General features: G+C 46.6%; 1 protein-coding gene and 1 long non-coding RNA gene across 2 annotated transcripts; both read left to right on the forward strand.

The window, feature by feature from the left end:
* The first annotated feature begins 9,628 nt into the window (after positions 1–9,628).
* Positions 9,629–13,834, forward strand: LOC135376929 (uncharacterized). Its single transcript, XR_010417916.1, has 3 exons — positions 9,629–9,673; positions 13,331–13,372; positions 13,493–13,834. It is a non-coding gene; the product is annotated as an uncharacterized LOC135376929 (long non-coding RNA).
* A 6-nt stretch (positions 13,835–13,840) lies between these two features.
* Positions 13,841–34,282, forward strand: LOC135379174 (uncharacterized). Its single transcript, XM_064612419.1, has 7 exons — positions 13,841–13,985; positions 16,721–16,858; positions 20,386–20,584; positions 23,059–23,221; positions 28,311–28,438; positions 32,005–32,134; positions 34,040–34,282. Exons 1-7 carry the CDS (start codon positions 13,841–13,843, stop codon positions 34,280–34,282), a joined length of 1,146 nt encoding a protein of 381 aa, XP_064468489.1.
* The last annotated feature ends 37,807 nt before the right edge of the window (positions 34,283–72,089 follow it).

Genomic DNA, 72,089 nt, shown 5'->3' on the forward strand with positions numbered 1-72,089 from the left:
TATCGTTGGATGTTGATTACTTGAGTGCACATTGCTCTATCCCACACAAGTCATATTCCACTCACAATAGTTTCGCAAATAAACACGTAATGTTCCATCCCATACTGCTTTTGAGTGAGGCATGGTATATGTATCATGTTTGCTGGGCCCAACAGATGTTATCAAGGGCAGTGCCACATTTCCCACTTCTTGAACCATGTTAACTTTGCCAGAATAAGGAACACTACACACTGCTGTGTACCCAGTTGTCTCGCGACGTAAACTCTCATTTATTATACTGCGTAATCGACATGTTGAACCAGGCAGCACTTCCCATACTCTAATTTCTTGAGAACATGCACTTAAAGTTGCACAACTGCCGCTCAAGCAACTTTGCTGCCAAGTGAGTCAGTGATAAAAGGTACTTATAGTTTCTCACAAATCTAATAAACTTGCCGGGAATGGTTGGCGCTTTCCTCTGGCTTCTACGGTGCACTACGTAGCAGAATACACAGAGTCCCAAGCCGTCCTCGGCCGGGTTTGAACCCGCAATCTTGGGGTCAGAAGGCGGACAACGATTTTGGCCACAGAAATGGTTGTAGTGTTCTTGAACCTATGTATTGTAGTAATGACATCAGAAAAGTTATTCGATGCATAAAAAAACGAATTAGCCACAGACTGCATAATGAACATAATAATTATTAGTTTAACATTGATGTTTTAGTTTATATTTACTAAATTTACAAAAATATGTTCAATCATCCTCTGTTAAGCTCGATGCAAGTCCCATAGAAGGATCGAAAAATGCCACACATGCTTCGAAAGGCGATGGTGTGGATAAGTGTCTGGTTTTGGTGATCCAGTTAAATTAATTCGCAGTAAAAATCTGTACTGCTTAAAAAACGGAGCTGTGTTTGAGACTTCGTGTTGTGTCTGTCCTTTCGTGTTACCTAGTCTCGGGGTTTTACATTATGCATCATCTTCACCAGCTCGCTTGCTTCCTAGCCATTTTTTTCGGAGTTCAGTGACACGCACGTGCAGTCAATAGCCAGAAAAGGAATTGCTTCTGTTAAACAAATATGCAGACCAGTTTATTGGAATGTCCCAAGCACGGAGTCTCAAAATATGGCTGCAGCGATAGTCTTTTTCACAAAGCACACCAGGACACAGGGGCGCGGCGAACGTCATTTCCAATTTGGTTAGTGCGGGCAGAGTGCATATGGTTCAGCTTCCATCGTAGAGTGAAAGTGTGTTAGACATTTCAAGCATTCAACATACACCAAGAGCGAGATGTTCGGTTGCACGTTTTCTAGGTATTGTGGATGTTACACAACGCCACGTAACTTTCGTAATAATCGGAGCACGCTAGCAGGAACACATCGGGTAAAAAGCGCCATCTCAGTCAAGGTGAGAATGAAATGTTGTTAGCATATTATACATATCATATATATATTGGGTGTCAACGACGCATACGATATTCCTCTATACAAACAATACGCGTGTCCCCAGAATCAATGTTTTCGCCGTTTCGCAAAATTACATTATCGTATACTTCCTGCATTTTTGCCTTCTTCTTAAGTATATTCATCAGCTGATTACTTCACTGTGCATGTTGACGTAAATGCACCGACTGAATCGAATATCCAGCTGTACTTTGATAGTGGGCACGAACTTCAGACTGAAGTCAAGACGCCTCGCTCTCTTTGGCAGATTAAAATCGACCGGCTGCCCTGTTTTAAGTAACGCAGACATGCATACCCCTCCAGGAGAAACAAGTACGTACATTCAGATACAGAACAGGAGTGAGAGGAGCTGAGCGGAGTTGGTAGAATCAGTTTCACAGGTCATCTTCAGGATGCGTATTACAGCACTTGTAATCGTATGCCTATTCCACATAACAGCATGTTCCAAGAAATTTCGTTCTATGGAAGACATGCTGGCATCAGACGTTCTTCATCAGCTTATTAGTGTTTTCGCAGCAAACAGGCCAGTGGACATCACAGTATCGGTTGGGTGTATCGACACTTATTCTCATCATGTGGTCAAGTTGCTTAATAGCATTTATGTTCCTATTGCTATGTGGACAGATATGAGGTTCTTCATTGCTTCTTCGTGGAGGAACTGGGAACTCGCCACGTTGGAAGGACGAATTTTTCATATAATTTGCACTTTCACCGATTTCTTGATACTCAAAGTTTTCAATGGTTTCCGACACTACGCATTGGATCTATACATGCTACCAGAAGCCGCTGATCCAACGAGAATGGATGGTCAACTTAAACGAAGACTACAGTTCACAAACTTTCTAGATGAGTTTTCGTACACTGGTGTCTTCAATGTCAGTATCGCAAACGGCAACGCTTACTTGCGGGACTACGATACAGAAGAATGCCTTTCATGCAACGCGCAATTACCGCTTCGGAACCACCTCGTGAGAAGCCAAACCTTTGAAGGGAAGAATATAACGATCATCTGCGTACAAGGAAACACATGCAAACATCCCAATGTGAAGACGCTTATGCGCACACTGCAACATAAAAATGCGACCATCACTGTGTTTGAGGTTGACTTCACAAAAAGTGATATTCACAAAATCAAGTGGGAAGCCACGGAGATTGCGTACAAGGGTAACGGTATTTCAGGACAAGACGCCCATCTGCCCCTTCGCAGGAGATTGAATGCTGTCTTCCCAGGATATTATGATTCAGTGGGTTTTTGGTTTTACGCTAAGCAACCGGAACAATTGCCCAAGGAAATGGTTCTATTCATTCCGTTCAGCTGGCAAGTGTGGATATCTCTGTTCTATACATTTATGGCGTGCGTGCTTATCAGTTCCTGTTATCTTCACATAAAGCGTGGAAGCAAATCACGCTTGATGGATGTCACTGGGCCACTTATCAGAACCCTTGTGGGGCAAGGCATAGTGGATACAACGGTCTTTCTCAAATATCAACCTTTGCGAATAATTTTCGGGTTTTGGGTCATTGTCGGGGTGGTTGTATCCACTGGTTTTCAAGGATTGCTAACGTCGTACTTAAGGGACATGCCGATGGAAAAAGGAATCGAGAAATACGATCAGGACCTATTTTTGAAGCAAGGCTACAGAGGATGCACGTTGCACAGAAATACCACATGCCAGGAGTCCTCATCTCCAATCCAGACTGGATGCGTTTGCTTCAACGCAGATGGGTCGATTAAGCGAGGGAATGACGGGAAGGATACGTACATAATACCAGGTTATAACTTTGAAAACGGTATGGACCTGCACAATGAGCTCCTGCAAATTGGCTACATAAAGGTTGATGAACTCGTGAGAACCATGAAACTTGGTCCAGTGACGACTATTACTTCCCCCTACCTTCACAGCGCCCGCAAGATTGTTGCTCAGGGTGTAGAGTCAGGATTATATGTGAGGGAACGCAACTTGGAAATGTTCAGAGTGGCGCAGCAACATGACAACAGCAAGTTGCAACGGGGATTAGAACAGGAAGCACTGAGCATGACCGATTTAAGACCACTTTTTTTACTGTGGGCAGCTGGCATTCTGCTGTCTACTGTCGTATTTTCGGCTGAAGTGATATTACACCGTTGCAATGGCGTTATGGTTCGTGGAATAGGGGTTTCCATATGACGCATGGTGTGAAAGATACGCTTCGTACTAAGCAGGTTTCCTCGTCTTACGTAGTCAGCCTTATTAGTGGGGCACATCGTGCTCATTCTATATCGTACTATTCTATTCTCATTTCTGTAGCTTTGAGAACTCATTGTGCACGCGCTCGCTGCGTGCGCAGGAAACTGCCGACGCTCTTAGAGCAGGGCTCCGGCTGTAGCGAGAATACGGCTGTAGATAGACTTTCCCTAGCACTGTACTCTATGCCCAACATTCTGCGTGAACATGCACATCGACGTGTAACCTTCAACGTGTCACCTTCAAGTGCATTTGTACCGTTTATGCATATCGTTACTCTGCGAGTGAAGTTAATGTGTTGGTGTTTAATGTGTTGGTGTGCGACAGCAACATCACTGGGTGTCATGTGTGTTGTTGAACACTGCATAATTGAATTGCGGATTAAAATATCGCCATGATTCCCGCAATCTGTTGTGAATCCTTTGAACCTGCTGCTCGTTTGCCGATACTTTATTCTTTTACGTCGAAAAAGTCCACGAAATGTATTTCGAGTCATGTCAACAGTATAGGCGTCTTTGGATTAACGTGACGTGTAACGTCAAGCACACCCCACAGAGCCATTAACCGCCCACCAACATCCAGCGAACGTCGGGTTGTGGATGCTGGGTACGTCTCACAAACGTACACATTTGCTACGGGATACGTTTTAACGACGCCCGTACTAGTCTGCTAATCACGAGAAAATTATGCGAAATGGACATTGTAGGACCGTCGATGCGAATCTTCGAGGGACCTGTGGGGAATCTATTCTGGGCCCACAGGTATCGCGCACCTATGGAAGTATCCTAATTTTAATCATGAAATGAATGCAAGGACGCAAGTGTTCACCCAAAACACTTTATTTCTATGTGGATTTTATTTACATGGGCATTCGCACATGCCTGCTGGCACATAATGAAAACATATATAGAAAAAAATCAAAAAGGTGTCATATCCAGATCATTCGCGTTCATACAGATCGTGATCACAGTATTGCTATGTTATGTAAATAAGAAAAAAAAACATCCATGTTACTCGGCGTATAATTAGTTGGTCTCCTGCATGGAATCGACGCCACTGTATCCTCACGCTCCTTCACGCCTTATAAACGACTACTGGTTTCTCTATATTGTTCCGTCGTGTGTCTTCCAGCCTCTGGAACTCACTCGCCAAGTCGAAGTTCCGCCGCCGAGACACACTGATAAAAACGGCAGACATAATACAGGCATAATCGGTCTCTGCCTATGGCACGTACGCATACCAGCGTTTGGCAGTACTTCCCGTTTATCTAGCATTCTTACCTGCAACACATAAAACAATACAATTTTAAAGTAAACATCCCACACTTTCTGGTAGACGCTGAGGCGCACATAACGAGGAATGGCCGCAGCTGAGCGGCATAGCCGTTTATACCTGAATGAACATCAAGAACACAGTGAGTGGACCACAAAATAAAAGTAGCACACACACGCTAATATGCATATACTACAAGCTCAGCTAGGATTGATTCCATTTTTTCACTAACCAGCGGCCTAAAGCGACTAGAAAAACAATGGAGTCTAAAGCGCGAGCGCTAATAAACAAAGGCACCACGGCGTTTACCTGTGTTTCAGTCATAGGTAGTGACCCCCGGTGGAGTATGCGTTACCTACAAGGCATACTCACCTAAAGCTTCACGACATTCAAACTGTACCGATGATGTTCGTGTTGAAAATTACCGTATTACTCCAAGCCATTGCAGACGCTGTCATGATTCTCCAGCCTCTCCAGGGGCGTTTGAAATCGTCCGCACAACTGGCTATGGTATCACGTGACTCTCTCTTCTGTGCGTGGTGATAAAATAAGCCTTATGCGCAGATTTCTCCTTTGGCGGCGACGCAGTCAGACGGCAGAGCGGGAGAGAAGAAGCACGCGGAGGGTCAAGAGCGAAAAGGGATGCTCAAACGCCTCTTTGTGGACACAGTGCGGATGGGATGCGCACGGTGTCCATAGAGTGATATACTGTGGGACGTCTGCTGCTGTATACTCATTGGATCATCCCAGCTAACGCGTCCAGGGGGCGTTCAATGAATGTTCACATTAGGCTACAGATGCTCGGACCCTTGTCCGCTGTCCACTGGGGGTTGCTGGTTCTGTGGGACGTAAAGCGATTATGTACACGTATCATCAAACAGAGAAAAACCAGGAAAAAAACAGTGATTGTTGCTGGGTCGTCAGCACGTCCGGTCCGCACGCGAACAAGCGGCACAACAACGGAATTAATGCAACATGGGTTTATTGACCTTTTACGCCACAGTATGTAATCCGCCAAGGCGAGCATCTCCGACAAAGCAACACCTCCTTTGCCCTGTCACATCATGTCTTTTAGCTCTTCCACTGGTCACGCCCCCCTTATCGGACGCATTGGAGGAGACACACATGCTGAAGCGCCTTCCAGGTGTTTGAGTTGAAAGCTTTGGGGTGCCCGACCACAGTCCTCCCCCCTTAAAGGCCCGTCAGATCGTCGGTGATGTAGAGAATGGCGTCGTCGGGTACCGGAGGAACCGGTTGTGGTGCGGGCGGCCTGGCAGGTGCGGATTCCAGCAGCAGTTAGGGACGAAGGCGGCGTAACGTAGCGATGGCGGTGGGAACAACGGATACTGTGCGGGCTGCTTCGAGGCTGGCTTGGTGCAAGGCGCATCTGCGTTAGGTCCTCCTGTACACCTCGGGCACTTGACGCTGAGCACAGAGAATACATCTCTCTACATCTCTCCTCGGCGATCAGGGGTTGGAGGGGGTCCGAGGGGTGCCTGTCTGTTAGTGTGAGACCCCTGAACGGGGCAGGAGTCGGTGACGGGTCTTCTCCCCATAGCGGTCGAGGCTGGCAGCTCCATCGGGAACGTGAAGTCCATGCCACAGGCAGGCCATTGGCCACCACCGTGCAGGAGACCACGGGGCGGTGTTGAGAAAGTGAGGAGTGGAGTGTGCGGTCCGGGGGTCCAGAGCTCCATGCTGGGTCTCCGCGTGACGCGGACCGGGAAACCGGGCGGTGAGAGGCTAGGGAGGAACGTCGCATTGAAAGACGCCTCGGGGGACGCAAGGACGCAGGTCCGGGAACGGGTTCGGGGCCAGGGCTTACAGGGAGGCAGGTTGCAAATTGGGCTCCTCCCCGTCAGGGTCTCGGAGGTGGTAAGACTTCAGCTCCGAGATGTGTACTGGCCCAAAGTCTTTGCCCGCGTCGCACCAACGTAGCCTGTAAGTTAGGCCGGACGAGCACGCACTTAGCGGATGCGTCCGTCGAAGGACGAGGTCACCAACGCTGTAGGTGAAGTTTCGACGTCCACGGTTGTTCTGGCGAGCCTGCTCCAACCTAGCGACGTTCATGTGCTCCCGAGCCGTCCGAGCTGCAACGTCCAGTCCAGTCTACACGGACTTCCTCAGCAAACCTTAAATGAGGAGGCTGGGTAGCACCATCCCGGAGGCACAGAGCATTCTTCACTGGAAAAGGGGCCTCTCGTCCCAAGTTTAGGAACGCCGTCGTCCGTGAAGCGAACGCCAGCTCAGCCAGGCGAAAATCCCTGTCACGGTGGTGCCGACAAGTAAACGCAACCAACGTCATTTTCACGCTCCGGTTAACACGTTCGGTGATGTTAGCCTGAGGGTGATACAAGGAAGTCTTCTCGTGCTGAATGCCTCAGACAGCGACGAAAAAATAATGATTGATTCTGACACGTTGTCCAGGCGCGCTTTAATTTCTTTAGGCGAAAGTCCCTCTTTTGTCAAGAATTTTATCACAGCGCAGTACTCGATTTTTTTTTCCATTTTAACTGAAGAGCGCACCCTCGCTGTTTGAAATGCCGCTCTCCAACCGACAAAAGCATAGAGAGGGTTGAGGGTGGTGCTCCGGCCCTCCAACAGATGGCGCCACGCGTCCTTAATCGCATTTTCAAATTCGCGCGCATTTTCTACCTCGGGCCGGAAACTTAAGGAACCACCCTCGTATGATGTGATGCAAGATCACTGATCTTCACTTTGATCACTCCGTCTGTTTCTTCTTCGGGAAACCGTAGAGGACATAAAAACAATGAACGTGTTCCTTATGGAGTAAACGAAACGGCAATGAAAACTAATCTGGAAGATTTAATGTCCCCGGAGGCTGAGCTGTCGCCTGCGAGAATATTTCTGAGGGTGTTCCTCTCACACTTGAGGACGTATGCAAAGTGCTACGAAGGATTTGAGGGCAGAATTGCAGAGTATTTTATTTCGTAGGAGCTTAGTGACATTATTGCACCGATGTTTACCGAGCCATCCCTTTGTCCAGTGGCTGCACGCTACTCATGCATACTGAGAAACGCAAAGTGCGTTCGATAAGATGGGTTTCTGCAACGGTATTATGCTATGGTGCAGTTGCCACAGTCGTGTTCCTGTCGGGTGTCGTCCTGTCGTCGTTGATACAATCGTGGACGTTGGCGAATTCCGCAAATCGATTTCGTGCAGCGCGTCGCAGTGTCGTTCGCCGTTGCGGGTTGAATGCGCGAAGAGCGAAGGGAGGAGTCAATGAACGCGACCAGACAACACCAGTCGTTCGAGTCACTATAACTTTTTTTTCAGCACTACAACGACCAGCGGAATGCGCCATAATGTTTTCGACCTATTTAAGTGTGCAGAGCTGGCTATACCATACAGGTGTTTATGGGCACCTGATAAAAAAATGTGGAATTGAACTCATATGTTATTTTTATGAATGAATCAACTCGATTATTTAGCAAAATTAACTTCATTAAAAGCTACAAAAGAAAATTCTACGCCCCCATAATTTACGGGCCTCTATAACGAAAAGTGGCGCATTGTTTCGCCCTCGTTCGTTTCCGCATATTATATTCCAAGGAACACAGATCGAAACCACAATTCGAAGAGAAAGAAGCTGAAGAACGATATCCTTCACAAGCCACGAGATCATTCCTATCTCTGAAGGCGAGAAGAACGCAAGCATTCAATTTGTCTTACAAGAAGGAGCCAGAATGAGTGAGTAGCTGCATTCGTACTCCGTCATCCTTGTTTTTACTTCGTCAGTTGAGTCAAAATATCAAAATTCAGAGCTTCGGTGGAGGTTGATTGAAGCAGGCGTCGTCCGCGATTTCCAAGAGATACTCTTCTACTGCCGTTCTTGAGTTTGCCTTCATTTCAATTGTGTTTGGCTTCAACAGTACCTTGTAGATCGCTTGAGTGCATTGTATGCATTGTATGGAAACGACAGGATACTGCTAAACCGACAAATTTGGTGATTGGTTTACACGCGCGCATACCATTTTCGGAACTGCTTCCGTTAAGTGACGAATCCATCACGTGACGAATTTCGTGACATACGCATCAACCGGTTGCTTCTCGCTTCTGAATGGAGATGTTTAGAGAGTCGTAAGCATGCCTAACTCCGACTCCCTACACGTCTTATAAAATTAATAAGGAGTGCATGCCTTTGGCATGTTTTTGTAAAATGGAAGCCTCCTAATGATACGATTCCTACAGTGGGGTGACCGATGGGTGGAACTGAATACGTCACTGAGATTTCAACCGATTACAGTAGCATGTAATTCGTGATATCCTGTAAACAGTGGTCGAGCCTCGTGGGGTCGCGATTTGATTTCGAGAGAGTAATTCATGCACGGGTTCATTTCCTGCTTAGGAAGTCGTTGGCCCGTAAAACGTATCAGCCTCTGACTCAGCGGGTGGCGCTGTGATTGATGACAGCCACACGGAGTTGGAATCTGAGGGCGCTTACTGTCCTTAAGTATTCCTACCCTATTTCTCCGAAACGGTTTCGCTTGTTTCACTTCACGGGTTCACGGCCCAACGGAAGAATTCCTGAGAATTTCAAGTTCGATTTTTTCAAGTCGAGTGTGCTGTCGCTTTACTTCTTGCCACTATGTGTCAAGCACTCAACTGAACATTGCCTTTGCACAACTTTATGCTGTGTGGTAAAACCACCATGTCCGTTACTTTCAGGTACTGACGGACGCGCAGCCGGAACGGGAGACGTCCAGCAACCGGGTGAGTCCCACAACATATCTAACTAGAAACAGGAGAAGAAAGTTCAAATTCTTAGATTTTTCATAATGGCGTTCAAATGGAAAGCAGCTGCGGAGATGCATATCAAACACAATGGAGTCCCACCAGATACATTTGCAGAGCACCTTGTTCTTCAGAGTATCTGGACAAACTGTAATGAAAGAAACCCGATGCGAGATGCTAAAATTATCTCCGAAAAATGAATGCAAATGAATGAAGTCGAATGCAGGAATCTAACGCGCACTCCCGAACACGTGGTCCCGTCCAGAGTGAGTCCTTCTTTTTTGTTTTTCTTTTTTGTGAAACGTCGAGCACATTGTCCGTTGTGGGAAATGTTTGTGCTTTAAAGCGCAGTGATCATTGTCTGTTGTATGAAATACGCCCAACAGATTGATGAACCATTAACTTACGCTAGACAAGTGAGTACGAATATGAGCGACACCACAGAACTGCTTCGGTCTGTAACTTGGCAAGCTGGCCGACGCTTGGCAAGTCATTGTCCAGTGTACAGATCCGCACAACAAGCATGTTGGCTGATAATGTACCAACCAAGGCCAGATAGGCAAGCCTAACTATTGCCAAGCTTGGTCCAACATCTGTTTGCTGCTTGGGATTTCTGGTGTCTGTGAACCACAACAGATCGCTCAAACGGTCACATTAAAACACTACGACAGTCCGGTGCTCTGGTGCTGAAAGCTTACTACAAGTCACCATAAGCATTCCCGTGTTATAGTAGGTAACTCTGACGTGGACATAAAAAAAGCGTGCCAGTCTAGTGTGCACATTAGGATAACCAAACAGCACCAGACAATATTCGTGTGCATATTACAAACACCGCCAGAGTCTATTGATAACACCAGGAGCATAACAAAGCACCATATTATATATATATATATATATATATTAGAAGCTTAGGAGGGCGGTTGACCACGAGAATGAAATAAGCAGGAAAAATCAGAAGACGGCAAAGAGCTTGCACGAAAACACGAAGGGGACACATATAGGGATAGCCCTAGTGAAAATGTATCTGAGAGGCCTCTCAGGCGTAATATGTTATGGGACTGAGAGGACCTCTCAAGCTGGGAGGACCTCTCAAACTGGGAGGACCTCTGAGATTGACAGGACCTCTCAAGACCTCTCAGAAGCTAATGCCCAGATCTGACATCGGAACATCAATGTTCAATTTCGCCGTCTACGCTCCACCTGTCGTCGGAGAGGTACAATCATACAGTGCTATGATACACCAGAGATAGATACAGACAAGTGCATGTCACAAAACTCCACATATATTGAGTTCCTTCGATTGTACAGATACACTCTTAAGGCATGCATACTGCTATCAGATTATCTAACAGTTATTTCAAACGTCTTGCAGAATTGTGAATATCTAATATTTGTTGAAGGATCGCTCGCAAGAAACTACACGAAACGGTAAATAGCAGTAGTAAAGTAAAGTAAAGCAGTAGTAAAAGTAAATAGCAAGCATTTCAAGATTTCTTGAAAGGTCCTCTCAGACCTCTCAGGAAATTTTGAGAGGTCTCTTAGACACATTTTCACTAGGGAGGGGTCGACGTTTCGGCAGTCAGTGCTGCCTTCCCGTCCCGTCGAAGGCAGCTAGCGCTGACTGCCCCTATCCCTATATGTGTTAATAAACTCCCCTTTGTGTTTTCCTATAAGCTCTTTGTCGTCTTCTGATTTTTCCTGCTTATTGTTAATATATATATATATATATATAAAGAGAGGAAAAAGTCATTAAAAAATAAGAAAAATGACGCTAGATGTGTTTGAAATTCAAACTTACAGATTAAGATGGCTTCTATGGCTGCACGTAGAAAAACAGATACTCATGGAACGATGCGACAGCACCAGAGGACACGTGTTTCGCAGTGTTTGCGGCTCGTCAGCCCTGGGTAGCTGCGCATCGTTCGGGATTGGCAAACCAGGGGTCACTCAGCGAGCGATATACACCTGGGAGGGTGACTGAGCACTCCTCAATGCCATAGTGCAAGCCAGTGAATTATAAAGAGAGGAAAAAGCCATTAAAAAATAAGAAAAATGACACTAGACGTGTTTGAAATTCAAAATTACAGATTAAGATGGCTTCTATGTCTGCACGCAGACAAACAGATACTCATGGAACCATGCGACAGCACCAGAGGACACGTGTTTCGCCGTGTTTGCGACTCGTCAGCTCTGGGTAGCTGCATATCGTTCGGAACTGGCAAACCAGGGGTCGCTCAGCGGGTGATTACACCTGGGAGGGTGACTGAGCACTCCTCAATGCCACAATGCAAGCCAGTAAATTATAATGAGGGAGAAAAGCCATTACAGAAAAAAGTAAATGACACTCGACGTGTTTGAAATTCAAATTTACAGATTAAGATGGCTTCTATGGCTGCGCGCAGAGAAACAGATACTCATGGAACGATGCGACAGCACCAGAGGACACGTGTTTCGCCGTGTTTGCGGCTCGTCAGCTCTGGGTAGCTGCGCATCGTTCGGAATTGGCAAACCAGTGGCAAAATGGTGGCACATATCTGAAGACGTAACGACGACGGAGGATAAAGACTGAACAGGGTGAACGCCATACTTTCAAGCTTACTTAGAATGTCATCAAAAAGGAAAAAAAAAGACATAAGATGAACAGTGCCGATGAGATAACAATGCCTTATCAGCCATACCGTTCGTCAGGCACAAGCAGCATATTATATACCCGGGATCTCGTCGTCCAGGTCAGGTGAACACACTTTACAATAACACGGTGAGTCAGCGGATAATGACAATGCGATCCCAGGATCCGTTGTGATCCAGGATGTTGAATAGTTGGCAGCCCCTGACCACACGTACACACAAACAAAAAGAAATTCAGGGTCTTTTTCGAAGAATGCTTTCACGTTCAATGAAGAATGACTGTCGAAAAGTAGTCCCCAAGAACTAAACAGCCAGGTCAGGTCAACTCGTGTTAGAAGCGTACGGAATTTGGGAAATGTTCACATAGGAACTGGCCATGTGGTCCATGTGGAAGCCAAGCGTAGACGAAGGAAAGGAACGAGTAATATGAGTAACGAGTTACCGATTTTTCTAACTGAATGCCTTATTAGTTAAGACAAGGAACTAGGTCGTATCTTCGTGACCAGAAAATAACTGGTTACTGGGTAACGAGTTACGTACAACTCTGATACGAACCAGATCTCCCATATAAAGACCTCTACCTTGCCCGAAACAGTCACAGAAGGAGTGCTTACACAATTAGCTGTAGGTGGTTGCTTTTTTGCTTTTACCGATGGTAGATGACAGGCTATGTAGACAGATTGTAGGTATGATAGTTGCAGTAACACGTATCTGCTTTGACTTGTGTCCATGGAGCAGGATTTTGGGGTTCCTTCACTGCAGAGGGCATCGAAGCATGAGGTTTTATAAGAATGACATCCTATAAGAAACTGTCTCTTCAGCGCTTAGCGTCCGTCCGCATCCGCACTGATTCAGTTGATAGTTCGTTGATACAATTCACCAATATATTCCACCGCGATATGTGGTTGCTATGTTCTGATAGGGCATGCTGATATGCTAATAAGGCAGCTAGGATACCATATGTGACATGTCCGGCACCTATCACTTGTGCTTTTGCATTTACATTAGGTGGTCAACTGCAGCTGGAACAGGACACACGCGTAGAAGAAGGTAAGCGCATAAAAACATCCGTATGTCACTGATTATCACCTTGATGAAACATTATCATCGCTCAAGACTGACGTTGAGACATTTGCGCTAATCGCCTTGCATTCTTATGTTCTATTTCAGACGCAGGGTAAGTAATATAAGCCACAATATCAATGCTGCCCCAGTATATGGTTTAAGCACTGCGAAGCTGACATATATGAACTAAACAACAAGCCAAGAGCACAGAATAAACGTCTGGCTTCAGGCGTGTGGTGTAAGAAACGAGGTGGGACAAGGCCCCTTGAAGGCATTATTGATTACGACATAATCAGGGTGCTTTTTACCGACTTGGAATTACAACTGTGTGGATGATGGGTTTTCCATCTGGGTTTTCGCGAGAGAGCGAGAAATTTCTGCAGCACGAACCGAAAGCTGGACTTCAGGAGTTCTAGGAGTGCGCCTGTCATTGGTGGAGGACGACGGCAGTCAATGCCAACAGCAGACACGGTGGTCGTGGCACCTGATCCTGTGGTGTGCAATATCCACCAGCAGTCCGGCCGTCAAGTCCCCTCAGAGGATGGACCTGTAGACAGTGGTTATGAGGAAAGTTCCTGGAACAGGGCGCCAGAGACAAGTATCTTCAGTAACAGTAATCTCTGAATTGAATGGTACCATGCGGGTACCGAACGCTCCTGTTTCGTGACCCGGAAGACTCTTGCCTCGGCACTGGTGACCACCAGAAACCTTTCGTGGACGCTTTGTCTAGATCCAAGAAGAGCGGCTTGTCGTAGCATCGAAGAAGTAAATTGCCTCTTCCAGCCATCTGCCGCAGTGCTTCCAGTAGAAGACCTCCACGGGAAGCAAGATGGGCCGCCGCCACCTCTATTGTATAGAGGATGACGTAGGCGCTGTGTCACGATGAGAAATGACTTCGGGAGAGTTGCGGAGCAGGATTAGTCAGTGTACGGCCGCTATACTTCTAGAAAGGACTATACATCGGCTTACAGTCGTTTCACAGAGTCGCTTGATTGCAAGGATACGGGACAGTTAACCGCTACAGTAATGTCAGGTGCAGTGGAGATCGTAGAAACTGACGAGCTTGCCACACCCATGATATTGTCAGCATACGCTACTATCTCCTGTAGTGATGGCACGGCCACGTTCCCAGTCTCATCCTGACGTCAGGCGGGAGAAACCGAAGGAAAAGTTGCAACGTGGACATCGAAAATGTGAGCGCACGACCTAACAGATTCTGCATGAGCCGCTGTTGTTGGATCGGGCGGAGCGTCCCGGGTTCCTCAAGAGGCGAGAGGCGGTAGCTGCTTCAGCCGTTGGAGCAAGTTTGGAGAACCGCAGCCTTGAGGGAGTCATTAATTGACGGTGGAGGGTCAGAACGCCGGTCACTTGAGCTTCTAGTTCTTGGGACAGGACACTGAGCCGTGGCGGAGATTGCTTAATTGCGAGGTCATGCTAAGAAGCCACACTTCGTAGTTGGCTTACCAAAACGTACGCTGTCGCAGGGCGTTACGACCTACGGTAGGAGCTGTTGTGGTCGTACCAAGAATCACAACGAGCAGAATTTCACGTGAAACGAAAATGCAACAGCACATGCATTATCTTCTGCTGCGCACGCATTGTCCTCAAGCGTATATTACCCATATGTCTCAAGACACATTAGCACGCGTGTTCAAACCCAGAGATAGTCCGCCCGGACAAAGGCCACATGGAGTTCACCAATTGGGTGTTTCAGGTGTTTTCTAGCTCAGCATGTTCTTCCGAGAATCCTTGGAAGCACCTAATGTTCAATGCCGCATTTACTATTTTACGCACTGAGTAATTTGAAATATGATTTAGCGGCACTTCTCACGACAGTAAACCCGATGCAGTAATCGGTAGCAAGTACAACGCTAATGGAACAAAGGGACGTAGATGATTTATAACAACTTTACAATTTTTAACATTTGGCGGCATTTTTAACAACATGGCCGCATTGTGCTTTAAAGTGAGTGCGGAAATTTTTTTTTCGTGAGGAAAGCCGCAGCAGTTCAGTTATTGTGAAAGAGAGAAATATCGCAGGGCAATACATTCTCAGTACGTAATTCTACGTCCCAAATATAGTGTTTTTTTGTTGTTTTTCCTCTCTAGGTCTGCGCCTTTTATCGTGATTTCAGCGGTGCTGCCCCTTTTATTCATAGGAATGATTATCGCTGCATCGGCACGTGAGTGATTTTTTGGTCAGTGTATTTGGGTAGTATTGGAGTATTTGGGGCTGGTAGAACACTGCTAAATGCGTGTTCATTGCCATGTCCAAGCATATTTCTCTCAATTCCACACCGAAAACTTCCGAAGAACGGCCAAAAGCTGTAGTATTAAAATATCGGTACGCTAAAACATCGTATTGCAATTTAATGAACTGCCTCATGCACGTGGTAAGATTGGCCGTTGGGAGCCCTATTAATTATTTCTAACCGTATCATTTTATGTGTAATTGACAAAGAAAGAGTTCAGCGGTATGCAGGAGTTCAATAACAGGATAATATGTATAATAATTGGGAGTACATTTGCTCTTAAGGTAAGTCATAGTGTAATACGTAATTGAATACACACGCGAATTAAATATTTCCAACTCTCTGATAATCGATAGTTAAGACTCAGTTTCTCTTTAAGTTCAGTTGAGCGAATTTAGCCTAGGGTTGCCACCTGTCCGGACTTCTCCTGAACAGTCCCCGTGAAGGTGTAATCCGGACATAAAATGTCCGGTAATCCCTTACAAAAAATATGTTCAGCCAGGGCATCGACGCCCGTATTGCGTCTATTTCCTCAACGGAAGTCATTTCGACTATTGAATGTATAGCCTGCCTGCCTGTTGTATGTATAGTCTATTGACATGTTTTGACATCATATCCTTCCTTTGGCCTGTCTACGGGCCAGTTATAGCATGTAAGCGTACATCTGCCATTGCCTGTCTATGGCATCTCCTGTAGGCTGACAATAGAATGGGCACTGGTCCACCATGCCCTTTCTGTCATAGTCATATGCACGCTATTCGGATTTATTTCTTGAATCTGAATCTGAAATTTTGTTGAGTTCCCCTTGTGTGACAGTGTATTGATATTTTTTAACGTGTTTTAACGTGTGCAATACGTGGCCATCATTGGCTCATTGACTCGTTGTGTTGTTATGCTCGGTTTGTAGTCTTCGCTGTGTACGTTTGACCGAATAAAGCATTATTGGAAATACATTGAACTTGACTTCAGAAAGCATGGGTTGTTTGGGATCTTTCTTTGCTCTATTTCATCTATGTTGTAACTGTTTCTTAATTCTTAATTATTTCAGTCTTGTGGCACTTCATTAATTTTCTCATTTCAGTCATCTTCAAACCGTCTGACAAAGCATCCACCGCCTACACATTCTCCAGATCCTCCTCCTCCTCTCTCCAGTCGAGCAGCTCTTTGACGCCAAGCCTTACGACAACCAAAGCACAGACACATCCCCTGCCTCAGGCAGGTATGTTGATGTGATTCTACAACACGATTTACAAGTCACTCGTCATATTAGCGGGGAGCGTTCGCTCACACGCACACACACACGCGCATGCCCACTCACACATTCTCTCTCTACCATACGTCAAACATCGTGTATGAGGACTCACGACGTCACGTACAAGAAGAGGCCAGATTTTGTTACGATTCCAGATAACCACATCGACACTCACGACGCAGCTGGCTATGAATACAAGGACAATTTTGAGTAAACATGTCGATGTTGTTGAAGTCTTCATCGTCGATTGCTAGTACCGAGACTAACTGTGTCGAGATCGAACTGTCTGTGCAAAGTGAAGTATGAGACGTATGAAGTGTGTACGTCGACTCCCCTAGTAAAGATGTTGCCGATGACACTGCCATGTCATGTTGTTGGCACAACGTCACGTGTGTTTAGGGTCACACACTGAGTACCTGCTTCGTGTATTGTGTGAACCACTGATATGCAGGTGTTGAAATGTCCACGTAATGCCCCGCGATGATCATTGGCATCTCTGCGTTCTTTGTGTTATCCACAAATGGTATCGCACGACCAGTGAATCTGCTTCTGGGTAGAACCGGGGCTTAGGTACACTACCACGAGAATGACATCGATGCCACTACATTTTATGTGAAGCAGACGTTTACTGTGAATATTTTCTCAATCTCAATGGGAATTGTGATTTCACTCACTGCGAACTTGACTGCGTTGCTGTTCCTGTGAATTGCAACTCCCGCACACCGTAGATCTGGCCTCTTGCTGTACGTGGCACATTCGAAATCATTAATCGGTGTGGATTGATGTTTCCACGTTTCAGACATAGCGAGTAAGGAACTGTTGTGTAAGACTAGGTCAGCCTCTATATGGTGTGTGCGCGTTCAGTGACTGGACGATGAAGGATGTGATGTCAGTCTTCTTGTTTTCTATGCCATCTTCAGCCACATCGTATGTCTCATCGATAACCGTTCTCAGTTTGCACGTGTTGCGTCGCTCCATCTCGGCCGTCGGAACACTGTCTGTTGACCCTTTGGTGCGTGCAAAGGTGAAGTCATCGTTTGCATTGGTGAGGTGGAAGCCACCGACACTTGTAGCTCTGGGAAAGCTACGTACTCAAGTTTTAATGGGCACTTCTGCCATAATCGTAAACGACGTTACTGTACTTGCGGCTTGTGGACTGGAATGGCACTAGCATGCAGAAACGGAAAATGGCAGGCAATCGGATGCGATTGTGAAGGAGTGCGTACTGCCGCTCCGTTTACATGCGGCGTGGGTAGCACTTAACATTTTTTGAGTGTTAATGGCTAAATAATACTTTGCCATAACAAGAGTAGAAAACAAGCGACACTTACAGCCCGCATAATCCGTGCCCGAAAACATCTGCTGTACCATTGCAGGTTTTTACTGAGAAATCCATAGCTAAAAAAAAGTGCTTGTATACTTGTGTGTACACAATCTGAAGGTACACAATGTGCACCTTCATCTCGGTGGACATGACAAGATGTGGTAGCTGTCTGCAGTATACTTCCTATAAGTATTTGTTATATATGTATGCAGAAGGTGCAGTGGTGGGGCTGGAGTCAGTCATTATTCAGACCCAATCTTGTCTTTTTAAAACCATGAAACTGCGAAATGCCGTACCTGTACGCTGCTCATGGACACAGTTGCTTCGCGGCACTAAGTCGGGAAAAAATGTTGCTGAAGTCGTGTAATTAAAAAAAAACTGTGTAACGTAGATCATTACATTTTTTTTTCAGTAACCGTAGCGGTACCTCGTTATCGGTAGCAGTATTTCCCTTTTTGCTCGCATAACGAACAGATATCTCTATACAATGCAAAGCTGACGCTAGACCGTTTGGGCCCAAAACGGCTTATATTTGTTTGAGAGGCCAAAGCCAGATACAAGTAAAGCGGACAAGAAAGGTACAGAGGATGATTCTGGTGTCAACCTTGTACCCTGCTGTTAGTTTTTATGCTCTGTCTTTTGTAATGACATGCAATGTGAATCAAGGATTTACTCATAGTAAGCTAGGTTGAGTATGTTCTATGTACCAGTCTTTTAAATGCAAAACCAATCGCAAATATTTTGAGAGTTGCATTTCAATCTGCCTGACCAGGAGCACAAAGCTTCTTCAATCCTTGTAGAAGGAACAAAGGCAGAAGAATGCAGTCATTTCTCGTGTTCTGAAAATGCTCCTACGCATGGTGTACCATAGTGCGGGTGATAAACTAGGTCTCCTACACCCGGATGATGCATGGGAACCAGACGAGCAGCGCATATCTAGAGGCCCCGTAGGCGTCATCAGTGTATGCTAATCTGTAGTGAGTGGCGCCAATTTGGACCCAGTCGCCCCAGTCGCATGGTGTTATCTTGCCGAGGGCATGTAAGGCGAAGTGTAGAAGCCTTGAAAGTTCGGGGTCCTGGTCAGGCGTTGTTGAAAAGTAGTTTCAAATGGCTGAGGCTTGTAAACGCCCCCGGCCTGAAGTTCAAAGTTAAGGTAGTTAAACATTCACAGCAAAGTACATTGTCCCTGCAGCAGCACAAAATGGAGAGAAAAGGCAGTATACCCTTGGGTAAGACGTCATCGTTCTTCATTGAGAAGGTGGTTGCGTGCAATCTTGTGACTTGTTAGTGGTGTGCACCTTGGGAACGTACCGTTTCCGTCAAACACTAAACACCAGCGGAGGCGAAACCACTGCGTGTAAACCTATTGACGTGATTGCGGAAGATTTTTAGGATGAGATAGACGTGCGTAAAATAAAGATCGAGAAGAACCAGTGCATTACGATACAAAGTATCATCATCACTTTCAATCTCCCTACTGTCGAAATACTACTACTGTACTGTACTGAAGTACTACTGTTGGAAGTTGTGCATCCCTCAGCTGCAGTGCGCCCATACATTCCAAGCACCTTACAGTGCCTGTGTTGTAACAGGCTCGTGCATGCCGCGGGCTCGTGTTTCGGGTTTCCCAGAGACTAAAGGGCGAGACCGCAAAGTAAATGGGTTCCTCTGGCCACCCATCTTACTCCAGATCTTGTGCGAAGTGGAAAGGTTCGGCGTACATGCGAATTTTTCGAAGAACAGTTTGAATTTTGGAAACTCTCAGGAGAATTTGAATGTCGAAGGTTTGATACACCTGTGATTAAGTTACACATGAGGGTTCACTTCCTTCTCAAGACCAAAGGTTCCGCGCTGTCTGCCGCGATGCTGTAGGTTCGATGTGACATGACGATTACATATGGCTATCAAACGACTGAGTTTCGTAGGAGTAGATCAATGAAATACAACGCAGCGGATGACACGCCCTTGCAAATTACCGGCATATATAATAAATAGCATTCTATAGTAAAATGTAATTTTTTCCGCGCGGATCGACATTTTGTCCGTGTTAAAATCAGTGGGGCGGTAGGCTTCTTACGACGTCGGCACTAAATACGGAATAACTCGATGCTGCCCTATGTTCATATGCAGTTGTATATAGATGAAACAATTAACTGCCATTCCATTTCAGCTGAACGGCTGTTTGTGTGCGTTTTGAAGAACTACGGCGTCGTGGTGCCAGACGGATTATGTGGCGTCTTGTTGCTCACCTACCGGCACAGATTTCCACATGGAACTCTTACAAGATTGTTGATAGTGGAGAACTTCACTAACACTAATCCAGGAGGTTCTTGTATCATCACGAAATGCGGTATTAACATGATTCTTCTGTAAGTAACATACAGTAACCTACATTTAAAGTGTACAATTAACGAACAATGATGGGGATAAGCTGCTGCCATTCTGGACCGCAATTTGATCATGTGCGACCGTCATTGTAACAGGAGCGCGATGAGAGACTTACTGAAACGCGACTGAGAGTCATCGGTATACCGAATAGTAGCATCACAGCATACTTAACATGTCAATGTGGGATAGTGATCGAAGTGTTATCGTTTAGGCGAGAATTATTTACAGCAATTTCTGCAGTATTTTCAACCGCTTATGTCAGGTGAGTGATTCGTGTTGTACTCGTTATTTAGATACGCAGTATGGAGAATTCCACAAATATTTGCGCCGTCGGCTTCAAACAAATGCATTCGAAAATACAGGAAGCCCGCATGACTCCTTAACATTTGGTAACTAACTCTTAGTGACTGGGTTTTTTTACAATAAAAGCAGCGGAACGGGACAAACCTCATTGAGAACTATTACAAAACGCTGAGGTGCGCACGTGAGTCGATTTTTATTGAATTTTAAGCATTCATCATTCAAATTTCCATGCAAAGTGAACCGAAGCCAAAACATCGCGCCTGAGGGATGCATCACCTTCACCGACGGAGCCTTATCTGTGTACCAAAAAAGTTTTTCTAGAACGCCTTTGTTGAACTGTGGCAGTTTTTCTCAGTTATTATAAGCCGCTCATGATGGCCTACTCCAATTTTCACCAGCCATAGAAGATTCGTGCCTAGATAAAAAGTCTAGATCAGCGGGGTGCACCGCATTAAAAACGAGCACAGCATGTCGATATCTGTGGAACAAATATAACCACAATATGCCAATATGCAAGTCATCTCCCGAGTCTCCGTAATTTTTGCGCGGACTATTTTGAACACATCTAGGAAGCGAGAAGTGGCAATGCAGGACGTTCTCGGAAAGCAAATTTGGAGTCTGGCTCAGATTGGTTGGTACGTGCAATATTGGTGTACTACGTAACACATTTGAGACAGGCAACTATTTGTCATCAGCCCTGTTTTGAAGAAGAGGAAGATCGGTTTAAACTGTTTAAACGGTTTAAACGTAGCTTTCTTCACTTTTCAGTTCCTTCAAACAGGGCATGTTTTATAGTCTCAGCTGTTGAGGGGCGCTCTTGCCACGTCGGTACGCTGCCGTCTGGCGATGGATGGCGGCACACAGGCACTGGGACAATTCCTAAATTTCTAATCCACTGGTTTAGAAATGCCGTATCGCGAAATACATGAGCTTGGCCGGAGCTGTTAGCAGGAACCCCATTGCGATTTTACCACCTTTGGAAGTGTAATGTGGGCGCAGAAGTCATCAATCGTGGACTGAAGAATATCGGTTAGATGCCAATCTGCAGTGAAAATCCCGTCAAAGGAGATGGGACTAATGAGAATATCATGACTGTCCAGTTTGTCTGTTCCTGTATTGCCGGCTCTAGCTTAACAGGGCTCTACCAATGACCCAGAGGCCTCGTTTGGTACACGTAGTCCACTCACGTTTCTGCGTCAGCGTGACAAAACACTGATAATGCATATCTAAGGCGAGCTGGACGTGTTTCACATCGCCTTGAGTGAAGTCTCCTACCTTGATGATCCGCACCTAAGCATAACAAAATCAATCATGTGGTTTACACTGGTTTACAGCTAAAGAAAGAAAGTCGAGTTTAAGAGTAATTAATGAAGGGTATATGCAATTAAGAAAAATATTAAATTTAAAGATTATGGAATCCAAGGGTACTGAAAGTAGTTGACGCCAATCAAGTCATATAGCAATTGCGTCTCCTGAACGTGAAGAGGAATTCATGTATAAACCGTAAGCAGACAGCTGGAAGTCTGAGCTGGACGGAGTTGGAAGGCGGAAGCTGGACTGGAAGTCGGCTCTAGAGCTGAACTGTGTACACACAAGCCAAGTATAGTCCGGAAAAAGCGCTTAATGGAAACAGATTTCTTCCCATTTGCCGCACTACGCCACTGAATTTTTTTCTTGTCATAAAATCGGCACCTGTCATGGCAGGGCATGGTCCGGTCACGGGGCAATGCTTCCCTAAACCAACCTCAAGTTTCTGTCCGATTCCCATGAACCACCAACTGAAAACGAACCTAAAAGTTGGTCCACGTAGGTAAATGTACAAATGCCTCGTAGACAAAGGCATTTGACCTGAGCGCTTCTCGGTATGCGTCATTCCCCGGACAGTCATTTTTCTTTCACATTTACCTTAAAGTTCCAGCAATTCATCATTCTGTCCGATTGGAAACAATACATTATGACAAGCGGCCGTTCAAGTATTGTATGGAAGTAACAGTTTATCTCTCCTGACTAAAGAAATGTCGCATGCACTCTGATGTCACTTGTGCCGGCGAACAAGACAATGTTCACCTCACTGTTCCCTCAACAGCTGTACCGTGATAAGTATGGCCACGTGTAAGGTTTTCTATACGATTTTTTTTTTGTTATTTTGCAGGCAAACAACTGACAACCAGGCGCTTGACAAATTGGCCAGCGCTGATGGAACAAAGGATCTTCAGTGGTTCGAGGGACTCAATTTTCGACATTATGGGATGCTTAACCTGCGGATTGGTCTTCACACTGAAGCAGCTATAACACGTGTAATTAATTACTTCAAGGCGAGTGACTGAGATTCTCTTTATCGCGTGCAGTTTTACGGAAGAGGTACACGAATGGGAATCGTGCACACGCTTTTTGTTTGCTTGCTGTCTTCATTTCATTACATGTGACCGACTGTATCTTCTAGTGTTAGTTTTACCTGATGTGCATACCGAATCAAAAATAACGAAGACTGTTAAGAGCATCAACCGTTTACTATATACATAAAAACGACTTTCGTGCACTAGGCTGCACTTCTTCAGGTTTGAGGACCTGTTACAAGTGGTGAAGCATATATGAAAAACCAAGTCACATGGTACAAGTGAAAAGGGTAAGGGTGAAGAGAACTACAAACCCAATACAAATATCAACAAAAATGAAAAACAAAACGCAATCAATAGGAGGTGGCTGGACAAGGTCAGACAGACATACAGACGAGTCGGAGTTGTACGTGGAGGAAACCAATAAACATCACATGAATAGGCACAGCAGCCAGTTGGCACAAAGAGCTTTAGAATGCGTACGGGGAATTAGGGCTCAAGAGCGAAGGATTGATGACACACAGCACCTTGATGGCTTCCAGACTCTGGGAAAGTAACCCGGAGTTGATGTCTTACTGATTGTGTATCATCGTGTATGATGTGAAAAATGGCAGACAAGTGATAATACAGTAAATAGACTCATAGTATAAAGGACTGTAATGGGCCGCCGTACACGTTGATGCCGTGCGGCTGTAACGTTGCAAATTTCGAAATGAAAAAGGATTCTCGATTTTTGCGTTTGATGTCATTAGCGTACCCGGATTCTAAAATGGTGATAAGTATATGCGTATGCAGATCATGTCCCGGAAGATTAAAATGTAGCGATACAGACGATTGACGTTTATTAACAATATCTGATTTACGGCCATAAAATCTTTCACGGATGGTGTTACGTGTTTCGCCTATATATTGTTCATTGCACAATTTGCATGTAATGAGATAGCAGACATTGAATGAGTTACAGTGAAGAGACTGCCGAATAGAGAAAACGAAACCATTAACAGTGCTACAGGTGGAGGTACATGTTGCAATAGTTTGGCAGCGGTTGCTGTTGCAAGGAGCGCAACCGGGACTCTGTTGATTATTGCGGGAGGAAGTGAGTAAGTCGCGTATGTTACGTGATCTCCGAAATGTAATAGCCGGAGCATTAGGGAAAATGTCTTTCAGATATTCATCGGCGTGGAGTATGTTTAAATGGCGTTTGAACACAGATCCTACATTACGGAGTGCGCGGTTGTAAGGTGTAATGAAAGTGCATTTATTATGACTTTGTGCCTTTTGTGCCTGTCTAGGGAGGTGGCTCTGGCTAGGGCATTGTCGATGAGTTCGTCGGGATATCTGCGCTCCTTGAAGTAATTGCACATGTCATTTGCATGCTTCAAAAAATCTTGTGTATTGGAACATATGCGTTTTAAACGTGTGAGTTGTCCAAATGGAATGTTTCGCTTTTTGATATTAGAGTGATGGCTGTTGAAATGAAGGTACTGCCGTTTGTCAGTCGGCTTCTGTGACGAGTTTACCCGACTCGAGAGAAACAGTGACGTCTAGAAAGCTGATTGAAGTTCGAGAATAGTTGCACGTGAATTTGATGGAAGTGTGCCGTGAGTTAAAATGATCAAAAAATGAGAGTAGAGAGGTTTCGTCAGCTGTCCAGATGGCAAAAATATCATCAATGTATCGCAGGAATACTAAAGGTGTCACTGGAAAAGACTAAGGCTCTTTGTTCAAAAAGGCCCATGAAGAGGTTTGCGTAATTGGGTGAGACACGGGAACCCATCGCTGCGCCCTGAACTTGGACATAATGTTTGTCATTAAAAACAAAGTTGTTGTACTGCACGACTAACTCAAGAAGACAGATAATGGTTTTAGTTTGAAGAAGATCAGACAGAAAGGAGGAAAGAAAAAGCTCTACAGCGTTAACACCATCATGGGGAATATTTGTATATATTGACGTCACATCCACAGTTACCAGTATAGCGTTGTTTAGGTTAGGAGAAATGGAATTTATTTGGGCAAGGAAGTCGGTTAGTGTCCGTCGGTTAGAAGTTGTGGAGGAATATGCTTGATGCAGTGATCTAAGACGAGGGATATTTTTCAGTCGGTGTATTAACACCCGAAATTATAGGCCTGCCAGTGTGGTTACTTTTGTGCATCTAAGGAGATAAAAAGAACCAGGCGTGGTGTTCTTCGGTGTTTGTTTGCCTCATCTACGTAGGCCGATGCATTCATAACGACGATTCCGCCACCTTTGTCAGCAGGTCTAATGATGATACCTTTACGTGTCATTAAGGATCAGATTCATTAAGGCCGTCCTTTCTGCTTTAGATCAGTTAAATTTTTTAGCATTGTTATCAATGACAGTTAGGCATTTAATATCGTTATAAACCGCTCTAATGTAATTGTCAATCATGGGGCTTGTTTTCGACGGGTCTGATGTCCAGTTTGAGGGTTTCTTAAATGGTGTTATCTCTATGTTCACTGCCGTGGAAAAACGTCTGCAGGTGCATTCTACGACCTAAGCTTAGAAGGTCATTTAGGATTTCGAAATTGTCAGTGCTGGGAGGGGTGGGCACAAAGGTGAGACCTTTGGACAACACATTTACTTCTGCTTTGTTTAATGGTACGTTAGCGAGATTGAATACCACGTTGTTTGTGGCTGAACTGGGATATGTATGAGGTGTCAAAGCATCGCAAATATCAATATCCTCAATCGGAGTGAGTTGAATGCCGTCGCGTTTCGCCTTCTTGGACTTAGTGCGTTGCAGGACGGAAAGTTTACGGACACAAAAAGAGCGCAGCATCCAGCTCTTCCGGCGATAGTACACGGCTAAGTTGTCAAAGTTGATTGTCTGTGTCCTTAATGACATGTGAGGCTTCATTCTGTGAAATTCTGATGTGGCTTATGGAAGCATGGGTCAAGATATTGGACCAACTTTTGGAATTACGGGGAGATTGAAATTTAAATGATGAACATGCACTGAGCAACAAACCTTTAGGAACAACGTTTTGTCTAATGCAATCGGTATAAAAATACAAGTGGGAAACAAACCTTGCTTTCGTATCTAACAATTTACGAGCCTTCAGGAAAGAAGGGGATTTTGAGTTGTCCGAGATGAGTCAACGTGAACTTGAGCTTCGTGTGTTGTACCGTGAAGTGCGGAATCCTGGTTTCTTGAAAGTGGCCCCTCCCGAAGACGAAGGGGACGTAGGCTTCGGAAGGTTGGCGTTGGACGCCGGGCTAACTGGCGAACTGGAGGCAGGGATGACACTTACAGTGGATTGCACAGTATCCAAACGAGGACATTCACGCACAGTGGGCACTGGAGACGAAGAAGTTGAGGGCTGCACAAGAACGTAATTACCATCTGAAGACGCGTTGCAGGTAGAGTCACACTTAAGGTCCCATGGAGCGCACTGGGTGGCATGTGGAGACGTAGGCACTACCACAGACAGAAGATGATGGCTAGAATCCGACTTGCTCGGGCCTGCAAGTGGCACAACAGGGCTCAACGGGGCTGTGTATGTGACGGGGTTTTTGGCATGTTGGGCTTGAGGTGGGGTGCCCGGCGAAAGAAGGTCAATTGGAGGAAAATGTTGGAGGTTCAGATGAAACGTATCGTGGGGCTCCAGGGGTGAGCAAACGGCGGAAGAGAAGAAACGCTTGATGCTGTTGCGATAGTGTGATGAAAGAACTCTGGCCCCGTGGAGATTGAGGTGGTGACCGTGTAACGCCAGAAAATCCCATGGAGACTGATATACCGCATACCGAAGCAGAGAAACCGATTGAGGTAAAGGACAGGGAGAGAACGAGTTCAAAGTAGAATGATCATTATCTCGACAACCGGTCCGACGGAAGGGCGAGGTTGAACAACAGAGTATACAAGAGCTTGATTTGCCAGTTCAGTCCCTGTGTGCTATTATTCTACGAGGCTTGTACAGGGTGTTCCACGAGAGGGCGTTGTTAAATTCGTAAAAATCGTTTTCACTTCTACAAATTATGGCACTAGTTGGAATAGTCCTAGAGACTCTCTGCATTCGTGTGTCATATTAAGTTCGAATAATCGAATTCGCAAATTAGCTGACGCAAGGTAGAGCCTCTCTTGGTCACCAAAAAAACGCACGATAGCAGAGCACAGAGAGCAAACACAGGGAACTAATGAATTTGAAAGCTGGGCTAAGGGTGTTTGTTCGAGCCCATTGCTCCGCAACGATCGTGTCGGGAGAAAGCCAGAGAGTTTTACACCGATTGAGGAACACGTCGCGCAGCCCATCCTTATATGTGGGCTGGCAGCTGACACGTTGCGAGACGTAAATGATCCAATTGCGCCGAGGTTTGTTTTGTGCCTTTATAGGAGGTAATGTATTTGGATGGAGCAAGTTCCGGAAACGTACGCTGTCGTGATTGCGTACGTTTGAAATACCGTGGTGGTTCTGCGCAATACACAAAGCTGTGCTCATGCCATGCAGATGCACGAACAGATCAAAACTACCTATACTAAAATTCACTAATATTCGGGAGTGCATGTCTCTGCTTTTGACATGTTGACCCGTGTGATTTTAATTCGAATAGTGAGTTCCTAATTCATCAATCCGTGGCCACCCTCTATATATGTCATTTTTTTTTCTATGTTGAGTAAGGAAGTTAATATGTACGAACAAATAGCAAATACATCCTTATAGGACGCCCTTCGCATCACGCCTGCACACTTGACGTGATTACTTCTGAACTTGGAATGAAAATGCGAAGAAAACTAGATATCTCACGGGTATGGAAGTTAACGGGCGAACAGCACGCACAAAGGGGGATAGTTTACGTGTCGTGCTCCAACTTTAGGACAAAGTGTGCGGGTGTCTCTCTAGAAAGGCAATCATAAGACCCGCATTATATAGTCTGTGGGATCATTCGATTGAATTCTCATGCCCAGGGACGCAGCCGTCAAAGAGAGGATGTTTGTTTTCGTCTCGAGGTGGTCAAAATTCCGGAAGCGTTTGCCCGGTGTCGCGTTTGCATTTGAAAAAAAAAAAAAAAACTATCTATCTAACATCTGACCTATCTGACATTTCACAGGCACTCCGTGAAAAACAAAACCAGATGAACACAAGGGGTCTCCACATTATCGGTGTGACACCTTATTTTTATACCAACGCTCCCACAATTGGTGACGACATCAAAGAAGACCTGCGACGCATTGTTACGTAAGTGAAATAGGTACCGAAAATCGTACCGGAATAAGCACTGGATTCATTTATTGTCAGCTAATGGGAATGGGGGACAGTTATTACACACAATCAATCCATCTATTGTGTTGCTAGTACAATGATGCGAGACGTATACTTTTTTCCACGAACATTCTGCCAAAGTGCTCGACGGAACAGAGTGGCTCATCATGCTCCTGACTATGCCTATTACTATTTTTGTTACAATATATATTGAAGCTGAGCGCACTGGAAGTACGCTGGCGAAGGAGATAGCTGAAAATGCCTTATATTTGTTTTGTTTTTCTTAAATATTCTTCCAGAATGACCATTTCGAGCACCCTGCTTCTTCGTGTTGTTCAGGTATCTTATCTTCGTAACCATTAAAGCTAAGCTGTTTTGTCTTTAGTCTTACTGCCTATATGCTGCTGTACTCTTTGTTGTAGGTTCTTGGTTCTAGGGTTTGCAGGTGCCTAGAGAAAAATCTCAAAGTAGCCTCATTTGACAGAGGAGAAAAAATTGGCGGTTTTGTTGCCGCGTAAGTGCAGAATGGAATTCCATGACCTGTCGTGATAGTAAGCACGAGGCAAGTAGCTGCAAGTAGAGCTTGCATAATGTCAGTCTTCAGATAAGCCTCATCATCGAAATGTGAGGATCACATGTGCGGAACACTTTAGGCATAGTAGGGTACCTGCTGTGATTGCGGCCTCCCATTTTCGTTTTGTGTCATTGTCCCTTCGCCGGTGAGCTCCAGGAACATAACATCGCGTTCCTGTTATCCTTGGCATGATACAATCTCCCTTGGGAAAATGTGCCACAGCAAAGCGCTTGAAATATGGACGGACTCTGATTTGTCCGCTCCGTCATGGTCCGAATCACGTCGCACCAATCTTGTTGTCGCCGAGACGCTCGCGGCCATACAGGCTGCACTTACGTTAAAATAAGTAAAGAATTATCCAGAGAGAAAATTGGCCAAATAGGTCGTCGGAGGATCCTGCACTTCACGGTAAGGGTTTCATACCCACGTTCCCGGATGTTTTACGCGAATGGAAATATTTTTAAACACTGGCAAACCGATATCACTCATGTTTACCTTCTGGTTTTACAGAAAACGGAAGAGTCGAAAAAGTGTTATTTTTGTAAATGAGGCGATCTAGTCGATAGGCGATATTTTATCTAGTCACCTGCAAACCCGCAGAACAAACAGCACGGCAGCACGTAGGCAATAAATGTGGCGAAAAACTTCATAGCATAGCCTTAATGGTTACGAAGGTACCAGTCCTGAAAATTCAGGAATTGCTGTGCTCGAAACGGTCATTCTAGGAGATTATTAAAAAAAATTGTAACAATTGTAAGATATTGTGGCGGCCCATGTGTGATGACGAAGACGTGCCTCTGCTACCATGCGCTACGGCGCTGGCACAGCAGTTAGCGGCACCGTCCTAGCGTGAGGCCACGATCGTCTGCCCGCTGGGACATTCCATCATCGCCGGTCAGGACTGAGGTAGAGGAACACCACCTCCTATACATTTGGTGACTCGAACTATGAACACCATGTTCGGCGTAGTTCGGCCCAGTACCATCCCAAATTTCTGCAAGCCCACCTCCGAAGCCATCTCCGAAGGTACGGTGCATCGTTCTACCGAGGAACTGCTAGGTGACGACGTCAATCCACCGCGGCTCGACTCATCGCAACGCCCGGCCGCGCAACACCACGGTTCCACCCAGCTCGCTCATCAGCTCACATCGCCATGGTCTCTCACTCTGCGTCACGTCGCCACATGCTTCGCGATGGCACTCCTCGGGCTTTCAGCAGCGGCACCTTCATGAGCAACACGCTCCCATACCGGTCGCGGTACGCCGCTGGCGGCTGCATGGCCCCATCCTCATCGTCATGCCAGTCCCAAGAACCCTGCCCGCCTTGCCTTCCCACCAGGCTTCGATACAGGATGCTGGCAGTCCATCCAATGGCGCTCAAGAGGCACCGAGACCAACGTTCCACCGGGGACCCGCACAGAGGCCACCGAGTTCTACTCCCGGTCTCCCCGTGCTTCGCGATGGTCCTCCCTGGCAATCACCTTGGCGACAGTACGAGCTCACCGCTCACGAACAGGTCGCGGTTCTGTCGCTCCATTCTCTTATCACTTCGGCCTACCTACTCTGCTCTCTGCTTCGGCCTGCCCCTGGAACCCTCCGGCCAGCTCTTGTCCGACCGTTCATCCCGCAGCTCTGCCCACTCAGCACAAGACGCAAGAACAGCCGTCCCTTTAGCACGTGTCGCCTGTCTTCCTCCTCTTCATGTATCGACGCGGACCTCAACCGCTAGCTCTACACCGCGGCCCGTGTGTGGTGGCGAAGATGTGCCTCTGGTGCCACGCGCTACGGCGCTAGCACGGCACTTGTACCGGCGCCGTCCTAGCGTGAGAACACGACCATCTGCCCGCTGGGACATTCCATCATCGCCGGTGAGGACTCATGTAGAGTAACACCACCTCCTCTACAATATTTTCAGCCATTTTATTCGGCAATATATTTCCTTAGCAGTAGGCTTCAATGTATACTGGAATGGGGAAAAATTGAGAGGTCGACGGGACCATCCGGCGTTAAGTCACCCCTTAATGAAAATAACTGTACAACGTACAGATGTGTAAGGGTGCACCCTATATATTGCTCTTGTGTTCTTGGTTTCTATTCTTCAAGCTAAGTGAAATAAATTAATAAATTATTTGTTTCGTTTTGAAGTAAAGTAACAGCATAGGAATACTATGCAGCATAACGCTAAGTTCTTATTGAGGACAAACCTATCGGCAATGGCGTGCGGGGCCTCCTCATCCATTTATGTGACTGCAGGTGACATAGACCCGGTTTGAGGAACGATTCAATGCTTCAGTGACAGTAACTCCCTTTAGTGAGGCACAGTTAATCGTCATATTCAAGTTAAGGGTCGACGATCTCTGTTCAAACTCAGCGATGATGACGTACAAGCATGTTGTGAGGTAGGAGCTGTCTGCGCCCAGTAGCCACGCGATCGTCGCTAAACCCCTCCCCTCCCCCCCTTCCTAGTCAAGCCCGTAACATCATGATCCCAACTTAAATCATCCACTTCTTGGAAGTCGAGGGCGTTTGCGACGGGTGTGCTGCTTAAAGCCCCTGCTCGTGGTCTCGTCTGATCGTGTTTCGTGCTTGAGCACACTTCTTTCTCGGGCAAAAAAGCAAGGGAGGGACGTGTGCTTCACTACCCCTTGAACCCGCTCCACTGTTGTGTATGTGACGGAGGGTCGCCCTGCAGTGAGTTTCCCAAAGAAAGGGTGTTCTACGTTATGTGCTATGTTCTTGTTGTTAGTCCCTGGGTGACCTGTAAGTTTTTGACCGTTTTGGCATTAAACCAACCGTGATCGCACAGCCTGTTCTGTCATTGTAAAGTTGAACAACGCCGCTTGACGCCCGCAAAGAAGACACTAACAGCCACCGTGGCTTTACCAATTTCATTCCCAGCCCATTCCCATTCCAACTTCCACCAGCACATTATTGGGTACTTATGCGCATTAATTACAGTTATCTTGCAGGGAAGTCGACTTAGACGCCCTTCTCATCAGAACAACTCAGACAGAGTCTGCTCTATTCGAGCCAGAGTGTCGTCTTACCGGACCATCACTATGGACGCACCTAGACAATCTGGAAAAACAAGTAACTTTCGTAAGTAACTGCGGCACGAATACTGCAGATGTTTTGAAATCGTGTTACGACATAATAGATTGCCTCCGACTGGGGCTCCGTCTCAACTCGACCTGATATCGTCTTTTCAGTACGTTCGAATATTATATTGGAAGAATGCATCTAGGGCGAGTTCAGGAAGCGATGCACCTGCTGCGACGCCCGTGCAGCATTTTCTGCACCGTTGAGGAGGTGACGTGAAAAGTGCAGCTGTGAAACATTGTGCATTTAGCCGCTTTTTTTTTTTCATCCACGTGGTGCCTGCTGATCATTAATGTGCTATAGATAAGCCCATTCTTCCGCCGCGAGCCAGTTTGGAATATATCGGTGCGCTACACGACACGATAATTATAATGTCATATCGTGATATGTGATTCTGAAGAAAGCGGTTATGATTACTCAGAGCCGTATATTCAAAGGGAGTCTGGCCATTAATGGGTCATGCCTATACCTGAATCTCCACCCACTTTTTCAGCTTTCTGACCAATACAGTCTCGAAATATGGGGCGCTATCAATCAACCTATCCCCACTATTTGTTCGCCCCTATTCAACATGGGCAGCGCCATTTTGGGTGGCAAGTGGATACCTCTCGTTATCTGCAAAACTAGTGGATTTTTGGTGCAGATCTGATTGTCTCCACCAAGAGTGCGTGGGGAACGGGAATTGTCGTGCTTCCGTCGCTGTACGGCTGCCAGCAGAACCACCTGCTGGGGGCACATTCTGTCGTCGGTACGATTTTGAAACAAATCTACATGAATAATTGGAACGTAAAAGGCAAGAATGATTATATCCATGAAATCCAGCAATTGAATATAAGATTGTACAGCACAGTGCCGTTTTTTTTGTTATGATTTCGTTGAGATCACCGCGATCGCCGTGTTTACTCTGCCTAACACCAGCGACAAAACGTATTAGTTTCGGTTAAATATCGATGGGTGAGCATCAGTTGAAACTGATTTCCAAGAAACGTACATGAGCAAGTACATTTCCAGCGGAAAATCAGTTGTCCGCAAATAAAATTTTGTCACGAAATCCCCGCTTCACTGTATTTTCGTCGCCGTTTTTGGTGGCAGTGAGGTGTCATGGCGGTCCCCTTGATAACAAGCAAACCAATCAGTGGAGCGAAACTGTGATCGACAGGTCGAGCCTCTTTTTGTGACTCCTCCCAATGGCCAGACTCTTTTAATATACGGCTCGGTGATTATTAACTTCGTAGCGGTCCCGTGCGGCGAGTCCCGGGAAAAAGATAGGATTTTGTTGGAGGTATGTTAAAAGTTGGAAATAAAACAGGAGGGACAGACCGGCATCGTGACCGACAGTATAGGAACTGGTATTCCGTGGCATAACACTTCACAAGCTTCAGCTACAAAGTATGCACAATAACTGAGACTGTAACTGAACAGAATCTGATAAAGTGACAACACAGAGTGGTGTACACATCCGCTGACAGTGTCTCTGAGGCAGCACTGTGCTCCTTCACCCTCTCACATCGTGAGTGAAGGGAAGACGCGTCTCTCGAACAAAAATAGAAAAGAATGTTCCTTCACGTATTCCTTGTGGATGATCTATCCAACGTATCTTTGTCCTGAAAACGACTACGGTAGGAGTTGACCGAAGGGACCGGATATCCTCATTGGGACAACTTCGTAGCCTTTATAATTAGATAGTTAATCATTTAAAGTCAATTAGGACATTCGATGGCGCCCTCCAGCATATGCTATATTTCAAGTGACTTTTTATTAAAAAGTTATACATAAATGTGATCAAAACCGGTTCGAATTTTCTGGGACACCCTGAGATATACGCCTTGAGCTTCACTAGGATGCATGCCCTTATGAGAAAGAGTGACTGACGTAGATTGCATTGGACTTGTGTTTTGCATGCAGGTTCAGTCGTTGGAGTTTGCCAGGACCGTCCAGCTTCCCTCCGATCTACGGATATTGCTCTCTTTCAGCTGTACCGGCTTCAGGACATTTTACAAAAGCCTCTCCGCTCACTTGAGTCATCAAGACATCGATATCATTCGTCATGAGAAGTGTAGAGTAAGCCAGTTGGCGAACTACGGAGAGGAAAATGTAAGCGTGCGTATGGTTCACCTTCCGCGGACTCATGGAATCGGTTTGCCATAACGCAGGCCCAGTGCCCACAAAAATTCCTACACGAAGCTTATGCTGCTTTCTGTGCAACAATCCGCTGTCAGTAGTGATAATGTTAACGAGGAAACGAGAAATAGTTGTCGAGGTAACTTCACGTGGAGTCAGACAAGGTCTTTCGAAAAATTTCAATCATGCCCTAATACATATGCAGTTCACTGGCCATCAAATTACCTAAAAATTTTGAGCAGTTACCTAAAAATTTTGAGCAGTCAGTCTACAGTTTTCCATATTTGACATTTTCTTACCTTTGGAGCCTCATGTCTCTGAAACTGCTAAATATAGCAGAATGAAACTTGGAAATAAACGTGGCAGATAGACTTAATCTGTGCGTTCCGTCCTTTATATATTATTATTCCGTTATGTATTAAGGAAAGCGACCGCCAATTCAAAGCGAATACCCCTTATCGCACGGATAGTCCTTAAAAAAGTTGTTGAAATTAATCTTCGCTGAAGCTGCAACGCCACCAAGCGTATAAACTGAAACTTCAAACCGAGAATGTGGTGAAAAGTTACCTAAGTTACACGTGACATGCCTTGTGACCCTGCTAGGATGAACAGTTTCGACCAATACCAAGTAACCCAAGTGGTGAACGTTGGTTGCTATTGGTTGTTTGTTATCGAGCATCTATAAGCGCATGTTTTCTTCCGGTTATTCCTGACGCTTGGTTTTTATATACCATTTCCCATCGCTTTTCTTCATTGATCGTTCCTGCGGATATGTATTCTCGTTCTTCTTCTGCATCATTTCATACGACTTTCTATGTACCTGTAAAGTGCTTCGGTGGTTCGGAGTCATTCGATACGCTCATTGCTGGCTACGTTTAAAATATATGGCAGGTACCTTCAATATCTATTGACCACCTTTCTCTCTCCAGATCATCTGTACATCTAAGAAGCCATGCGTAGAGTTTTCCGGATAATTTTAGATATCTGATAAGAAGACGAGAGGGATATGATGAGTTTCGAGGGGGATCCGAAAGGGATCCCATATCCCACCTCCCTGTCGTTCTTTTTTTTTTGTCGGATATCTCAAAAATCTGGACAACTCTGTCCATGGCTTGTAAATGTGCACAATGATCCACAGCTTGAGATTCCAGCTGCCCCTTTGCACTCTTTTAACGCATAGTTATTGTGCACATTACCGTAACTGCGCACATTTGGTAAAATATTAGAATGATACAAGCTATTTGCTTATCGGTCTTGATTGTTCCTCACATCAATGTGTTGGTGGGAGAAACAGGACAGGATTTTAGACACATCCTTTAAGCATGGCTAAGATTCGTCAGTATTTCATTGTCGCGCCTAGGGCCGTGGGTTGCAGGACATTATAGTATATAGTCGCTCTTTCACTGGATGGCAGCATAAGTGATACGTATGGGTGCATGTACTTGAGAAATTACCGCGGAGATTGCCTTCAGAGATCCCTGGAAAATATCGCACCACTTCAAATGTGCAACGTGGTTACATTTGACGTGGCTAGAAAACCTGCCTGACTGGAGAAGCTGGCCATAATGGGCCATCATACAAAATATGTTCAGTGTGCTATATGCTTGTCGCGAATTCAGGTGGTTATTAGGTGGCAACTTTTTTTGCCAGGTCCTGAGCAGTCATGTTCGCTTGGTCAAAGCCAGGCATGTCGGCGTGGCGCTTTCCGAGCGCAGCAATTTTCAAGGTAGCACTTAATACGGCTGGTTTCGATACGTCCGTGCACGGAGTTGCTCAACGATATCCGGTGCAGTCACATCCGCAGTGCGAGGGTGGCGAGGGCGACGAAACCCAAAGACTAGCGGACGCGGTGCCCATATCGTGATCCAAGCTCCTAAAACCGCTAGAGCTGGGGCGTGTTGCCTTAAAATCACCGCCCGAATTCGCCATTTGTCGCTTTGTAATCAATCGAAGAACGGACACTATGAAGCGAGTGATGTCTGCACGTCTCCGTATATTTCTCGTCTCCGTTTTCAGCTCAGGCATCGCTCAAAACTGAGTGCTACGCTAAGTCGCATCCCAGGGAGACTATGTACGACACCGTGTGCCTCCCTCCATTAATCATTCTCCGAAGTGCTCTTCAGTGGAACATATTTATTTATTGAGTGGTACTCATTATATGAGCGTCGATTTGCGTAGCAGAGCTGTCGCTAGCTTTCACGTAACCTGCGCCCGTCGTGGTTTTGCAGGATCTAATTTCCATATGCTCGAATATTGGATGCCAGCGTTCGCGATCCTTGTCGCTTTTGACACTTCGATTATCTCATCTCCTCAGCAGAGTTGTAGGAATTACCAACACACATGTCAACATTACTCTTCAAGGGTTCGTACATCGTCTCATGTTTCAGAAATGCCACCATAGCGGACTGATGGGCATGGAAAGCAACAGCGTGACCAATTATGTCGTCCATGTAACCCTTAGTTCGCGTCGCGAGGATACCGTAGACATGTTTGACACCAACGTGACATACAAGATGAAGGTACGTCGCACTATTTAATCAATCAATTATCTACCGCTCAGATTAAATTACAATAAGTTCGCTCCTTCTGCCTCTCCATTGATTCCTGCAGAGTGATGTTTCTCGAAGATACATTGCGTTGAGAATCAAACCTGATCAACTGAGATGTCTTTGTTTGTAGCTTAGTCATGACCGACAAAATGTGAGCACTAAACAATCCTTGACCGCTCTGTGAGAGTACAATTATAAGGAGAAAGAACCTGGTTCTTTTCAATGCGAACGCCATAATTTAATGCAATTACATTTTGCTTAGTCTTAGTCACCTGACAGAATAAGTGGGTTCGGTCTCGTTCTGGTTCAGTTACGGAGCGCAGATAGCATGGTTCGAGCGGGTCTATTCTGGTGCATAACGTTTCAGCGCACTGCAGCAAAAGTTGTGCCAAACAGTGATGAACAGTGCTTGAAATAATCAGTAGTAGAGGTAGATGATCACATTTTTCTAAGCCACCGGATCGAAACCGAGGCTCAGAACTCGTGGAACACGTGTTAAAGACTGGTCATTCTTTCGACTTCCACAACGCGAAGACCTTGACCCATGAACCAACATGGGGGAGGAAGTCAGGAGATTCCACACCCACAAGTGACCTTTGCCCGATTGCTACAAAGGCTTAAAAGGATTTCCATAGTAGTGTGCATTTCTCGTGTGTATCCAAGCTCATGAGGACGCCCGTATAGGCGTCTAAACATCTTTGGATTTTTGTTTATTTTGTTACGTAAGCCAACGTACCATATTTGCTGTGAACACGTCTCCTGGCTTTTTGCCTGTTTTCAACATATCTGAGTATTTCTTTTTTTGTTTACCTTTACCATATCCCAAAATGGCGTACCTGGAATTGTACTTGACTTGCCATCCTATTAAGTACCCAAGTACCCTACTGGAACTCGGTCCACACAAATATCTCCAAAGAAACACTGAAAATGATTTTTGCGCCATTGAGAACCATTTTTTGGAAGATAAAGACTTGCTGGTTATCTACACTGCAACCGGCAGCAGGAGTAGTCAAGCACAGTTGTCTGTCTTTTACTCACCTTTGTCAATGTTTTCCTGCTGCTTGTCTTGCATTATAGATTGGCAACAACTTTCACGCATTGTTCGTGTAGTGTACTGGGAGATTGCTCGCTGAGTCAGGCAGGGTGGTCCGGTCGACCTCTTAGATTTTTTCGTTGCAATATATACTGAGGCCCGGTCCAACCTGGTTTGCCAGTCTACCCTGAATTACTCTGCGTGAAATCACCTAACTTTACAACATTCGCGGGTAATACGCTGGAGTGAACGGAGCACGATGCAATCTTTCTCAAGACCACATTATGCAAACAGCGTTTTGAGATCAAGCATCGACTCATTGAAGATTCGCCTGATGAGTTGATAACACCGCAAGCAAGCACGCGCGTTGTTCAACGCAAGCAGTAAGAAAATCCTACCAGTATGTAAAATGTATGTCCTATGTATCCTATGTATGTACGAGTATGTATGTCCTATGTATGCATGTTTGTGTCGTCCCTAAGCGTGGTCTGCCTCGGCCAAATTCTCGTTGTCTACCAGTATGTCTTCCCTTAATACAGTACCTACTTTCCGTGGTACCCAGATCACCACAAGATCAAATCGAGATAGCAACAAACTAAGACAAACACAGACACGAAGCGCATAATCGTACGCGATTACCGGCGTCGTGTATGATGCCCGCACGTAAATCCACGCATGAATAACATTTTCCAAGCGGCGCAACACATTGGGACAACGTTTGGCCAAGATGATGTGCTGCTTTGGTTACAGCATATACGGTGCAGTAGCAGCGCTACAGTTGGATGTTGTATTGTTTTAGTTCCGGTTCAGTTTCAAGACGACACTGTTCGACGCCCTGCTATTAATAATGAGCTATAGATATTGATGACTTGCGCTGTGGAAGACATACAACTGCAAATTCAAACAAGTCAGCCAAAAGAGATGCGGACGCTAGGAATCGAACCTGGTTCTTTTGATCTATAGTCGTCGTGTGTTGTCGATGCCCCACTAAAACTCTAATCATCATCATGGTCTCTAGTCTCCACTGTACATAGCTGAAGGGAAACGCGTGCAGTGTAGCGGTTAGCATATCTGACCTTAGATCAGAAGATCCAGGTTGGATTCCTAGCGGTAGCACCTCTTTTCCCTGAGTTCTTTGAAATAGTTAATTTCTGGGCGTCTGAGGCTTACTCGTCTGTCTCACTGTCTGTCTGTCTGTGTCACTCCTAATTGTGATCTGCATTCATACAGTTAATGTGGATTTCCTTGTAGTTAAGTTACCGTACGGTCTATACTCGTGTTAGACGGGCTACCTTCATCGATGATCAAAACCAACAGTGCTTGACAGTAGCGCCCCCAAGCGTGTGGTGTGTTACCCACTAACGTAAAAATGATATAGGGTGCGTGTAATTCAATGAATTTTGAGAAATGTACACACGACACCGCTAGGTGGTGCTACGCTCACGGTCATGGTTGGATTCACTGATAATCCAGGAATACCTGTCTAAAAGGGGCGATTAAACCCTTCATAACAAACCTTGGATGGTTTTCACTTCGTCATCCAGTCTCTCTCATCCTGTCTCTCACTTTCTCTCTTTTTTCTATTCTTCAGATGTGCAACGCTCAGAAGTTATACGGCTTTCAAGGGGGCTATGTGCTCTTTGACTTCGAGCAAATAGACACAGGAAACAAGTGCGGGGATACCAACTTCACTCATGGTTACGCGGACGCGCACTACCTCAAGACCTACATGAAAACCTCACTCACGGGTTGCTAGAAGCCATATGTTGATGCGCTCAACTGTATTCTAATCACAGCGCCATTATGTTTGCATTTTGGACTTGCATTTAGAATAGATAGCGGTAGAACCTTTTTACTGTGTCATGAAGGAATGTCATTTCACATGCATGCATACACACTTCTCTCTGGATTGTCTCCTTCCTGACCATTCCAGATATACTGCGCGATACTGCGCTTTTTTTAATTTTTGGGCATCATGGCAAAGTAAGCTATTAGTATTGATATCATTATTACGAGATATTCGTCATTACAACATGCACGTGGAATTCGAGTAACTTATAACACTACACTACACTATTTGTCTACACTATGTAGCGCATGGGGGACTGTTCCCCCGTCCAGAACGCAGCTTTCTCTACCTCTACCTCTTCTTCCTCTAGGCGTCCGACCTAGCTCGCTACATGCACACTCAAAATATTTACGCCCATTTAGGTGTTGAAGGGGTGTATTTAGCAATTTACACCTTACAGCCAAAAGCAGAACACCTATCCAGGTGCAAAGATGGTGTACTGTACAGCTTACACCCCACAGTCAAAATAGCAACACCTATCTTGGTGTAAAAATGGTGTACAGGCTGAGACAAAAGTTCGGGAAACTCACGAGCGGCGTCAACCCTCTGCGGAGCGACATCCTGCGAAACAGGGACGTCCACTTGATCAGAGGGGGGCCAGTGGCTGTTACCACTTGCGATAAGGCTGCTTTCCATGCACATTCGAGGCCAATGTCAGCCATCCACCCCTGAGTGAAAGTGCCCATTTCCGGTTTCCATTTCCATTTGACACTGCTCGCACGTTTTTGACCGAACCTGTACACCACTACTCATTCATTTATGAAATTTGTTTGTTGTTGGTCCTTACAGAGTGTAATTAGGGTAACGACAGCGAACTTCTCGCTTGAAATGGAAATAAATGAAGTATCATTATAACTGTAAAAGTTCATGCTAAGAACAGAAGAAAAGAAAAACAGTACTACAAAAAAGAAAAATGCATTGCAGTTTCTCAAATTCATTGCAATGTTACAAAACTCCATACAGGGCCGCTTGCGCACACAATGAAAGGAGCGAGTCATACAGCTTACTAATAATGTTACTGCGTGTGGAGCTGAAATTAAAAAAATGTGAAGCAATAGCATACCAGTAGTGACACATTGTATTATCGCCTTCCCCGTCCACCGAATGTCTCGGTGTATTGGGCTTTCCCACGATCTTGGATATTCCAGGCAGTCCTCGGCTTCTTCCGGGAATCTTTGGCTTTCCAACCGACATTGTCTTTTTCCGTGCTCGCGGACGCGGATCATTGCACGGCCGGTTGTAGTTGCTGGGGACTGGAAAACACAGGGGGGGGGGGGGTCATTCTGTCATTACATAATTCTTTGAAGCAGACTAGGAGGTCATGGACGGATTGCGGTGCCGGACATCGGTCCAACATGCACTTTGCAACACCGCCCAGAGTTGGGTTGATGTTGGCTGGAACCAGTCCTGTCGACAACGTCAGGTTTTACCACCTCAAGGTGCGGTTGTGGCTCCAGAGATGTGTAAGTGTTCAGCCTGTCGCCGTTGCGAACAAGGCTGACCGCGATAGTCAGACTTGGGGGAGGGGGGGTCGAACTCGGAGATATGACAGCTGCTGCCCAAGGTCGGTTACAACGAACCGGTTTGCCTTTCTGTCATCTTCAGATTAAGCTTCATAAGCCGCTCTGATCGTACTTCTTGATAGACTACTTCGTATTGTCCAAAATGAATTGGACGGTTTCGGGTGAACTGTAGAGAAACACCTTCGTTCCCGTCCACACCGTCCACTCGGTAACTGCCAAGGAAGAAGTCCTCTCCCACACATTCCATCACTCGTGATCCTGCCGACTGCGCCAAATATAATACTAGCATGTGTTTATTCGTCTACACTTTTTTAGCGTATGGGGGACTGTTCCCCCTGTCCAGTACGTACCTTTCTCTTCCTCCTCTCCTCCTCCTTCCCTTCCTCTACGCCTCTGACCTAGTTCGCTACAATAGGTAAGTCGACTTAACCAGGTTATTGGTACACAGGCTCGGTTGATGAAATTAATATTGTGTTAATATACTGAATTTCTCTAACGAAGAAAGGCCATCACCCATCACTGCCAATCAGCCAGCACACTTTCAATTTCCATATAGTCATAATCCGCGCCCAACCTACTAAGCTGATTATGTATATCCTGTTGCACGACCGAGTTTTTATTTGTGTATGGGGACAACTGCCCCACGTGCCTCATGTAAGGCCCTATGTAGGAGAGACGTAAACTGCGGTTTAAGCAGAAAGGAAGAAGTTGCGTCTGCACTGAAGCTATTGATTCTTTAAGTATAGTCTGCACCTGCACTGTAGAAATAGCAACATCCCAATTAGTAAGAGGTGTTCGTATGAGGGAGAGGGTGAGGACAGGTGTAGAGTATGAGGGAGAATGTTTATTAACGATTTTGACTGTGCTGGGAAGAGTACAGCTTTCTTTTCTCAGAATGCATTGCTTAGTATTACTTGCAGCCATGTCTTTCTAAGTTTTTCTTTAACCATTTTATTTCGGTTCTGCGCACCATAGCCGCATTAGTTAAAGCTGCAATGCTAGCCACATCAATGGCGTGTGAATGAACCAAATCAACTGATGACCTGTCTTGGAAGCGGAAAAAATAAAGGCTCTTTCTCACTGCACAGCGTTCTGACTGCACAGTTTTTGATATGATGAATAATACGTAGAGTTTAATTCACGATTTTGCACATTGGACTGCATTTGCACTGAATGCATGAAACCGAATCGCAACACAGCGTGAACCCCTATTTCTATGGCGGTTACTCGTAGACGTTTTCCTGTGCATAGTTTCCCACGATGTAAACCCATTGTGATACACCGCGCGCGTGAGTTTTGGACATGCTCATCGTCATGGACAAGAAAAGAGACTAAAATGTGGAATGATGAGAGGAGCATCAGGCTCGATCGCTTGCCGTATCATAGAGCTACGATAGCGGTGCATTATAGCGTCGAACAAGAAATGGAAGACTGTTTCCACGCTGCGCGACAGCGTGCCGACGGTGCTGGACTTGCTCGAAGGTTGCCAAATCTGGGATGATAATAGAGCAGAGTCACGTTCGGGTCACCAAATGGGCGATGGTGTTCCCCTACATGAGTCCCGACAGGCGACGATAATATGCCATGGAGCGGCGATGACGGTGGCCTATCTCCTTGGCCACGCCGGTGGAACTGAGGAGCGGGTGCTCCAGGCACGTGTCCATCCTCGTCATTGCCCACCGGCCGCCACAAGTTATGGTAAAACACCAGTGGCCAAAATGTTCGTTGGAGCAGGGAACATTATTTTTATTGCCAGGCTGATTTCTGCTTCTTGGTTGCTGATTATCATTAACCGTACCTCGGGGCCCACACCAGATGTCGACCACCGGGGACAAGGACACAAACACACCGTTCTTGGGTTTCACAGCCACCTAGCAGTACCTCGCACTGAAATGATATTTAAAAACATTGTGGTGATATGTTTGCATACTACATGCCAGCGGAAAGCAACCCGTTGCATTCTCCTTTGCAACGGTAATCTAAAAAAAAAGAAAAAAAGAAAAAAAAAAGACGAAGAAAAGGTGCGCCTTCACCATATAACCCAGCATCTGAGCTGCGCCAATCACAGCTGCGTCGAAGTATTCGAGAGCCGGACGAGCGCCTTTTTATGAAAAATATCTCCGGGAAATCGTCACAACAATGTGTCGGTCATCCATTATCAACAGATTAGGAAATTCAACGACATCGTTCTGCATGACGGTTACTTCTGTGGCTCTTATGCGGCGAAGTTCTGCTTGTAGTGTGCAGCATTGCGAGACCGAATTGGTTACTGTCAGACACAAGAGAGAATACGATATACCCAGGACAAAGTGAGATTTCGTAGGGTCCGCTGGAGCGGAGAAATGAAACACAGAACACGATGTATACGGGGCATGGCAAAACTTCCTTGAGGCTGAGCGAAAAAAACAAAAAAACAGACGCAACACAGAATGCGAGTACACATGTGAAAGTATCGTTTCCTCGAGACTGAGGGGAAAGAAAGCCGCGACACAACATCAAAAGAATATTTCTTTTATACTGCGGGAAAAGGGAGACGCAAGACAGAACACGAGACACACAGGAAAAGTAACATTTCGTTGAGACTGACGGGAGAAACATAAATATGCCACAAGATTGAGTACAGACGGAAAAGGCCTATTTCTTTGAGGTCGAAGGAAGAGAGAGGCGGAATACAGAATACCGTGTCTATACAGTGTGGTCCACCACCCTTGATAGAAATTCATAGTAAAAAATGTAGGCCCCGGAGAGACATGCGGTCAAGACATTTTTTCTGCCAATAGCGTTTGCCACATGTTGGTAAATTCTTATTTCATTTCATTTGACGGAAAGTTAATTTCTTGAATTTAACTCCGAAAGTACCTAAGGCCACCTAACGTTTTCTTTGCGGAAATGGCATAAAACGGCAATTGCCGAAATAAATTCGCCGAAAATCCGTGGAAATGAGCCCTTGGCTCTACCTCTTTTTTGACAGGTAGTTGGAGCGCAAAGCTGCGAAGAAAGGAGGTTACATTGACACGCCACACAAGGGGGGAAATGGTTACAAGCTTACCCACGGAACAAACACGCGCACTGAGAGCGGGAATCTCTGGTATCTTATCAAAAATGAGGTCACCCGACGTGCTGACAGGTAGGGACCCTTTCCTCCTCGTGTGGCGTGTGGGTGGACCACTGTATGCATGCAGGTCATAACCTGGGCTAGCTACGGGCTAATATAAAGGGGATCGGAGATTTCGTTTTTCGGAGTACAGCTGTACTCTATACTGCATTGCCTAAAGGGGACAAGGTACAGACGTGCAAATTGAACATCTATTTAAAGAGCACCCTTGACCTACATGCCGTTGCCTCATGTATCTCGATGGCCTGTATAGAAGTACAGTGCAAAAAGAAATGGGAGTAAAATTTTGTTGCAACTTTGGCGAGTTCTAATTAGAGATCGAAATACAATTGACCCGAGGTCTTTACGCACGCTGAAAGCCATTGTACCTGACGTATTGCAAAAAAAAAAAAAAATCAACAGTTTTGGACCGTCGCTGGCGAGGAATAAAGTATTATACTCGCTTCGTCAGAAAGCTCCGCCGCCGAGTCAATATCTTTCGGATTTTTTTTTTCAGCCGGACGACAACACATAGAGCCAAAATATTTGTGCCCCTGTGTGTGTGCGTGTTGCTGCACAACATGTGTTTTCAAAGGAAATCGCTGATTGTGTCCGGACCACCCTGCCTGAGTTGAAATGGAATCGCCCTATTAATTCCGTGCTAGCATCGCCGAGCAACTGTGGCTATGAGAGGCGTACACACGTGGACACATTGAGGGAGGACAGCAGAACGGCTGCGGGAGAGGGGCTAGTATGCGTCCTGGGCCGACTTCAACGGTACCGTGGTGACGTTGGTCGACAGCGAAAGCGAAACAGCCGAAGCGGAGCTGTTGTTTCACAAAGCCGCATTCCTTCACTAATGTCACAGATGGCTTCTTTGTATTGGGGTCAATTCCGACTTCACGACGCACGAGGTCATGAAAGGGCGGCAAAAGTAGATTTCCGTGTTCCCGTCAGCGCGCAAGATTTTCACGTTCCCTCCACGGTGGTATTCCGTCGTCGGAAAGAGACGAAAATCAGGGGGCGTGGCCTTTCTTAGTCACCTTATTGGTCGCCAGTATATCGTTCTCGGCAGCTCTCGCCGATGTCGTGAAAAAAATGCGGCATGGCAGTTTTTTTTTTACTAGACCTCTCTTGTCTGCCAACGCCAGAAGTCAGTGTATTTTCGCCGCCCGTTCACGAGATCGCATCCGGCGTCGCAAAGTGAGGATTGACCTTTCGTGCTACACACAAATGAGGTCACGTTCTTAGTAACTTTCGTGTCTTTATTCGCGTTCCCAGTCCACCGCGGAAAGAAAAAAAAATGCTTCATCGCAAGAGTTACAAATCTCTTGTAGAGCTCTCCTTGTAAACAAGGAGAGGTCTATTTGCAACATGTTCAAAATACTTTACGGGACACTTCAACGTCACTCCATATCTGCCCAATCCGGGGCCCACTCCAACTTTGGCTCGGTGAACGTCGGTAACTTTCAGTTTCTAGAAGTGTTAAAAATTAATTGGTGCGAAAAGTATGAAGAACTGAGAGGTGATGACCTCTGGTGTTTGATCACACATGGTGGTACATGATAAAATCTTGAAACATTGTCATTATATTTCGCTTTACAGTCTCTTTAGGAGGAAAACAGTGAGCCCTATGGCGCTTCCGCATGCTATCGTGTACCCTCTGCTTAGTGACACGGCTGAGCAAACAGTGAATAATACACGTGGAGGTACGCATTCCTTACATGGCACGGCATTGTTCTACTGTGCGCAGCTCAGTACAGAAGGAAAATATTTCATGTTCAGCTACCATGGCGAAAGGATCAAGCGTTTTACTGACGGTGGCGCTAGCGTGTTTTTTCGTTTCTGGTGCACAGACGATGAGAGCGTGCTCTGACGGAAAATTAAGTAAACATTTTTTGTATGTTTCTTGCAGTGTGTCAGGAGAAACTAGAGCAACGATGACGAGCCATCTCTGAGCATGAATTCACTCGCGGTAAAGAGGATACGTATGTAGCGATTGTACTATGATATTAGGCGATTAGATGCCGATTCTCGTGAAACTGTTACGACTAGCATAACGCTGTAACATTACCGACCTACGGAGTACCATTCAAGCGCAAGTAGTGTAACCAACTAAAATATTGATGAAAGATGAAAGTCACTGAAAAGGTTAGCCAGCTGTAGGACCTCTTCCTCGTCCTCCAACCTCCCAACTTCTGCGTCCTCTTTCCCCACACTCCCCCCCCCCTTGTGGTAACTATCACGAACAAAATGTAAAAGTTTACCAACAAACAACGTTGAAGAATAGTTCAAAATTCATCCAGCATGTGAATTATGACGTCTTCCGGAGGGTCTGCCCGCTGAGGAGCCTCCTGCAGCAGTTCGGGGCGAAGGCGTCGCAGGGTGGCTAACGCTGCTGGTACGTCTCCGGCGGTACGGGCGGCGTCGACCCTGGTCCTGTGTAGCAGACCTCGACAATGAGATGCCCTGTGTAATTCTGAGACGTTGCACATAGAGCACAGCAGTCTTTGTTCCTCCTCGGACAGGGAATCGGTGGATCGTGGGGGTGACGGTCGGACAACGTCAGTCCCAAAAAAGGCGTAGGTATCGAAGCAGGATCTTCACCACGGAGGGGGCGTGGCTGCGACGACCATCTGGAGTGAGCCACCCATCCAACAGGGCGGTCTTCCGCCACCACCGTCCAGGTGGCGAGAACGCCGAGAACGAGATCGTGCTGGTGGTCCGCTTGATCCCGGGCGACCTTAGGTAAAATGGAAGTCCCGGGCTCCGCGTTGTCTCGTACGGAGAGGCATCGTAGTCTGCCAGGGAAGAAAAGTGGAATCTGGTGAGAAAGCAATTTCAAACCATGAGAACCTGAAAAGGCTCTCCCCCAGAAGATTATAGCTGAAGACTGCGAAACAGAAATCACACCAAGAAAGACCAGCTATACAAGAGTACACTAGGTAAGAGTGTACTACACTCTAAAAAATATAACTCCTTTTTGGGTGTAATTTGACGATACCCTAACTGACTCCCTTTTTGGTGTATATATACACCCTATGGCAAAACTACACCCCTCAGAAAGGGTGTTGTCTGAACACCTCTTTTGGTGTGATCTAGCGGTACCCTAACTGACTCCCTTTTTGGTGTATGTCTACACCCCCAGGCAAGACAACACCCTTCAGTAAGGGTGTGATGCCGAGGACAACAGAAACACAACGGCTAAAATAACAGGCATATTCTTTATTTCGATTACCTATAATACACTGCATGCACTGCAATAAGAATTACATAGTCACCGCACAATACAAACATCAAAAGTGTCCACCAACGTGTCGACCAAGATGACTGTATTACGGTGAGGCCAAGAGAAGTCCTGCCGCGGTAGTGAAAGAAAAAAATGGACTGTGAAATGCCTTAACCAAATTAAGGGCGAACCACAAATTACGTGACAGTTACGCAGATGACTCAGGCTAGAGAAGCATTAAGAGTATAGACAAACACAGCCCTCGTCAGCATGCAAGCAGCTCAAGATAGAAAGTAAAGCAATCGATAAATGAAGATCGAATTTTACTGGCGCAAAAGCAACTCAAGCTAGAATACGCCAAATCCATGGTAATATTGTGACTGTTGTGATTGTGTAGTTAAAAATCAGACGATTATACTAAAATAACGTAGAAATTAAGAAGCACACAATCATAGTGTAGTTAAAAGACCAATGTCCCTACAAAGCTGCAATCGGTAAAGGGTCAGCGAAGTGTCAGTAGCGAGACCCGAACCCATATCTCTCTAATTTCTGGTCAAGTGTATTACCAATTACACCATGCTGACATCGCCAACACACAAACTTGCCAGGGTCTCGTTCAGAAGACGCGCACAGCCATTGACTCAGCACATCTGACCGGAAATCAGAGGGTTAATGTGGCCTTGTGGTTTCATTGCCCACTTCCTCTCGCGTCTTGAGTTGTTGACTCCTGCCTGCTGCTTTACTTGCTACCACAAATTGCACCAACTTCGTTTGTTACGTATACCCCTTGACTTTGCCTAACGGCCACATGTGACCGTTACAACGCGACGCACACTGTTCTCTCCGTGCATTTCACTTCGGGGTCAAACACAAACTCAAAATACCCGCTTCAAAGGCACCTCAATCAACCAAACAAGCAGACAAGACAAAATACACCGACAACACTTACCAAACAGCACGCTGCAGCGAGACGCTCGGACAAGCTACTCGATCCGATGGGTATGGCGCATCTGTTGCTTGCATCCGTTCCAGACCCGGAACCATAACCCTTGCAGTGCATACTAAACTCATATGGTCAAATGACCTGTAGTTCACCAAACGACCTCCACAAAGAACACGAAAACTACCACAACTAACTCCAACCGCCATAGCAGGAGAACACAGAGTAAACAGCACACTGTTGCCAGACCTGTCGTAGCGAAGCATTAGAAATTTCATGGCCACTACACCTTTTTCACACCAATTCTCGAAATTACACCCTGCAGAGTGGACATACACATATTACACCCATTTCAGATCAAAAATAGGGTGTATTATTTTTCTTGAGGGTGTAATAAGGGAGTAAAGCAACTGATACACCCCAAATACACCCAAATTACACCTAAAAAGGAGTTTTATTTTTTAGAGTGTAGGATTTAGCGACTAGGATAGTGTCAGCTACGTGCGCCGCCTGCGGGGACGCAAACTGTAGCGACTGGACGATGGTCCGGAAGCGGAATCCTGGTCCAGGTCCTGGGCAGGAGACGGCTGATGATCGGTCTCCTCTCCGTCGGGGTCTCGAAGGTTGTAAGCTTTCAGATCCGAGATGTGTACTGGCCCAGTTTCCTCGCCGGTGTCGCAGCGACGAAGCCTGTAAGTGAGACCGGAGGAGCACGTCCTTACCTGGAAGGGGCCGTCCCACCTATCTGCGAGCGAAGCTGCAAAGCCACGTGACGCATCACTAAGCGGGTGAGTCCGTCGAAGGCCAAGGTCACCGACGCTGTAGGTGAGATTCCGTCGTCCACGGTTGTACTGGCGAGCCTGGTCCAACCTTGCGACGTCCAAGTTCTACCGAGCCGTCAGAGCTGCGACGTCCAGTCGGCTCTGGAGGTCCTCAGCGTACCTTGAATAAGGAGGCTGGGTACTGCCATCCCGGAGGCCCACAGCATTCTCCACTGGAAAAGAGCCTCTCGTCCCAAGTTCAGGAACGCCAGGGTGAAGCCTGTAGATCTATTGACCGTCGTCCGTGTAGCGAACGCCAGCTCAGTCAGGCGAAGATCCCAATCACGGTGGTGCTGACTAGTAAAAGCAACCAACATCATCTTCAGGTTCCGATTAACACGTTCGGTAATATTACCCTGAGGGTGATACGGGGAAGTCTTCTTGCGCTGAATGCCTAAGACAGCGCAAGAATCGGAGAACACCTTACTTGTAAAGTAGGTTGCGTTGTCAGTGATCAGCTGAGCGGGAAACCCGAACCGGCAAAAGGTGTCGAGTAGTCATTCCCATATTCTTTGGGAAGTCAGCGTCCTGAGAGGAAACAGCTCAACCGACTTTGTGAAATGATCAGTAACCACAAACAGGTATTGGCTACCTCTAGGACTACGAGGAAATGGTCCCATCACATCACAATCAACTATCTGCCAGAGCCTATTGCTCTCAACCGGCTGTAAGCGCCCAGGGGGTAAACCACCACGAGGTTTTGCTCGCTGGCATATCGGACAAGTACGAACATACTTAGTTACGTCCTGCCTCATTCCTGGCCATGTCACAACACGACATAAGTTTTCCTGCCACTGCTGTGACCTGCCAAGGCCGAGTCATGAAAGTAACGTATGAAAGACTTACGCGGCTTCCGTGGCACCACGACTCTGAATGGGGATGTACCGTCGTTGTCATCCGCCTGGGGTATGTACCTGAACAGGATGCCATCCTCGCCCAGCAGATATGAGTCGTGCCGTCCGTCAGACGTTCCGGTGCCTGCCGAGACCTGCTCAGCTAACCATTGAGACACCAGCTGACAAAGGCCGTCCACTCTCTGAGCATCTAGGAGCTCCTGTCTGCTCACGACCGTGCCGCAGGACGAGGATCCGTCCCGTGCCACTTGTGCTGCTGCCAGGAGTTGAGAAGGCACCTCGGTACCTTCCTCTCCGCCCTCCGGTAGAGGCGCACTGGATAGTGCGTCCGCTACCACGTTCGTGGAGCCCCGCCTGTACTCCACGTTGAAGAAGTAGCCTTGTAGCTTCAGGGCCCACCTGGCGAGGCATCCAGCTGGGTTGTGGAGCCGCTGCAGCCATGAGAGTGTCTGGTGGTCAGTCTGGACGGTGAAAGTGCTGCCATCCAGGTAGAGATCAAACTTCCTGAGAGCGAAGATGATCGCCAGGCACTCCTTTTCCGTGACGGAATAGTCCCGTTCTGCCGGATTCAGCGTGCGACTTAAAAAAGCCACTGGACAGAGAATAGCGTCATGTTCCACCAAGAGAACTGCGCCAACACCATAATCGCTAGCATCTGTTTGCACAACAAACGGTTTATTTAGGTCGGGCAAATAGAGCCTGGCCGTATTAGCGATTGCATGAGATAGAGCCCGGAAGGGTTGCTCCTGCTGTTCTCCCCAGTGCCAGCGTGTGTCTTTGCGCAACAACTGGTTAAGCGGCTGCGCTAACTGAGCACAATTAGGAATGAATTGCCGGTAACAACCAACCATACCTAGAAAACGCTGCAAGGCTTTTACGTTACCGGGAACCGGAAACTCCGTGATTGCCCTTAGCTTGTCATCGCTAGGACTGATGGTGCCGCCGTCCACCACGAAGCCGAGAAGGCTGATCCTAGGCGATGCCAGCTGTACCTTGCGGGGGTTAATGGTTAGCCCCGCCTGCTTCGTCCTTGCAAGGACGATTGGACAGGTGTTCCAAGTGTTCCTGAAAATTTCTGGAAAACACTACGACATCATCCATGTACGCCATCGCGAAATTGTACTTCGCATCTCCTAGTACGGTGTCCATTAACCGCTGGAAACTGGCTGGTGAGTTTGACAGACCGAAATGCATGCGTACGAACTCGAACAGACCCCTACGACAGGTAAAGGCTGTCTTGGGGACATCCTCTGGGGCAACATGGATCTGCAAGAGCCCTGTGCTACAATCAAGCGTTGAAAACACAGCAGCGTTGCCCAGGGAATACATGATTGATTCGATGGACGGGAAGGGATAAGAGACCCTTACAGTTACTGCGTTAAGTCGACGATAGTCGACGCATAACCTTGCCGTACCATCACGTTTCGGAGCCGGTTTGGAGCATTTCTTCTAGAGCAGCGTCTAACAAAGCACGCTTATGTACGCTCAAAGGTCTTGGATTACAACGCCAGGGCCTAGCGTTACCCGTGTCTATGCTATGCTGTAACAGTGACGTCTTACCGGGTTTTTCCGTAAAGATACCGTCGTACTGCCGCAAAACTTGTTGAAGCTGACGGCGCTCCTCCACAGGACAATGGAATGACCCCAAGACAGTCGGGAGTGCAGACGGTTCGGTGGAGACTGCTGCAGCTTGCTGTGCCCTGCAACCGTCCGTTGCCGTGGCGAAGGGGAAGAACCCTCTCGAGCCGTGGTATACGTATCCTCCATTGGGCAGGTCCAGCGCCAACTTGTGCCGGATGATGAAATCCCTGCCCAGGATAACGGGCACTGCCAGGCCAGGATGGTGAACGAAGCGCTGCTTTCGCCGTCTCCCATCCAAACGGAGCCAGAGCACAACTGCAGATTGTGCTGGAATGACGTCATTGGAAGCAAGACGTAGGGTCACCTCAGTAGTCTGCAGAACTACTAGTCTTTGCAGGCAGTGCTCGTAAACACAGTCGCCGATTAGAGAGAGTATAGCTCCCGTGTCTATAAGGGCGATGTAGTTTTTGCCCAAAATGCGAACTGCGGTATTTGGTTCTCTGTCCTGAATGCCATTCCGAACAGTGAGAGCAAAAGGAGCTAATGCGTCTCCTTTGGTTGTCTTGCTGCTTGCAGAGCCAGCTTTTGCATGATCAAGGCCACTACTAGCGACCGTTCGCTCTTTCGGCAGATTGCCGACGTCGTTAAGCGAGCGTTCATGGACATCGGCGGCGGCCATTTCCCGTTGGCACGTTACGGGTATTCGGTCCTCGGTGCGGACAGTCCCGACGGAAATGTTCGGTCCTGCCGCAATTCCAACAGCCGGCGGACCTTTGTGGCTGCGGGCGCGGCAGACGCTGCCGTTCCCGCTGCCTGTCCGTAGTTTCGCCAGCTGTGTTGCCGGGTTGACCACGATGATTAGGCAGGACGGGTCTGTCATGGCTCGTTCCTGCGAGGATCACCCTCTGTCCATGACGGAAGGGATCAATTGCTCGTCGGGATGGCTGCGCATAAGGATTGCGGTGGGGCTCATCCGGTGCCACTGCAGGTAGGCGTTCGACCGAGGCTCCTCCCGCTGACCACCCCCCGCTGACCACAGCGTGGTTCTAACGCCTATTCAGGCGGCGGCGGGGTCCGATATTCGAGTTCCGCCAGGAGGTCGCCCTGTATGGTACGAACCTCCTGCGCCAACGCTTCAAGACTATCAAAGCGATGGGCTCGAAGGTAGGGCCAGAAGCGTGGGTGGCACTGACGGATAGCCCTTGCTACTCGCTGCTGCTCCGTTGCAGTTGGTTTTGCTCTGTTATACAGCTCTCGCAGGGCCCGTACGAATTCTGCCAACGTCTCATCTGGATGCTGAGTACGTTTGTGCAGCTCCTCCAGGATACGATATTCGTAATCCGGGGGAAGGAATTCGTTTTTAAACCGCTGCTTGAAGTCATGAAAGGACGTGAACCTCGACTGCAGTCGAAGACAGCGGGCGGCGTCTCCTACCAAAGCAACCTGCAGGATGCGTAGGATCAAGACCTCGTCTGAGATTCCCATACCAGCCTGATAGGCGGTAAGGTCATTCAAGAAGTCTGCGACTGACTTTCTATCGGTGTGCCCTGAGAACGTAGGGACAGGGATTGTCAGTCGGACCGGCACTTGTGCCCGCGGCGGCGAAACCAACCCGGCATCAAAGCGTCTCGTCGTCAACGAGCACAGCTCTGCCATACGTGACAGAAGCTCTGCCGTTGCAGTGGTGTCTGACTGCGGCACTGCAGATACCGCAGTCGACGTACCTTGGGATGGAGGCACGGCAGGTGCCTTGTCATCGTCGACCGGTCCTCTCGGCTCTGTAGGCGCCGGGCCGACGTGTGCCGGTCGCTCCTCCGAGTGAGACCGCTGGGGTACTGGAGCTTTTGCTCCACTCCGGAGTTTGTACCCGCGAGGCGGCGTACGGTCCATCAGCTCCACGGGTCAGGCACCGGGCGGGAGCTATAACACTCACACAAAACGAGGACAAATATGCTGCCCCAACAAAGCGAGATACGAAGAAAAAATAAAAGAACATGAAGTGATTGAAGTACCACAATCCGGCGGTATCACACTAAAATAAGACTTAGAACACTAACATGGAACGAAATAAATAGAACATGCTGCGTCTTCCACGTCGTCGAGCGAACGAGTTCGTGCCCCACGTCTGGGCGCCATTTGTGGGAGCCTATTCCCACTCTCGGGAGCAAAGCCTGTCCATTCGATCCCAGTGGAAGGCGAAACACAAATGCAAACGCAAGATGTACCAAGCAGCACGCTACTTTAATGACTTACATCTTAAGGTCCGTTACAGTCCGCTTCCACGTCCACATTGCGTCAAAACCCTTCGTCGTCCTCCTTTTTACTACCTGTCTCTAACCTCCTCGTCTTCCTAACCTTCCTACTTCTTCGTCCTCTTTTCCCCACAAGGCAGACCTTTCCTTCTAATAAATGTACATCCCCCCCCCCCCCCCAGTTATACGGAATGTCACGTTATCGTCAGTCATACTCATTAAAGATGGTAGCCGCCAGTATTCATGGCAATGGGAAGAGGCGATTTTGGCAGTCCACCTTTTGCAAACTTTGATTTGCAATTTTCATTGCAAATCATTCTGGAGTACAAAGCAAGATTATCACGCGAGGAGGACAAGCACTGGTACTTGTGTAATACATATTTTGAGTAGCCTATTCAGCATCACCTTTCGTTTTCCTGACACCCTACTGGATTGCAATAAGTCAGCCTCCACGTACACTTCGCCGGCAAAATGCGAGGAACAAAAGTGCTGAACGTACAATTATTCTGTCACGCTAAGAAGCCTGCCGGCGATTGCTGCTTTCGTTTGGCGTCCCTGTCCTTGGGCTCGTGAAAAGTAAATTCTGAATTAGCCTCAGACGATTCTTTGCAGTCAGAAGCACCACGACGCGTTCACGAACTCAACGACATGTTGCAATTTCACCACTGAACGAAACTCGCAGCACTTTCCAAGAAATAGTTTGTTTGATACACGTAGCCATGTACGACGCCATCTCCAAAGCAGACGTTGTCTTCGAGAGAAAATGTGCGGACGGCGCCAGCGACGCGCCGCCCTCGCATTGGTCCTGTTGGCTTTTGCGTCACAATGATGTCATCGGAGGTTTCGCTGATTGTAAAAAAAAAAAAAAAAAGAAACTGTTTGTTTAATACACGAACATTTCTCAGCAGAGAAAATCGGCGAAATTGATTGCCGAATGATGCCAAGCATTCTTCTAACGATTTCATACCCATGTTTCGCATACGATGGTCCATTTAAGAATACTAAACCGACACAATATTTGGTAGTAAATTGACATGTAAGGTGAGTCAGCCTAGTTGCGTAGCGATATGCTGAATGTGTGTAGGAGTGTGGGTGACGTAGAGCACCTCGGGTTTGCTCTGACCTGCACCAGAAATATCCGAATATATGCACAGTGCTGGAAGCAAGGTTTAAACCTTGCTACAAACGAAGATGCTGAGTGAATCAGCGGAAACGTCAATTAGGAGCATGCACTAACCGCGGCAGAAATCTCAAAGCATTAATGCTGGCAGAGTGGTTTGTTCCTTTAAATCCCGTTCCCCCTCTTTAACTTTTTTTTTCAGTTCCCACCTACAGGGTACTACCTCTCTCCACGCTTCCCTCACTCTTCCATCTCTAATGAGCAGCCGCCACCACGCGGGTCTCGGAAAATGTTGTTGTAACACGGTGATATAAACGTTAGACGTGATATAAACGTCCGGCGCCGACGTGATATATGAACGTCCGGAGAAGGGTGTCCTCCGGTAGTTTCGGGAGATGTGGAGTTGACGGAAGGCACCAGGAAGGTGTTGACGCTAGGGCCCAAGTTCAGCCCCCGGGAAGCTGCTTCGCCGGAAGAGATGGTGTTCCTTACGAGGAAGGTGGCTTTGAAGTGCCCCGTTGAGAACCAGATAGCGGTAGCGGACCAGTGCGTGGATGCCGCGACACATGGTTTTAGGCAACCCGAGAGGAGGAGAGAAGTCAACTTTATGGCGGTCAAAGAAGAGTTGGTGGCAAAAGACTGCGTCCTCATGCTGGCGGACAAAGAGACGCGCTTCGCGGTCACCTCCCAAGACGTGTTCTAACAAAAAGCGCTCACTGCGCTAAAGAAAAACTTCGTGGAGGTTCCAGAGAGGGACACAATGAAGTTGAAAAGGGAGACTGTTTGTTTGTTAGAAAAGGCTGGAGCTCAGTCGGTGGCGAATAGGGTCAAGCGGGCGACGAATAAACGTCTTCAATTTTTCTTCGCCGTGAAAACCCACAAGGTGGGTAAGCGTCTCCGCCCCATCGTTTCGGAGAGGAATGCTTGGCAGGAGTTGGCGGCGGCTTTTCGACGTCGGGGCTTGAACGAATTGAACATTGAAGATCCTTTTATGGTCATCTAGTCGAATCAGGTGGTGGACAATGTAAAAGGTCTGGAGTGTGTCAAAGTGGACTTGTTGTCTTTGGACGTTGAAGATTTGTATTTTAACTTGGATATAGATATTTTGTTGGACATGGTCAATGGGTCCATGGAAGGGTGAACCAGGTGAAGTTTGCCTCGGAAACTGGATGCTCACCGGATCTATTTGTAAGGTTGCTTGCCACCTACATAATGTCTACCTCGGTCGAACTTCAGGGCAGATCATTCAGGCAGGGGAAGGGAGTGTGTATAGGCTCGTCGGTCGCCCCAGCTTTAAGTAATGTGTACATGGAGGTAGTAGACAAGTGGTTAGAAGGACGGTTGATGGGGGAGGGATTTCAGGTGTTACGCACTTACAGGTTTGTTGATGATTTCGTTACAGGTTTGTTGATGAGTTAGTCAAAGAGTTTGCAAGCAATCCTTTCAAGTTAAAGTTCACGGTAGAAAGACCGCACGAAAGAATGCTCCACTACCTTGATTTGAAGTTATCAACTACTCCCTGGGAAAGGGGGACCCAATTATGTTGGTGTTACGGGCAGAAGATGCAGAAGGCAGTTCTCCCGTTCAGATCTGGTCACTCCAAGACTGTAGAATTTGGGGTGGTGTCGAGTTTGCTGAGCAACGCAGTTGCGAAGTCTTGTTCGCATCAGGTTGAGATGAGCATTAAAGATCAGATACTAAGGTTAACGAGAGCGGGTTATCCCCCGGATTTTGTCAGGGGAGGGGGGGGGTAGTCAGGAGGCTGCTGAGGAGTAAGAGCACTCCAGAGGAAGGAGAATGTATCAGTACAAGTCAACCGACAATCACCTTAACCTATATCCATACTGCCACCCACAGGTTAAAGAAAGTCGCGGCAAAGAATGGTATAAAGGTGGTAGTGTCTGTCAAGAGGAAATTGGGATCCCTTCCTGCCGTTGTGCGTGGTGGAAGGAGGGATGTGTCTGTACGGTACGGCATAGGAATAAACAGGTCCCTTGCTTGGTGCGGGTGGTCTATTCCATTCCTGTAGGATGCGGGAAGTGCTACATAGGCGAGACGGACCGATGCATAAATGAGCGCTTACGAGAGCACGCTAATACGGTATCAAATGCTGAGGGCGGCTCTTCCCGTTTAGCGGAGCATGTAGTGGGTTGCGGTTGTGAGACGGATTCTGAAGCGACTGAGATAAAGTTTAGGTCAAAGGACGTGTATCTCAGGCAGATTGTGGAAACACAACACATTGTAGAACAAGGTAGAGATTTTGTTAGTGCCCCCACCGCTGTGCTTACAAAGAAGCACGAAGAAGTGATAAAGAAAGGTTGTTGATTCGGGTGATATCGGTGTTTGGCATCAAGTGTTATCTGTGACATAACGTCATGTGGGGGGAGTGTCGGTAAGAATGTATGTTTCGCTTGTTTTCAGCGTCAGTGAACGGTTGAAAGTTGCGTCGTCGCTGTCTCGTTCCTTTCTTTTGTCGCCTGGCCAAGGGATATAAACGTTACTTTAGCAGTGCCGTTTTCTTCAATGCTAGCAACAGCTTCGTCTTGCAAGGGACACCTTAGCGGTGCATAGGAGAAATAAAGGGCGAGATGGTTGTCCCGCTCGTTTCACAACGGTGCACGTGGTAAGTCAAGCGGTCTCAACCGTATGCGCGGGGTTGAGCCGCTGTAAAAATGCAATAACGGGGAGACCCTCCTTATTGCATTTTTACGGCGGTTCATCCCCGCGCATACGGTTGAGGCGCAGGGATTTCCCTACACCCCCCCAGGGGGGTGTACACCCCCCCAGGGGGGTGTACACCCCCTCTGCATTTTTGCAACCCCCCCCTGAAATTTCTCAGTTGACCCCACCCAGCTCGGCCACCAACACGTTTTGGTAGAGAGTCCGGTGCAGCGGGTTACATCCTGTACTGTCAAACTTGGGCTGTAGGACCACAGTCATGCAGATGATCGTACCATGCATTTGTACAATCTGTGTGCTAGGTATTCATTGAGCCTCGTGAGACAAGGTGCTAGTCTTTGTCCGTCGTGTGATTATGCATCTTAATGTTGAAATGCCGTTCATAATGAATCTGTATTCTAATGCACTGCGTTCTAACGTAGTAACATGTACAAATAAAACGGGAAAGCTCTGCAGAGATGTCACCATTGTTCCACGCTTCTTTCCGTGTCTAAGAAAATTCCTTAAGTGCAACCTTCACCAAGCATACCCCCCCCCCTCTTGAAAGCTCGGCACCCCCCCCCCCCCCAGCAGTGAATTTCTGGGGAAATCACTGTTGAGACGGCGCTAGCTACCGCGCTGTGGTGCGTGCCTGTGCCCGAGCTATATGCGCTGTTTTGTTACTATTTCATGTGTGTTCTTCTAAGCCTATATAACAGACTTTGCATTAACGAAATGAGACGAAATTTAATCGGATTGGAGTATAGGCACAGTTCAACACGGAGTAATAAAAGGAATGATGACCGACCCGGCGCAGTGTGACACGTTGTAAAACGATGCATTCGGAAAATATAATAACGTTTCCTCTATTTCTTCCTGTGCAAAGATGCAATGGAACTAGCACGCGCCGGCCGCATAGCTACAGCAACTTTTATGGCCTGCAAAGATACCTTTATCGAACTGAACATCAAGCCCTCCATAATCCGGGTAAGTAGGAGCTCTAGTTTTACGCTTACCCCTCCCCGACGCTTCACTTCAGGGTACTTCACTTCACTGTGCTCGATTTATGCCGTGAACCAGGTCTAAAATTTATCTCACATGAGAAATAAGAGAAAAATTCCGAAGAGGATGGACATCAGTTTCTGTGAAGGCGCAATGAGGTGGCACTTAACATGATCCGGAACCCTCTGTCTTTCGTCAAGCTGTCAATCGAGACTCGCCATGAACAATAGTTTCACTGTCCAACGTATTGTTCGTGTCTAATCAAATTCAGAAATCCATATGGAGAAAGCAGCAGCGGACTGCCGCTACGGTCCTCGCGTGACGTCGGCGAGACCCTGCCTTTTTTTCCTTCTCAGGTCCCGGGCTGCTTATATCAGCTGTGGCTACGCTGGGCTACGTCACGAGTCACATGCCGGGGGACTATGTTATATCACAACGTGTTCGTGAAACGGTTGGAGTTCCACGCTGCTCAAAAGTTTCGCGAATGCCTAGCCTGACGCGAGGGTGGCTAAAATGATCTAGTGGAAGCATATGGTAAGCTTCGAGGGGGGCAGTGGACATGAGCGTGGGTGCGCGTTGCTCGTACGTGATAAAATTGTCGAGGGTAAATGCTGCAGACTGCAAGGCATACACGTTGCTTTAAGGAGAAGAGTAGTAGTACACCAAGTAGCAGAATAGTTTCTGTGCAATTTGACGTAATACGTGACAAGAGCAGACTACGTACGTTGGGGGTATTCCGGAGTTCCCTATCTGGAAATCGAGAAAACGTCTCTTAGTCAAGGCCAATCAAGGATGGCCCTTGCCCAAGTGCAATCAGGGTGCGGTCGCAGAGCCTTTAGCGACCGACCGGCGAGCGGTTGGAACGGCGTCTTGTTGTTACTGAGTCGGGGATTTTCTGTGAATCTGTCAGTTGCGGGTTAGCTTTGGACGTGTTCGTGCAGGCAGGAGCGTAACAACGTGCTCTCCGCGACATCTTCGCGTCAGTGCTTCCACAAGTAAGCGAAAGAGGGCGCATGTATTGAGTACATTTCACTTAGTATGTTGTGGTGTGAACGTGAAACAAACGAGCTCTGAGAGAATCGCCTGTGCTGCGCTCCCATTCGTGTGCCTGGATTACGTAATCATGATGTCACTGTCGCTGGGACTTTCGCTGCTGCAGATGGAGGGAGAGCGGGTTATCCCCCGGAGGATTTTGTCAGGGGGGTAGTCATGAGGCTGCTGAGGAGCAAGAGCACCCCAGAGGAAGGAGAATGTATCAGTACACTTTCAGGGACTTTCGCTGGGACTTTCGCTGCTGCAGAGGGAGGGAGAGGGAATCTCCAAAACCCGTTTATTTACTATATAAACTGTTTTCGGAAGAGAAACTTAGCCAAGTAGACTTTGAAGCGGTGCACAACATTGTCGTATTGGTCTCGAACACACTTCCTACTAAGATTTCCTACATGTTTCCCTTGGCGCTCGACACACGAACACTCGTCAGGTTAAACAGATGAACCAGATGACAGTGAACACGATCTCCTTAGTCTGATACTCAGGGGAGACTGGATTGGATCCGCCATCCAGTGACTTTACATTGAAAGTGCGCGCAACGCCACTAAGCGTGCAGCAGGTCAACTTCTCAAATGGCACTGGATCGATGACTCTTTCTTGCAGGTCGACATGCTGCCCGCTTGATGGCGTTTCGATGGTCATAGCTTTCCATGATCATTGAAGGATGTCCATGTGACAGGGCCATCAGTTCCTGCGGCAATAGCAAGACACATTCTATCTCACAACCCAAAACAAATATTTGTCTCAGATACCCTTCGTGAGATTCAATAGCTTCCTGATATATCTGAGCACAGCTGCATCCATGTATATCATTTTCTTTGAAATATTCTGAAGGAACTCAGGCCACTCTGCATGTCAACGCGGTTATGTTATGCTGTCGCCACACCATTCCGGAAGGTGAGTAATGCATTCGTAACGTCCTCGAAGCTTGCTTGTATGTTCATTACGTCGTTAAATGTGCTGTCAGTGTGGTGACATTAAAGGAACTGTAAAGTGAATTCCAACCAAGGGTAACCTTGCGATTTTATGAAATCCTAGGAAGAGTACATCTCAGCTACGAAATATTATTTGTGAAATCCCTGTTTTCTTTGAGTAATCGAATTTCAAAGATTGCATTCGAGCGTGAGGCTGAGTACTCCCAATGCAACAACACTGGGTTGGCTCGTGTGGGCTACGGCTAGTCTGGTCTTTCTCATCCGCGTCCCAGTCTGTGGCGAAACCGTAATGTCCGAAATGTTTTGGGGGTACACGCCGTGTGATGTCGAATTTACCAAAGCTGAATGCCCTCGAGCTTCGGATAGTCGATCAGTCGCGCCGGCAAAACTTCTGTTCTTACGAGCTTTGACAGAATGGCGTAAATGCAGTAAACTGTTCTTACGAGGCACGCCGGAGAAACTGCATGACACAATGCCAGTCGCAGAATCGTCGATTGAGTATGGATTGCCGTCATCGTCGTCACCTGGCCGCGTGGGAAACAGTCTTCGCGTGTAATGAAAATTGCCTCACATTGGAAATTTGGAATTGTTCCCTCAGTCCAAGTATCCTTGAGGCTAATGCGTTCCGATGACGACGCCAGAGGAATGCTTTTGCAGCCGAGAAATGAGACGTTACTGAAGCAGCACAACGGTTACATTTCAAGAAAGCAGTACTTTGAAATACTCTGGCTGGACACTGAGGTGCTCCAGGTGCCCTACTGCTACGTGAGAGAAAGCGACGACTACGCCCTTATCGGGAACAGCGAAGTGAACAAGTGAGTTCATTCACTTATGCCTGCAACATGAACATGTTCCAGTCTATAAGCTCTAATAGAACATAGGCTATCACATTGCCTAAAAAACATCACATGAGTTCATGACTTCAGCAGTATAAGAAGGCCCTCAGGTGGGGACATGCAGATGTCTTCAATAGAGGCTTCTCCTCAGAGGCATCCCTGTCATTGACTCCGCAAGCATGTGAGGAAAAATTTTAGACCTTTTCTGTGCACATCCACCTTTGTTACACTTTCTCAATGTCTCACTACAAGTTTCACACGTTTTCGCTCATACCAGTCTAATTACAGTCATTGGCGCGGGCTGAGGACTTTTACAGACTGTTACTATTTCACTGTAGCTCACATCGATGCAAGTTGTCGCTGTTTCACTCAGGAGATGATCTACACCCTCTGCCGAGAAAATATAATATGGTAATGGCTATGTGTTTTTCCCTATACTCTCCTTGAAACGTGGTCCCTTATGGCTGTCATGTTGATAGCGTGTCGCGGAAAACCTGGACACACTATCTCGAAGATCGTATACACTGTTTTCTGAATGACAGCCCGTTTGTATACGTAAAGCTCATACCTCTCCACATGGTCAGTAGAAGCTCTGCATAATACAGAACGTAATGCTTTTTTCCTCTAAAAGCCACGCATCTGTCGTTCTGCAGTTATTTTCTGAACTCATGGTCAAGACAACAATGATCAACAATAATATTCATTGTCCAAAAAAGAACAAATGCAAAGCTACACGCATCAACAAAGGAAAGCATGTATCATAAAACAGAGTAGGTCAGGGCACATCAGGAGATTGCTCAACGACCACTGTCACATGAGGCAAAATCATATGAGTGTTGGGCAATAAAGGAAAGCAAGCACAGAGAGACACTTGAACAAAGTAGAAAAGACACCCACCAGCATCAAAGCATTTCCACATACATAGTACTCCCTCATCTATGTCCGCTCACCACACACCAGTGACGAGCCGCACATCCATACCTGGTGAGAGGCAAACTGAATCCCACTGATGCTCCACTTTTCTGCCGACGGCCTACACAACTGCAACAGACAGAATCAACGCGCATGATCGACCAGTAACACGTCTGTACCTGCAAGAGGCTAAGGGAGAAGTGAATCTTTGCACCTTATACAGGTCTTGTTCATTGGTCGCGACATCATCCCATTGTCTCAAGGCAACACTGTTTTTCCAGTAACGGTCAATGCAAATTCTAGTGACAAGGTTCACCTAAAACAATATAGCCATGGCAATACGTCATCGGTTTCTGTCCGAGGCACGCAGCTGCATTGTTCAAGGATGCGTACGGCTGCCCTCTGACAGGAGGCCTGTTATGTATTGAGTGACTCTCCCAAGGTGATTTTCTTTATACTACTATAATGATTGCATAAAAATCAGAAAAAAACTATTGCAGAAAAGCACAAAACACCATGCATGAAAGATGATTGTAGCAATTAAGTATTTTAATGTCAAGATTTAACAAATGAAACTAGCCAATTTAAGAAAGAACAAAGGCTAATGCCGAGGTGCTCAGTGAGGCACATCTCTTCCATTAGAGAGTCAGGCAGAGAACTGAATAATGATGTTTTTTTCCTCCTGAATAAAGCCAGACATCTACCTCTTGCAGTTACTTTCTAAACTAATTTAATCATACAATTATTAAGAATATTGTCAGATACGATCCAGATCAAGGGTGCGGGAGCACCATCACCATCGTCAGGAGACTGCTTCAACAAGAATGTTTCTTGTAAAAAAAATATACAACTAGATGCATCAAGAAAAGAAAAGCATGCATGCATCATAATACAGAACAGGTGTGGGCACGTCAGGAGATTGCTCAATGAGCACTGTCACGCGAGGAAAAATCACATGAATGGTCGACAACAAAGGAAAGCAAGCACAGAGAAACACTTGAACAAAGTGGAAAACACATTCTCCCACATGGAACTATTTCTAAACACACACACACACTCCTCTTATTTAAAAACAGTCCTCATCGTAAATCAGCTCATCACAAAGTCCAAGAAAACGCCCTCCATCGACCACGAGAACCAAACCTTGCATTTTCTGAGGCTTCACTTTTTTTTCCCCACTAACGGTCACACAACTGCTACAGCCACTTAAAACAATGGAGCCACTGCATGACGTCATCACATCCTGTCTGAGAACGCTTAGAGCTGCGCTAGACAGTGGCAGAGAGCTATACAAACAATCAAATTATTTACTGATTATTTTTATATTTAAGATTATTTGCATTATCCAACTCTTAATGATATTCACTCTTACAAACAAATTCGAAAACAGCAAAAAGCACAAAACACCATGGATGAAATCTGATCATAACAATTAAGCATTTCCACCCCAAACACTTATCAAAAGACACCCTTGCCACTTTCAATAGTTAGAACCACAACAGATACCACTCTAAAATAATGTTTGAGGCCCTGGAACGCTCAACATGGTCACTAGACTTACGTAATGCATTGTATACAACCTTTTCTATGGTTCTATACTCATTGTCTGAGGCTACAGCTGCAACTGCAGCGAGCAAAGAGGCACAAAAAGCCTAAGGACAAAGTTCCATTCGCACACGACGTAGGACTAGAAAGAACGCTGTTACAGGAACAGGTATATGATGTGACTGAATTCCTACTATATGAATTATTTTCACTCTTGCGTTGCTGTATAGAAAAACTAAAACAAAAAGCCCATACTACTCTTAATAATCTCAACTATAATTTTAGGAGCCTTAAAATTCTACTCCTATAGAAACTACTCTATAATATAATTGCGCTATTACTTAGGTTACTATCAATTTAGCGCTCCAAGTTTTCGCACTTCCCATTTCAGCCTACCGTGTCCTGTGATGCAGTGTAGCAGACTCGGATCCAAAATTATTAATTTACCAAATACCACTGAGGGTGGCGTGCTTCATAGGAATTTCTAGCCAGCGCCTGTATACCAGCATTTCTGCACAAATACCCATAACTGTAAAGAGCTTACTTCGAGCAACATCGAGCAAAGTGAATACTGTCAACCAACAGCATCTATCAAACAAAGACAAACAAACTAACCCACTTCTCCTGATAGAACACTATTCAGCTGTATAAAGGAGCATGGATTTCTTCTGCGTCAAGCAGTGAAAGAAGTAAAGACCAGCGAAAAATGGCACAGACTTTTGCTGGAATAGCTATGACTAGGAGTTTTAATGCCAAATGATGGCTGTTCTTTGGTCTAGTGGTGTTTTGCGTTGGATGAGTGTGTAATGTCACTTTTCGCAATGTCAAATTGCATTGTGCAAAAAGGTCTTGCAAAAGCCTGTTTGAATGAAGTCTACTTTCCAATGCAGTTTGAACAAGCACAAGTTGCTAACATCAGAGTGTTTATTTGGCCACTTTTTTTGGAAAGCACAAAAAAAAACTCTGCTGCGTACATATACACTACATTACAATGAAGAGTTTTTATGTATTCCTCTTCGCGATGGGCCAGTATACATCACCCCAAAAGGCTCCTTCGTTTAATCTCTACTATGTGATTAACGACAATTATTTGTAGGGAGCTTTTGCCTTGTACTACAAGTTTTTATCGAATAATTTTAATTTTTTGAATGGAACCCTGCAATTTTTCAGGGAAAGATAACATTCATTGACAGAAAGAAACAGTTTTCTTCCTATTGTATTTAGCCCATTACATTACGAAGTACATTCCACAATGTAATAGTGTAATAGCAATAGAATAGTAGTTTGAAAGTCTTCGTATCGCGAGTTTCCCTCTCTCATTGGTGATGGAGCTCCCCAATCACCATCATCAAACTGAAGTTGCTCTATGAGTCTCAGAAGGACTCTTTTCACATTTCTATCAGCAGCATTGTACCCATGTGGCGGGGGGAATATACTAATAGAACGGGACAGAATGTGCTTTCTGTTTCTGAAAAAAAAAAAAAAGGTTGCGCTCACATGGCAAACTTCGCGGTTCAACTGACGACATTAAATTCATTTCAATTAAAGTTTGATAAAACTAATTGTAGTGCCACTAATGGTATCGTTGATATTTTCCTTCAGCGTTTCTTTATTGACTATTTTTACATGATTTTTAAAACACTATGGTGCCTTTTATATTGTCCTCCTTTGTTGCAAAATGTTCAGCAGCTACATCCAATTGTTGTGGTTGCTTAGCAAATCAATAATTTGGATAGCTGAAATAAAAAGTACACAAATGTGCTGGTTCACTCTCTACAGTGTCCAAGTTGAAATAACAAACACGAGCTGTATCAATGGCAACAGCGATGGAAACAAGGAACACAGCAGTCAAACAGTTTTGTCATATTTTGTCTAGACCTGCTCTCTTATAGCTCTTTTATCTGGGATGGCTACAGAGAGAAGGAAACGAGGTTGCCACCGTGGGTAAACTATTAATTAAAGTCATGCGCAACATAGCTTACTCTCATTTTTCCTGTTATATCTCGCTATACATTGTGTTTCTTGTACAAATACTTGCACAAGGTCTGCCACACGTCCACCACACACGTGTTATATGGGGTGGTAGATTAACCTTAAATTGCATTAATCACAGTCCTTGAAATAAACTCTTGAACACAAGACAGGCATGCAGATGGAGGCTGCCGAGAGGCAGTTAAGGGGGCTACAGCTTGACGGTGCATCTACAAATGGCACGGCAGAACTGCTCGACGGGAACGGGAACCCAGACGAGACAAGTCACCACAGAAGTTATTAGAGAAGAAAAGAACTAGTCAGTGCTATCGATGTGGTCAAGGAGATGCACCGCACATCTGTCCGCATAAACGAATTAATTAATAAACTGGACATGTAGCAAAGGTGTGTAGAAAGAAATGCAGCACCATGTCCCATGTGGAACTAGAGAGAGAACTTTTCGTTGTCAAAGGGCAAAATTAATAAGCCGTATGTGGTGCACATGAATGTCAAAGGTAAAGAGTTCCAAATGGAAATTGACAGAGGCTCTGCAGTTTCAATTATCTCAGAGCAGGAGCTAGAACGCGTGTTTGGCAGCGTTCCGTGCACTGAGTCGGACATAAGGCTATCCACCTATAACGAAACCCCGCTGCAAGTTAAAGGCACATTTGAAGTCGACGTAGTAAACGAAGACAAAGAGTATATACTTCCGCTGGTGGTAGTGCGGCAGACAAAGGGTTGCCGCATGCCCGCGTTGATGGGTCAAAATTGGCTAACGGAGGTTAGGCTCGATTGGAATACTATTAGCCATATTTGTGAGGGCGACCCCGAAAATAGGTTCACCAAGTACAAGAAAGTGGTCGAGAAAAGCTTCGTCAACATTAGAGGCTATACCGGGACCTTGACGCTGAAAGAAAATGTGAGACCAGTATTCGGCAAGGCTAGAACCGTGCCTTTTGCCCTACGGGAAAAAGTGGAAGACGAGCTACGCACCATGGGAAATGACGGTATATTGTACCGCGTACAAACAAGCGATTGGGCCACGCCATTAGTCATCGTTCCCAAGAAGGAATCTTACAAGATTAGGCTGTGTGGCGATTATCGGGTAACTGCTAACCCGTACTTGAAAGTGAACCACTATCCCCTACCGCTCCCCGAGGACGTATTTGCAAACTTAGCAGGTGGAGAGTGTTTTACCGTATTGGATCTGGCCAAAGCATATTTGCAGTTGGGGATGGATGAGTACTCCCAATAGCTTTTGACCATTAATACGCATCTGGGCTTGTACAGGTTCACACGATTACTTTACGTACTCGGTAGTGCACCAGCCATTTTCCAATCCGTTATAGGCCAAATACTGCGCGACGTACCAGGAACTGTATGTTATCTCGACGGCGTGCTAATCCCGGTAAAAGATTATCGTGAGTGCTACGAACGTGTGAACGCCGATCTTGCAACGTTGCAAGCGCATAACATTCGTCTCAATAAATCGAAGTGTCGATTCTTCCAAAACTCCGTGAAGTATTTGGGACACGAAATCGACGGCAAAGGGATTCGTCCCACAAAGCAACACATTGAAGCTATCGCCTAAGCACCACGGCCGAGAAAGCTGACAGAGTTGAAAGCCTTTCTGAGTTTATTGAAGTACTACGGTCGTTTCCTGCCAAATATTGCTACAACGTTAGAAAAACTACATCGTCTGCTGCTTAAGGGTATCCCCTGGAAGTGGACAGTGGCCTGCCAGAAAAGCTTCGAAGACGCGAAGCAGCTACTTTGTAATGACGTAGTCCTTGAACTGTATGACTCTCGCAGGCCACTTCGTCTGACCTGTGACGCGTCATGTTACGGCTTAGGTGTGGTGATGTCGCATGTTAGCAACGAAATAGAGAAAGCGGTAGGTTCGCTTCGCGAACATTGAACCGTAATTACGCTCAAGTTGAGCGTGAAGCGCTTGCAATCGTGTACGGAATTCAGAATTTCCATAACTACCTATACGGGAGGACATTTGAAATCATTACCGATCATCAGCCTTTGACACAAATATTCAGCCAACAAAGGCATACAAGTCCGGTCGCAGTGCTAGAGTACAGCGGTGGATTAATGTGCTTGCAACCTACAGCTTCACCGTGAAGTATCGTAAAGGTTATGATCTAGGGAATCCCGACGGCCTCTCCAGGGTACCATTGCAACGCACCGTGGCTGTGCACAAAGAAGCCAGAAATTACGTTTCACCTTCGAAGGATTTTCCCTTGACGGCGAAGGAAGTTGAGTGCGAAACGACGAAAGCCAATATGTTAAGTTCGAGAATTTACTCAGCAAGGTTGGCCAAAGAAGTGGAACCGAAAGAGGCTACCGGAAGAATTCCAGCCATTTCAAGTAAGAAAAGAGGATCTCTCCGTAGACTGTGGGTGCTTGCTGTGGAACGGCCGCGTAGTAGTAGCCGGTGCACTTCAGAACCAAGTAAAGGATTTACTGCACGAAGACCACATTGGTGTCAGCAGACTGAAAATGTTGGCACGGACACTAGTATAGTGGCGAAAAATTGATCGGGACCTGGAAGACATAGCAAGAAACTGCAGCGTATGTCAAAGCATGCAAAACATGCAGACAGCAGCACCACTGCAACCATGGGCCTACCCTGCTAGGAAGTGGGAACGGGTCCACATGGACTTGCGGAAACCGAGGGGTGCCATCTGTTAATCATAGTCGACGCTCATTCAAAATGGGTGGAAGTAGAAATTATGCCATCAACAAACGCCATTCGGACAATCGCAAAAGTGCGTACCACTTTTGCGCAATACGGACTGCAGTTAGAGGTGGTTACGGACAATGCCCCCCCCCCCTTTTTCGTTCCAAAGTATTTGAGGACGAGGTACGACACACTTGCAACCCACCATACCATCCACAGTCGAATGCAGCAGCAGAAAGCATGGTGCAGTCTCTAAAGAAATCTCTGTTGAAGTCTCCAATAGAAGATCGCCACAGAGAGGAAAATAGAACGTTGCGGCACCGTACCGACCAGTTCTTATTCACGTACCGTACGACACCATACTCCTTCGCGGGTAGGACCCCGAGTGAACTGCTTTTAGGACGAACTCTGCGCACAAAACTTTCTATGTTAAAGCCAGACTTCCAATGAGCGATGAAAACGAAGACACCACATATCAAGGAACTACGTAACACGAGTAGGGGCACAGCGCGTCGCTTCTGTGACGGGGAGAATGTGTACGTAAAAACAGTGCGTGGTGAAAGTGAAAAATGGGTTCATCACATTGTGATCAAAGTACTATACTCCGTGTTGTACGTTGTGAAGTTAGGAGAAGTCGAACGTGTTGTGCATGCTGGTCACTTGCGCGCCAATATTGCGTCTCATTTACAGCCTACGAGCTGGCCAGTTGATGTTTGTCAGCCGAGCAATGAACCAAGTGTGACTGATCATGCGGTTAGTAATGAAAGCTGTGTTTCCTCTGCAAGTGCTCAGGATGAGAATTCAGTGCTAAGACGTAGCACACGGATCAGGAAGCCACCTGAACGTTTAGCGTATAAGTAGCACTGTATCGAATCACTCTTATGCATCTTTAGGTGTCTGAACGGAAACTTTGAAGCATGTACAACATTATCGTGTTATTCATTTTCACTGATAAGTGTGCGGCGCATTGAAAGAAGTGGATTGTTGTGGTTTGTTAAAAGGGGGAAGGAATGTAACGATGGCTCTCGTGATAGCGGTTAGCGTACTCTTGAAGGTCAATTGATACGACGTGGGCGTAGACAAGGGGTCTACGCCCACCGAGGTGATAACGATGCGCGAGCCACTGTTTCTGATTTTTGTACCTGTCGTGTTTCTGAAAGAACGTCTGTAGGCACGGTGTACAGGGTCGGACACACATAAGCGTATCGCGGGAGCGCATGACCTGCAAGTATGCCAGCGCCGCGCAACGGATGCTCCTGGGTTTGAGACCTCGCGCCTAGCGAACATTCGCCACCTCTCGGTTAGGTCCGTCATTGCTCTCGTGGCGCCGGCGGGCGGGGCGACCCACCTGCTGTTGATATTCAGTCTCTGCTGGCGATGTTTTGATCAGTGCGTGGCGTGACGTAATCTTTGTCTTATCGGAATCGAGAAGAAAAGTGAAACAGGCGCATGTCGTGGCATACTTGCATTTATTGTAATGTATAGTTATCTGTTCGTTTGCGAAGGATGCATCGTATGTCATCACATCCGTCTGTTTCACTTTCCTTCTTGATCCCGATAAGACGGTCATATCGTAAAAGATTGCACCGCGCCACGCACTCATCAAAACATCGTCAGCAGAGATTGAATAGTAACAGCAGGTGGGTCTCCCCGCCCGCCGGCGCCACGAGAGCAATGACGGACCCAACCGAGAGGTGGCGAATGTTCGCTAGGCGCGAGGTCTCAAACCCAGGAACATCCGTTGCGCGGCGCTGGCATACTTGCAGGTCATGCGCTCCCGCGATACGCTTATGTGTGTCCGACCCTGTACCACAGTTACTACATTGAACGATCTATTGCAGTGGATCCGTATATTTTCCAGAATATCACAAAGTTCAAGGAGACCCTGTTTATTTGCATGGACAGAAACTTGAGAGCCGGAGAGTCCTTGAGACCAGTAAGTATCCATAAACCTAGGTGTTTTGCAGTGTGTATCAGGACGCGACTGGTGTGCGTTTCGCTGGTACTCATTTTGTCTTGTTGCACAATCCAGTCAGCAGTACTCTATACAAACAGAAATGAAGTTACTGAAGCCTTGTAGTATTCTGAAATAATCACCGATATCGAGAATTTCTTCACTTTCAGGTATTAGTCATACTGCATGAAAACCAGCGCTCGGAACCGTTATTTTTTGGGGTTCGGTTCAAGTTCCGCTGCAAGGTTATTGGTTCGGTTCGGGTTCGGGTTCAGCGCAACCAAAATAACGGTTTGAACCGATATTAATCGGTTCGAACCGGTTTATGTGTGCTATGCTAGTCAGCGTACAGGTTGGGACAAAAGTTTACGGAACACGCGAGCGGCGTATTTTTTCCTCGGGACGACACCCTAGCGGTGGTCGGAAGCGGGATAGCTCACTCGTTCGGAGGGGTGGCGGTAGGCCGCCGTGCTGGAAGCGACGTACTGCGGCAGTTTTGGTATTGAGTGTGTTGGGAAAATTTAGTTCTATTCATCTGGTCTCGCAAGGAGACATGTTGCAGATGCTAGGGAGCTCTCTGCTGTTGATATGATAAGAAGGATTGATAATCCAGGGCGATTTTCAGTTCACAATCAGCTTTTATTGCAAAATGAAAAGAATGAGAATGATATATAAAATGAAAAAAAAAAATAAGTGCACTTAATTTCCGAACAAAAAGAAAAAGAACAGAAAAACGGCAAAACCCAGTTTACAACGGCCTAATATTTTGTTACGGCGCCTTCTGCTGCAATGACTGCAGCCATCCGTCGTGGCAGAGACTCATAGAGGCGGTGAATGAGGCCGATATCTCTCCTGAGGGCTTTCCATTCCGCTAATACGGTTTCCCACAGTGCGTCCTTGCTTCTGATGGGTCTGCGCTGACTCATCATGCGGTACTTGAGGATGCCCCAGATATTTTCAATTATGTTCAAATCCGGGCTTTTCGCAGGCCAGGGGAGCTGCTGGATGCACAAGTCCTCCAGGCGGTCCTGGGTTTTCTTGGACATGTGAATAGAGCTGCCGTCGTGCTGATAAAGGAAACAACCGTCTGGGAACGGTCCGTCAAGCACGTACAGGCAGCACGGAGCTCTCGATGACTTCAATGTAGAGCGCAGAGTTGAAGCGCCCATCAAGGCGCACAAGTGGCCCGAGCCCCTGGTTAAACAGGCAGCCCCATACGGTAACGGTCTGGCGGCCACTTGATAGTACCCGGTACACGTACTGGGGCATGTACCTTTGTGACAAAACAGACAGTGTTAGAAAAAGGGGCTAAGTTCTCTATGAGAGTAATGAAAGATTATATACCTGAACTTCGGGGGCCGCCACACCCGTCTTGTTTGTGACCATCGAGTGCTGAACGCCGCTTCGTCGCTAAACACGACGTTTCCCCATTCTGCA

Source organism: Ornithodoros turicata, chromosome 1 (genome assembly GCF_037126465.1).
Source record: "Ornithodoros turicata isolate Travis chromosome 1, ASM3712646v1, whole genome shotgun sequence".
In the NCBI taxonomy this organism is placed as follows: domain Eukaryota; kingdom Metazoa; phylum Arthropoda; class Arachnida; order Ixodida; family Argasidae; genus Ornithodoros; species Ornithodoros turicata.

Excerpts from the sequence above, each read along its gene's own strand:
- LOC135379174 (XM_064612419.1), top strand. The coding sequence starts at position 13,841 with ATGCCAACAGCAGACACGGTGGTCGTGGCACCTGATCCTGTGGTGTGC. Across the intron at positions 16,859-20,385 it reads ACATCCCCTGCCTCAGGCAG|CTGAACGGCTGTTTGTGTGC; the intron begins GTATGTTGATGT and ends ATTCCATTTCAG. Across the intron at positions 23,222-28,310 it reads GTGTAATTAATTACTTCAAG|GCACTCCGTGAAAAACAAAA; the intron begins GCGAGTGACTGA and ends GACATTTCACAG.